We start from the raw sequence: 72,089 nt of genomic DNA on the forward strand, positions 1-72,089 counted from the left end.
GCTGGTGCATATTTTAGCTGTCTGCTTGTTAAATGGCAGTTGTTTTGGTGGAAATTATTTCGTGCTCTATGACCCGCGCTGGCTGCCTGTTGGTTTCTGAGTCATTTTTAATTTTTGTTTTATGTGGGGAGGTTGCTAACAAGATGTCTTCTATTAAGGCTCCACACCTTTGGAACACGATCATTCTCCTTCTTAATCCTGTTGTCTAGTAATAGACTGAGTGGTTTTAAATTTCAAGGCATACTTCAAGGTCCATCTCTTCTTCCTCTCCCATAAGGAACTTGCTAGAGCTGGAGAGCAGAGGTGTGGGGATTCTGTTGGCAGGGGTTAACTGAATATTTCATTTTGGTGGCTGTCAGGCTATCTGATCTTGGAGGGCACTGATGGCTTTGAGATGATGCTTTTTAAAAATGTCAGGAGCTCCCACACCTTTGAATGGGTGCTGTTTTTTTAGAGTGAGTAAATATATACATATTTTAGACTCATAGAATAACTCTTGAGTATGTAGTTATTTTGCTGACAGGACTGTAGTGAGGTATGTATAGGGGAGTGCACAGTGTTTGTAATTTCTCCATCTTATAGATGTGAGAATTGAGGCAGAACCTGAAATATAACCCCAAAATGCTGATGCCCACTACTACATACTAACCATTAGAGAGCCTTCTCTTCTTTTGTGCACATCTTGATTCTAGTGAGACTGGAGGAAATTTGGGAAAGAGCAGATGAAAGATTTTTATGAGGAAAGATTCAAAGATTGAACCTATATTGCATTAAATGACAATTCCAGACAAGATTGTTTATGATATGAAGTCTTAAATTAAAGCTTGGATGTGATATGAGACAGTAAAAGTTCTGTGTTTGGTGCCTTGGGGAGTGAATTTACATATCTTAGTGATGGAGAACCTATTTATCTGTGCCCTAACCCAGGGCTGGCAATCTGAGCCAGCCATACTTGGCTTGAGTTCACTACAGTAGGTGGGTATAACAAGCTATACCCCATGTTCACTTTCATAGTGTAACTGTGTATTGTTTAATGCAAAGTATGTCATGTAAGGTGTTTTTGAAATGCTCATGACTTACTGAACATTATTGTTATGATAGTTTGCTTCTTGCAATGTAACATATGTAGTTATGAAACTTTAGTATATAAGATTCCCAAATGTATGTCTCACGTGGCTTGAATAGATCCAGGCAAACACAGAAAAGAGGAGAGTTCATGCCTTGCTGAAGCATGCATATAGGAATGATAAACTAGCCTAAGCATCTGATAAATTGACACTTATTTTACTCAAGTGGAGGAAACCATGCAGGACAGGGCCGATCACCTGACCCCAGGAGTTGACAAGGAAAAATGTTAAAGGCAGAGGTGTTTTTGTCTCTGGAGCTCTCCCTTGTAATCCATCTACGAAGCAACATCAAACAACTGAGAGACTGCCCCCATGGGGGAGGAGGCCTGGCTGAAGGATTGCAGCCAGCTGTGTGGTAAGATAGCATCAGAGACTGTAAGGCAACTGAAATGTTAACTTTAGTTTAGAATGCAATTTGTCTTTTAATTACTCTAATCAAATCTGACATATACCTCTGGCTTAAAATCACTTAATTTTTCTGTACTTAATAAACTTAATTGTTTTTTTTTATCTAAAGTAATGCATATGGTTTGGGTGTTTGTAGAGACTTCATTTGGAGTGACAGAGTTGATGCATATCAATTTCATTGATAAATTGACTAACCTATGAGCTTGCCAGAGTTCAATAGGAAGCATTGAACTCTGTAAAACGGCAGTTCCTAGGGTTGCATCTGGGACTGGGGATATCAGCTGGGGTTCATTCTATTGCAGAATCACCATGAGTGGCTGGCCAAAATCACTCACTCACTAAAATAGGAGCTGCTTATCTTCAGGAGGCGCCGAGTGAACTGATGCAGGAGTGGGTGGTTCACACAGCAGGGCAAGTACAAGATGGGATCCAGGAGGGAGGGATTGGGGTGACAGTGATACACCAGTCCAGATTGCAGAGGGGAACGTCACAGTGGGCTTGTAGTTATTCATGTGAAACAGACTGTCCTCTATCCTCTGAGCTCATCCCTAAAGCATGGGTAATAGAAAATGACTGGTTGATTCCTCAATGCTGGTACAGAAGATCGGATACTACAGGACTCCATGGATCATAGGTGGCAAAAGATCCCTGCATTCCTGGAGTTTCTCTGGAGGGAAGGGATGTAACAGAATATACCCATGTGTTCACACCTTACATGTTGTTGAATAATCATTGTATTTGTGTACAAAGTATGCCTGGAAAGGTATCATTTAAAAACCCATAATTTGCTCATCAATAATACCATGGCAAAATGCACATAGCAACATTATATGCGAAGTTATAAACATAAGATGAAATCATGACGCAAAGTATGTTTTTGGATTAGTCTGTGGAGGGACCAAACCAGTTCCTCGGAGACAAAGGGCAAGCTAATGCTTGCTCTCTGAGGTGTGGATAAGGCTGATGGACCATTACGTGCTAAGGGACCTTTTTTTTTTTTTTTTTTGTCAGGAAAAGGGGCAGGGGCAAAAATCTACATCTTAGCAAAGCAATAGCATGGAGTTTCCTTCCACACAGACCGCCTATTTCCTTTCTCGCAGCTGGAAATGGTTCTTAAAGGGAGTGGAGGATACAAGACTATTAAAAAAAAAATAAAGGGGGGAAGGGGGGGAAGGACACCCCAAGACACCCTTCTCTCCTTGCCCATCACATTCAGTGTACCTGAAGAGACAAAGGAAGCAGATGTTGGGACTCTGAGGCAGAGGTCCTGAGCTGAAGAGTTCGTTCAGTAAGACTGCGGAAAGCATGTAATGAGAGAACTTTTTCAATCTAATATACTTTGTTAGATGCTAGTATGTGTTTTGTCTTTATTTTTCTTGTAACCACTTGTGACTTTTATACCTCATTACTTGTACTCACTTAAAATCTCTCTCTTTGTAGTAAATCAATTTATTTTATTGTTTTATCTAATCCAGTTTGTTCAAGCTGAAGTGTCTGGGTAATAAGACACTTCTTACCATGAGGGACACCAAGTTGTGTGCATATTATTCCCTTAAAGGAATAATCAACTCAATATTCTTGTACTGTCCAGCAGAGGCTGGAAGTACAGGACATATGTTTCTGGGGGAAAATCTGGGCCTGAGAATGTGTTGGGGTCACCCTGTGGTAATCTTTAAGGCTAGTAAGAGCCAAGGTGTGGTTGGCTGGCTGCAGTGTGCACACACACATACTTGGGAATGATTTACATGTTGGAGGCTGTTTGTGAGCAGTCCAGGCTGGTGGCTACAGCAGCAAAGCATTACAAAGGACAACACAGGTTATAGGGCCGGGGTGACACAGCTACTGATTGAATTCTGAATGATCCCAAAAGGATCCTGATGTTCACACTGGCACAGGGTTGTGTGCAAAGTGAATTCCTTTGCACTAGTAGAGTCCACAACAGGTTTGAGACCATGGCTCCATAGAAGTCATGCTGGTAACTGCTGCCCAGGGAATTTACATAAACAGTATATGTCCATGCTCCCTGGCTTTGCTCCCTTTAGGAAGCACCTTCCATTTTTGGGCTTTAAACTGGCCATCAGGGAGCCCTTTACTGTGGTGAAGGTGGCACAAACTTTGTGCCATTATATCATCCCAACTGTCCTGAACTAGGAGCTCTCTGGCTTTGGTTATACTAGACACAGCTTGTGTAACAAAGGGATGAATCAAACCTCAAAACTGTAATGCCCATGAACTCACCACAGCATGCGAAAATATGCATCTCACTAAACTGGAACCAGATCACATCTGAAAATATTACTGTGGTTGCAAATGCACCACTGAGATAGTGATAACACAAACAACCCCTTCCCCAGAAACACCAATCTGACAAAACACAATTATTCAGATCTGTGTACCCATGGCAATCTTGCTATAAAAAGATTCACCAGCACAGAAGACTAGTCTGTATGAGTTAAACAGATTTGTTTTATTTCAAATATTCAAAAATTGTCCTGTTGGCTTAAATGTGATTATTTCATGTTATGGTGAATGAAATCTATAATATTGGCAACAAATAATGGAACACTAATTCATTGCACTTAATGTCACTTTCATAACACTAATATTTTTTAATGAGTATGAAATAAAAATATGTAAAATAAGTAGTTAACTTGCTTCTGCAAATTCATTCTGAAGGCCTATTTCACATCAGTAATCTATGCATTACATAGATACAGCAGTAATTTATTCCAAGACACTGTTCATGAAAATAAAATGTAAAATCCCATCGCACAATGTCTCTTTTAACCTTGGAATAAGTTAAATATAATCCATCAGCTAATCATAAACCATAAGGTTTGTTAGCTGTTGTGGTACATATTCTGTCAAATAGTCAGACTTCCCAGCACTGCAATAATTATTATTCAATAAATTAAATGAGAAATAAGACAGTTAGAAGATTCTTGCAAGATCAACCAATAGGGAATTGGAGGCCTGACTGTCTTGGTACTATTTTCATTGAAGCCAATGGCAAAACTTGCTTTGATTTTAATGGCAGCAGGATTGAGTCTATTAAACAAGTTCTATTTTTTAACCTTAATTTATAATCATGGCCAGTTGAACACTGCAAGTAACTGTCCAAAAACTCTGAACAATGGCATTAGTACTTTCATTTTGAATGGATGAAATGCTGTAGCAAGCCATCACAAAATTATCAGGGAAGCCATTTTTAAGCATGCATCAGAGTACTGTGATATTGACTCTGTCAGTGTTGCACTTGGCCAGGGCGTAATTTTCTTCAAAAACACTGAAAAAAAAGTAAAGATGTTAGAAGAAGAATCTGGTAAGCCAACTTTTGCCATAGTAGCACCAGTGTAAATCTGGGAGAGCTCCACTGGGGATAATGAAGTTTCTTCAGATAGCCTAGTTGAGCACAATTTAAGTTTGAGTTGTGATGTTTAGAGAAAAGCTTGTGTGGTCCAGTGACTGCAGAATCGTAAGTACTAGGAGCAGAGGCAAGCAATACTGAGCAGTAGAATGTACAAAGCAGTCAGTTCATTTTGGTTATAAAACTGTTGTTTTTAAATTAAGTTCTTAGCTGTGTTGGAGAGTGCACCTGTATTACTCTTCATCATAGATGTGTGACAATCAGGCCTTCAGTTGCCTAAACTCCATTATTCAACAACCCATCCAATACATGTTTGAAAATTAACTATTAAGTAAATCTGAATGTGTTAGCACCACAAAGATCAACCAAACTCTCTTAAAAAGGCTTGCATATGTACTTCCTCATCAATGACTTTGTTGGAAGAGGCTTGGGAGAATCCCAGCTCTAACCTGTGCTTTATAGATTACAGCAAGGTCTGGTGGAAAGGGTGAATCAGAATATAAACGTAAGCCACTGAGTATGGAGGGATCAGAGAAGGAGGATAGACCCATAGTGGGCTCTCTTTAGGACTAGAGAAGCCAGGAACAAGTGGCCAGGAACAAGGCCTATTGAGGCTGCTGAAACTGGTGAAGGGAGTGAGTGGTGAAGCAGAGCTTGCATAAAACAGAAAATGAGCTGCTTCTCTTGCCTTGTGCCCCTCAAACAGGGAGGGGGAAGTCAACATTGACCAAATCCATACTGCTCTCAGATGGGAGGTAGTTATACTGCTGACAAGGAGCCTGGGACCAGAATGGCTGAAAAATAGACTGAGTACTGTCTAGCTTGCACACCTATTATTAAAGGGAGAAGGACTTGTGGGAACTTGGTTACCAAGGAGAAGATCATACAGCCCTCTGAGAAGGAGCTGTGGATGATGGTGTAGCTCTCTCTGTTTTGGATCCCTGGTTTCCTCCAGAAAGGGATGACAGTTGTTTTGGCCAAAGAACCACATCACCCAAGAGGGCAAATGGAGGCTCCTCTTCAAGGACAGGAATTGGCTTATTCTCTCTGAGTGCCCGGCACAGTATGGCTCCGACTTCAGTTCGTGCCTCCAGGCCTTAATGTAATATAAATAAATAACATAACAGTAGATTTAGCAGGAAGGAGAGAGTGGCTAGGGAGAACAAAGGATTCATTGCTGCAGAGATATCCAATGTGCAGGTGACAAAAAACTGTCACAGCCACATTATTGCATGTTTGGATATTATATTTTGCTGGCTGATTCTGTTACGGTGAAGTGGGGGTAAAGTGTGTAGTCCAATGGAACTTGAATATCACTTTGGATATAGAAATCTTTAACTTGTTGTTTTAGAAAGGAATTGGATGAAACCAAATGTAATGGAAATGATGGATGATAAGAACATGGTACTAATCTTAATTCTCTCTCACTAGGAAATTTAAAATCAGTTTTGAGGTGTGAGTTCTGTGGTAAGGAGTTGAAATCTGCTGGATTTCAAAGATTAGAGTATTCTGAGTGAGTTTATAAAAGCAATCACTAAGGGAGATTTTAGTACTCTGTGAAGATGCTCAAGTATCAGTATTTCAGACTGGGGGAGGGGAGAACCTACAGCAAAACTCTAAGCCTGTTTTAATTGGTGCCTTGGAGGGTGGAAGCAGGAAGAGGAGAGATGGAATGCCAGATTCTTATGTATTTGGATGCAGAAAAATAACTCTTAAATCCTCTCATAGGCTCAGTGCCAGTTGGATGGGGTTAGTTCACTATACTGTAAGTAGAGTTAGTTTTTTTCCAACTTCTATATGATCAGCGTTTCTTTTTTGATTACTATGTTTATTGGTAGTACAGCAGACCAGGATTGTGGTGAGTGCTGGTGGGGAAAAAAACCCAGCTGAAGATGTAAACAAAGGAGTTTAGAAAAAAGGTCCCTCCTATGTAAACAAATAACTTGATTAAAATCAACAATAAAGAAGATCTATACAAGACTGTGCTGTTATATAAATTTTGATGTCTTGGAGAACATTACAAATTGTAAAACATATACTTTGTTTGCTTGCTCAGTCTCTTTGTTTTAATATAATGTGAAGATGAACTGTGAAGCCTAAATTTATAGGGGTGCTTCCTCACCTTCATGGTGTTGGTACCAGCAGAATATAGAGAAAGTTATAATAAATATGCATCAACAAATTAGCTTTCAGATCTCTAGGTGTGGGTTGCAAAAAAGATGAGTAATTGCTATAGAGGGTTCATAGTACTGTTTTTCTTTTATATGTACTCTTTAGCAATCAAAAAGCTAAATCCAAATGGCTTGTCTAAGGAAAAAGCTGATGAGTTGTGGATGGTAGCCAGTAAAATTAAATTTAATTGAAACTGAGCACAGTTTTCACCCCGCCCCTAGCCACTGTCTGATAGCCATGAAACTTCATGGCAGTTTTACACAGTGCATTTTGAGTTTATAGCTGGGATTGGTGCCAGGGTTAAAGTCACATGATATTTCTACTGATTGGCTGAGTCTGTGTTCATGAGCCTCAGTAAATAATTTGGAGTCTCTGAGGAAGAATTTGCAGTAAAACATTTGCTGCTTTGTTTACCAAGATCTTCAGTCTCCCTAAGCTACTACCTTTTGAAATTTCCTTGCTCATGTTGCCTTGGTTATGGGTCTATTCTTTCCCCCAACAATTGGGAGTCTAACTAAGCATCATTCTTCTGGGCAACATACCTCTTGGAAACTAATGTGATATTATACTATATTTTTCATGGGTGATTATATAAGAGTAGTTCCTTGAATTTTTCATTCCCATAAACTGAGACATTGGCCTTTGATGCAAAAAAATGTATGTTTCTTGTAAAATTATTCAGTTGTATTAAAACTTCCTTGCAGAATCTGTTTGTCACACCTACTACTTTCTGAGGAAAGACTTCAGTACAAACAACAATGTGAGAACAAGTTGTTTTACACTCTTTAGTAGAACAGCAAAGCTTCAGAAATGCAGAACTGCTTGAAACTAAATCATACCATGAAACTTCACAAAACAATGTTCACTGACTTTGTACCATTTGAATTCTAAAGGATAATTTGGCTATTGTATGGATGGCTAATGAGCTTTGGCACACGGGAAAAGAACTTTGGGTAAGAGGTCACCATGAATAGAAGGTCACTTTTCTGGTCATAGCCACACATAGCTTTTGCTGACTGATTTTATTAAAACTAAATAACTAATGTGCATTAATATGGTTGTGACACTTTTTTCCCGCTCAGACTGTAGCATTCTGTGGTGGTGAAGTCTCTGTTTTCTCTAAGCACTCTATCCCTCCTGCCTAAATCTGTTGTATTTATTTGTATTACAGTACTTCCTGGGGGCCCCAGTTGAAGTCAGGACCATATTGTGTTAGGCATTTGACATAGTAAATAAGACAATTCCTGCCTTGAAAAGGTTGTGCTCTAAGTAGGGGAATTGATCTAAGTCAGTATAATAGAGGAAGGATAGGTCTTGCTTGTTACATTATTCTGGGCACCTACTTTCCCATTTCCATTAAGTTTCCATCTGCCACTCTAAAAGCTGTTGGGAAGTACTCAAGTTATGTTCATGTGTGTGTAAGGAGCCTTTCTCCATCTAGTCTACTACAATAGAGGTTATTATTGGCCTTATTGCTGTTAGTTTCACTGGCAGCAGTTAAGTGATATGTTGCTTGTAATTTATTCTGAGCTTGTGTTATATCTGTGCTGCATGTACAGCGACTTCAAGAAGTGAAAACAAGAGCCTTGAATTCATTAGCTTACTGGCAGCAGCAGATGACTATACCTCTCTATACATGCTCTAGCCACTAGAGGGGGACAAGAATCAAACTGTTTTAAAGTGTGTTATATTAGGATTTACACAACTAATTTTTCCTGCTATTTTATGGTAAAGATACAAATCTAAAAATTGGTATGAAATAGTCTTATTTATGCATAATAGTTTCACTGTTCACTGAACCCACTATTTTTACTCTATAGGAATGAAAACAAATGCTGCCCCTTAGCCAAGCAGAAGAAGATGTCAAGCCTTTAGATGGTTTCCTATTGGAGGAAAAATAAGTGACATCAGGGTCTGGGTATGTTGTAACTTTGTGTATAAGTACAACCAGCCTTGGGCAGAGGTGGCTGCCAACAACACACAGGCCATTTGATATTTCAGAAATCGCTGTCAAACACGAATAGCTGGTTCGTAGGGAGCAACTCTGCCTTAAGAATTGACCATAGTCTGAGATTAAGATAGAAAGCTACCTGACACAAAGAAACATCAGAAAGTGACCAGCAGAAATATTTTTCCAAGACTAAAAACTTGGTTGTTTTTAAGAGAAACTGTAAGAATACATCTAAAGGTCCTATCTGGTGGTGTCTCTCATAACAAGCAGTAACTCAATATTCATGTAGTTAGGTGAATATATAGCGAAGTGTTCACTGTTCCTAAACACTTGATTTCACAGGGTCACTTTAACTCTTAGAAATATTGTATGTGCTTGTATATTTGACTTACAAAGTACCAAAATCTATTTGTAGTTCACATACATCATTACAAATATTACTCACATAATTCAATGAAGGCTTTGAAAATGTATTTTCCTTTTTAAAAGTGAATTATTGCTTGAGTAGAAGATGCTAGATGGAAAGCTCTAGAGCCTTAAAATCTCTGTTAATCAATAAAACAACACAGCAGTAGTGGCTGAATCATTCCTTGCTACTTAGGGCTGAGATTAAAAGCTCTTCACCTAAGGAATGGAAGGTAAAAATATACAAACAAGATTGCTCTTGCCCTGTTCTTAAATGTAGGAGATCAGTGAGTTATACTTAGTGGCAATCTGAAGAAAAACAAACAAAAAAAATTTTGGAAAATAATCTGTGTATCTTGCTGTTCCTCTTACCCACTGGAGGTGTTTCATCATTTATTGTTGCTCCAATTCTTGGCCCTAGGTAAGTGTAGCACTTCAAGGTAGACAACAGCAGTGTGAGCTCTTCCACACCATGATGTGAAGATAAGACCTCCTCTAAGAGTAAGATGTTACAGTAGTCCTGTCCCCACATCCTTTCCACTGAATACTGGTAAGGTGCCAATAGGGGATGTGCTTTTTGTGTTGGGCTACCTGCCATTCAGAACTAGATTAATATCCCCTATTCTGACTTGAGCCGCCAAACAGCTGTCAGGATGGTGACAATTTCAAAGCTCTGGACCAGACTTGAATTGGTGACTAGCCACTGTAAGGCTTCATATTATATGACAAATTGCTCCAAAACCCTTCTACACATTCTATTTCATTTCTTTCTGGATGGTACCTAGTGCTGTTCACTACCCTAAAATGCAGTTAAACAGCTGATTTTTCCCCCCCACTCTGAACCACATACCAAAATGAAATCTCATAAAGGATCTCATCCATGAAGGACCATCACACTTCACTTGAGGGAGAAATCAACTTCATTGATGGACATAAAGCCCAACAGGAATTTCATGAAAGTGTCTATTGACACTTAAATTGTATAAATTCCACTTATACAGAAGTATTTTAATAATTTATCTCAGACTTCACTGGGTGGCAATCATAGCTTCTGTAGATATTTCTTAAGTGCTAGCACACTGTGCTAGCAGTTTTTTTGGCAGAAATGGGGTGTGTGTGTGTCTCTCTCTCTCTCTCTCTTTCCTGCTATATAGCTAATTCTGAGAGAGTCTGGGTAGCTCCTGAGGTGGATTTCAGGTGCTCAGCCCCTGACATAAAGCACTCAGCACCTTGTGGGGATGTGCTCTTTGTGTGTCTCTCGAAACATTTCTATCATTGTGTAAGAAACCAATAGAACCATAGTCTGCTGTGGGACAAATGTTGCTTTCACTTGAAGTTGTCCCATCTTGGAATATTTACTTCATCAGCCAAGGAAGAGGCAGGATGGCAGGAAAGGAAACAGAGAGAGAACTCTCAACCCTCTTTAAGCACAGGAGAGAAGGCTGCAGTGGATATATGTGCTAGGAGATGAGGAAGGTATTGGAAAGGGCAAGGATTGTTGAATAGCCACACGAATGGTCTTCAGACCACAGCTAACTAAACAATAATTTTGTTCTGTTTTTTAAACAGGGATCTATGGTCACTTTTAGCAATTACTAGGCATAATTGAAACCTTAAGTGCTTGTGCACTAACCTGATTGGGACTGGCTTCCTGCAGCTTTTACTGTCTAACAAAACCTCTGTCAGGAGCCATTTTTTTTGTTCCATTTTATCCTATGCTGGAAAAGGATTATTGTGCAGTTTCTAACACAAGCTTTTCCTCTTCAGTGGCTGCACTCTTATCCCTACTAATCTTTTCAAAACAAAATTAGGTCACTCATACACAAACTTCAGTGTCAGGCAATTACAAATGCTACCTACATGCCAACAAAAGCAAGGAACTGAAAGTTTTAAGCTACCTAGCTCTCCTCCAACCACAGGCACACAAATTTCCAGTACTGCCTGTCCCAAACACTAGATGTTGACCTTTTTAAATTACCCTTCTGCAGACAGCCTTTTCTCAAATGCCCTTTTCCCAACACAACCTACAACTATGCACCAAACATCCACAGTTACGAGTTTTGGGAATGGGGGCTTGTGAAGTATAAGAATGAAACTCTATCCCTTTTAAAAGTTTGAAAGCCTTCTTATGGTCCTCACTGTCAAGATTTCAGGAGCAACCAGCACTGCTGTGTGTGTATATAGCTAGGCCTGGCATGGTGTATACAGTTACTGAACCTCACAGTGCCCATGTGGTTCCTTCATACTACATGTATTGTAATAAGCAAAAGACAATAGGGAATCTGGGAAGGGGATGTGTGTTGAGGGAGGTAGAATTCTGGTTGTATTGTATGGTATGATGACAATGGTAAGGTGCCTGTAGGTGAAAGACTAGAGCTTATGTACTGGTAAGTGGCCTAACTTTTTGTTTCTTTGCTTTCATGGGTTGGTGTAGCAACCTTTACTGTATTACAATGAAGTTCTATGTATTAACCTATTTTAAATATTTATAGAGCATCCATCACTGTAGTTTAAGTGCTAATAAATAACTCCTCTCACAGCTAATGGGATGTTCAGTGCTATTTTGGCAGGAATCCTCAAAGCTTCAGTGCCACATGAAAAACGGCCCGTCTTTTTATGCATTAATTTGGTAATTCTTAGTAGTGCTTCCTTATGAACACCTTTTTCAGCTTAGACTGATCTAAAGGGCAGCCTTCAACTACCAAGCTGTGTGCTACCAAGCTACCAGTAGTGGCATGAGTAACATTAGCTAATGGAATTTTAAAAGTGTCACTCTCTGAATCAGCAGATCATACTGAGGCACTTTTCTGACGCTCTGCCATGAATTCATGTTTTTCTTGGATCTTATGTAATGCTGGAGGCAGTTTGTATACTGTTAGCATAAGAGGTAGCATGTTTAAGTTTACACTGCTCATGGGGGAGCTTTCTCTCTGCCAATATCGCAAAATGCATTAGTATGTAAATATACAGTTGTCTAAACTGAGTCAGGTTTGGTTTGTCCTCTTAGCCTTGGACTGGTAGGTGTTGAAAGAAACGAAGAGCTGCAGTCTGTCCAGTATGTCTACTAACAACACATAGATGCATATTAAAATTTGTTGATAGTTGTGCAGACTATGCATTTCATCTGCCGAGACCTACAACAGTTAATGCAATACTTGTTATAACTGTACACCGATATTGTGGAAACTATATATTTCATAGCACATACATACTCCTTTGAGTTTTCCTAAGCAGCTTCCCTGACATGGGAGGACTGCTAAACAAATCTAAATGGAAGATGATCCATGTAGACTCTTCCGCTCATTATCCCTTATGTACCCTAGGTGTAGTGTGGTGCATGCTTGCTGCCAAAAGCTTAAACAGCCAGATGTACAGGAACATATGTTGTGCATAGTCTAAAGAGGATCATGGTCAATTGCTTAGGCAATATTAGCAATTTAATTTAAAATATTGATGTGCCAGCTTTCCAAGGATACTTGAGCATCAGAACTTCTTCTGTGAACCCCTTCTTTCCCACTTGGAACTATCTACTTCTGAAATGTCATTGCATTGTCTGACTGCTACCATCAATTTGATTCTGTACAACATCAGTCTCTAAAAGCTAAAGGTTATCATTTTACAGTGGAGAATGGATTTGGAAGATCAAAACTAAAATCTTAAAAGGAAAGAACTCTATGTCATAGGATGCCATGAAACATAATAGTATTAAACTTAATCAAAGACCATTTCCCCTGCTCCCTGGCCTCCCAGGGCCAGACATAAACAGAGGGAACAACAAAGGGAAGTCTGCATCAGGAAGATAACACTTAAAATGCTGTGAAGAGAATCACTTTCTAGAAGCATCATAAAGTCCTGTAATAACATTACCAACACTTAAAATAATCTTGAGTACCATCTTTGTGTAGGTGGCTAAAGTTTTCTTGGCATTCACAGATCTAGTGATTCATTTGAATTTGAAAATGATCTTGCTTCAGGAGTGCTGGCTCTTTTTTGTGCTCACTTCCTGTGATCATTTGAGTGGCGCAGTTTTACTTGCATTATTACTCTTGGAAAGCAAATATCTAACTCCTTCTGCACTAGTAAATGGGAAGTGGTTGCTTCATGAGACTCAACATGTTTTGACACAGCAGGGTAACAGTTCCCCTAACTGCTCACCATATCCAGGACACACAGGCAGGTAAACAAGATGCACAAGAATCTGAGACCTCCACCCTAATATTTTTATCAGTGATGCTTTGGGCAAGGGTTATGTTGCTTGGAAAGGAAAGGGTATTAAACTTGTATTTCCTTTTCTGCTACCTCACCCTAAGTTATCTTCTCTCCCTGAGATAATTGGGAGGTGAAGCTTGAAGCCACTGAGGGAGCTCTGAAATGAAGTTACTTTGTGTCCAGGGAAGAGAGACTATATTACATGTGAGGTGTAACCAATTACAAGTGACAAATTTCAACATCAAATAAATACAGTACAGAAGAGTTTCCTTCCTTCTCAGACTCAGCCCACTTCAGGAGCAGTCAAGTGGTAAATAACTTGTACCAAGGTTCATGTATGTGTCTGCTTCATCCCCTTCCCTTGCAGCTATGTAGGAGTACTGAAGTCTATGCATGCCAGTTAATACCCTGACAACAACTTAATGATAAAAGTTGAGTGAGAACGTGGTAAAACACAATCATGTCATCTGCAAAAGAAGGTGATTAAAATGAAAATCCTGGTTTCTTGTTATTTGTTTCTAGTTAAGTTTCTCACACACTTTTAGACTTCATTTTTTAAGTGTAATTTAATGATTCCCTCTTTAAAAGAACCCAGCTAAATCCATAAGAATACTAGGAGATCAAGAAGATGAAGGAAAAATCATGTTTTTGTTGAACATTTTATTGCGATACCCAGTGCATTGTCAACCACTCAGTAAATTCCTACCACAAAGCCTCTGTCACTATCGTGTGATATGTGCCTTGCTTAGATTGCATAACAGCCAGAGAAAATATATCTAAAAATGAACTATTGGAAAGAAAATGAAAGGAGGGTTTAAATAACTAATTGAACCCAGAGCAATTTAATGTTCAGTTTCAGGCAGGTAAGATGTCATAACTTAGAAGGCAATAGGTTTGTTTTCTCTCTAATGTACACCAGTGTGTTACGTTGTCTCTAAAAATACATCTATTATACTGTGCAACAGCTAAGAGCTTAGATATCAGTGGCATGGAGACCACTGATGCAGGAATCTACTGTAGATAAATGACATAATTTGGTTTTATATCGAAACTAGGTCCTTGGCTCTGAGAAGCATTTTGTTTGGCATATTGCACAAAAATGAATTTCTGTCTGTCATGCCAAGTTTCCTTACAGGACACCCCCTTCTTGTGACTAAAGATAGATCACCCAGTGTTTGAAAATGTAAAGCTGCTGAAGTAATCTGTACAAACCAACCCACAGTTTCTCTTCCTTTCTTCGTTCACAATTGTTTTTCAGTTGATAAACACAAACCTCCCCTACAGCTGCAGTATAGATCATTAAAGTGACTGGCTATATTTAATATTGGAGTGCAGAAGACATCGGGATAAATGTCCTCTACCAAAATGATCTTATGGACACCACATTTAGATCAGAACAAAAGCTGACTTTATTTCTCAGCGTATTTTATCAGCACTGCTGGTGCCTGATACAGCCCAGACATGACCTATCTTTTGTAAACCACACTTGTGAGACCTGAGGTGAAGTGCAAGTCTATTTATCCTAGTTACTCTGTAATTGTTAGCATGCATCTCTTATTTGCATGGTTATCTCATCATTTCCGTTTTCATGTCTTTGAACTTCTTCCAACTAATGTCTTTGCAATGACAACAATGGTATACTCCAAGACTGACAGCTAGGAATGAGATATGTTCCTTTATTTTATGAAATAGCTGTATTTCCATGCAAATACTAATAGTACACATGTGCCTATTTCACCTCATTGCAGAATGTCCTCCTTTTAACCACAATGTGAACTGATATCAGAAAATGCAAATCGCACATCAAAGGAACTTAAATGATGATTAAGAACATACAAAATGTCAGGGAAAGGTTAGGTGCCTAACTATAACTTCCTTTATCCTAATTCCACACTTTTCACCACACATCTCAATCTATCAGAAAGCTAGCCTTTCTACAGAGGATTATCAAACTCCACTGTTTATATTCTTTGCTCCAAATCTCTTTCCCAGTTACGCTAAAAATATTTATTTATTCTTGTTTGTTTACCCCTGGAAGTAGGCAGTTCTACTTGAACCATCTATTTATTTTTTGTCCTAGACTTTGAACCACTTAACAATAGACGCTATGTATATCAATGTGAGCCCCGTCATTGCTCTGCAAATCTCCATTTGGTCACTTAAAAGCATCTTTCTGAAGAAAATAAGGCAAATTCTTATAAACATTTCTCAGGTCAATTAGTTCTTGGTAACACTGAGCTGAAGCCTCTCTAAGGCAGAAGGTTATTATGTAATGACAAGTACTGTGCACAATTATTTTTGATAGGTGATACTGTTACTGTGTACTGTTTCTGTTAGTTGTTTTTTTTTGTTTTTTTTATTGTGATGCTTCTAAAGTTAACTCTCAGGGTTTATGCAAGAAAGAGGTAGGTTCTAATATCAGTTGAAGAACTATATACTTGTGGTCATTGTAAATTAACTTAGATTTGCAAACTAACTGTGCATCTATTCTTAAGCTTGGGTAGCATAGTCTTTGTAATTTATTAAATAGTATTCACCAACAGATGCTACACCATGGCATGAGTCCACATGGCATTTCTCTATACAAAAGACAACCCATAAAAGGTCACTTCAAAGCATGGAATGGAGTACAACTTTGCCCCACCATTGTTGGAAGGTAAACTCTCAAGTGATTGACATTCAGCTGCCTGAGTGTTGACACCATTCATTCATAATCGGAAATGACTGTGGTATCTTGCATGCGTCCCTCTTCCCCCAGTAATTAAGTTTACAAAATAGGAAATTCAGACCAGTGGTGGTCCACTAGTTAAAAAGACTGAATGATAGCTGGTAAAGTGGGCATTGATTTCTAATTTTTCAATGTACAGAATCTAAGAGTAAATAAGTCTAGATAACAACTTTGTCCCACTTCTGTTTTAATCAGAAGAAAATATTGGCTGCAATTGACCAGATAGATAAGAGAATGAAACTAGTATTCAGTATGTCACCACATGTATTGAAGTATGCATTGGAAAAGGAACCCTAATTTACATCTTTAAAAGATGATTACTGATTGCCAAACATAGTGCTGCTAGATATAGAGTCTAATGAACTGGGAATATTTCTTGACACTTCTGATCTATGGATTAGATAGGATTGTGGACACTTACGTTCCCAAAATCTGGAAACAAGAAATGACATAGCTGTATGAGTGTCATGTACAGTCAAGCCATGTTGAGTTATCTAGTGTTGATTTATTAAGCAGCTTCCACACATGGGAAAACTCCTCAATTTTAATCTATGTCAAAGTAAACAGCAGCTTATACCCAGAGTTTGAAAAAGGACTAAGGATTCCTGAAAACCTATTCAATGAAGTCAGAGGTGAGGCTTTTGTCAGATAACAGTTTTCAAAAGAATAGATAAAACTTGAAGTAAAAAAGTATCTTCAAATCTCATTTTATGGAGAAAAATCAGCCTTAAAATCTTAACTATCCCTATCCATTCAAACTCCCAGAGCAAAGGGTTTGCCTAGACCTCTTCTGCACGGTTACATCACTGTACTGATTATATTTTAATACGATGCTTCCAAAAAATACCCCATCCACACTAGCTCATGAGAAATCTGATCTCATATCCGTGTGTGTGGTGCATAAAGACAGGGTGAGGGACTGAAATATCTGTTTTCTTACTCGAGCACTTCTTCCTAAGAAGATGAGATAACATTATGCTGTATCTTGCTGCAATGTTGATAGTTTATTGCTGCAATAGTATATTGATTAGTATAACTCTGTCAAGCTTGAGTAACCTGAATTGGGGAAGGGTGGTGAAGATGTAAAGGGCTTTAGTGGCATACTCTGGGGAACTTTCTGGAAAAAAACTTCCACCTGATGCAGTGTTGCCCTTCAAATGTGAAAATATTGGTTTTAAGACCAATTAACCCCTACAATTCATAAAAATTGGAGACATGGAAGGGATGATTTCAATATCCAGAGAGGAGCTGAACTTGAATCAGTGAAATCTCTACACCCTTCCTCTCAATTTGGTTGCAGATTGAACTCCCTTTGAGTTCAGACCCGTAACTGGTTTCCTCACAGTGAATGCAGATACCCTGCTTAGTGATGGGCTTTTCCTATTCACTCTGTTAAACATCAACTGTGGTCCATATGCTCTGTCAAAAGAACAAAGTGATTTTTACCACTGAAAACTGTGTGGAAATCAATTGGAGTTCTATCCAAAGTTTTTATCTGAAGGTTCCTCATCATTTTTCCAGTGATAACCAAGTAATTGCCAGCTATCCCCACACCTTTTTTCAATAATGTGATTATTCTGTGTAATCTGACATCTTGCTCTTGTGATTTCCAAAAGCAATCTCAAAACTGATGTACATCCTGAGATATGACTTGGTGTCCCCACATTTGTGTCCAGCATTTACTTGCTCACAAACAGCTTTATTGTGGTATATGGCTATTTGATGGCAGCTGTTGTCCATGGACAACATAATTACATTTTAACAGTCCATAAATATCCACATGCCTCATGCAGGCGGAACAGTGGCGAACACCATTGCCCTAGCTGGCAAACCTTTTGTTAACCATGATCTCAGAACAGTTACTTGAAATTAGAACTGTACAACCATCAAACTTGGCTTGAAGGCTTGTCGCACCTCCCTCCAAGCATTTACTTGGATTGACACTTGTGCGAGTGTCTTTTTTTTTTTTTTTTTGAAAGTTCCCCTCTTATCCAGAGCTGGGCTCTATTTTCCTTTGGAGTTCTGATCTCTATCAAGATTAATATACTCTTACCCCTCCCCCAACCACCACAGTGTCAGGGCACTTCACATATTTGCTCTTCACAAACAGTAAGTCACACACAGAGGAAAGAATTGTAGTTAGTTCTGTGAAGTCAAAGTCCAGTGCCTGCCTTAACCTCAAGACCATCCCAAACAAACCTCAGACAACTGCAATGTTTCACCTTGCCTTAGTATTGATACCATGTCAGATCACAAACTTGGTCTTACGCCAAACCTGAAACTGCCCAGTGTTTCTCTGAAGCTGGGCATATCCTCAAGATCTCTTGAAATTCATGAACTGTAGCAAACATGGTTTGTCAAACACTGTTTGCATTTAAAGTTTAGGGCTGTGTTGTGAAGATATTATACTTCATCAGAACCTGAACTACTCTATGCTCTGTTGAAATAAAACACTGGATGTTGAAAATGAATGTTCCTCTTGAATCCAAATCATCAGATTTTGGGAGAAGAGAAATGGTTCAATTGGAGACAGGAACTCAAAACCAAAGATAAATGCAGGTGTGTAAATCAGACACATATATGTAACTTGCTCTTTGAAGCAGGGAATGTTAAAAACATGAAAACTGTCATCCTGGGTCATATTAATGGTCCATGTAGCCCAGAGGCCTGTCTCAAATAGTGGCCAGCACCAGAGCTTCAGGAGGAATGTAGAGAACAAGATAATTTGGGAGAGATCCAACACCGTCTTCCCTTCCTGTTTTCTGGCAGTCACAGGTTTTGGATCATCTTGATCACAGGATTACATCCTTGACCATCTTGGCTAATAGTTATTGATGAACCTGTCATGCACGATCTTATCTAGTTCTTTTTTGAACTCACTTATCCCAACATCCCATGGCAATGAGTTCCACATGTTGACTGTGTGCTGTGTGAAAATATTTTCTCTTGCTTGTATTAAACTTGCTGCCTATTAATTTCACTAGGTGACAACTGGATTTTTTTTGTTGTGGGAAAACGTAAATAATGCTTCTCTAATAACATTTTCCTAACCATTTATAGACCTCTATCATATTTCCCCCTTAATCATCTCTTCTACGCTGAACAGCCCTAATCCATTTGATACCATTGACTATCTTTGTACCTCTCTGTACTATATCCTTTTTGCGATGGGATGACCAGATCTGGACATAGTGTTAAAGGTGTGGGTTAACCATGTATTTACATAGTGGCATTTATATTTTCTTTGTTTTCTGTCCCTTTCCTAATAGTTGCTAACATTCTTTTACTTTTTGACAGCTGCTGTGCATTGGGCTGAAATTTTCAGACCACTGTCCATAGTGACTCCAAGTTCATTCTTGTGTGATAATAGCTAATTTAGACCATATCATTTTGTATGTATAGTTGGGATTATTTTTCCAACGTGCATTATTGTGCACTTATCAACATTAAATTTCATCTGCCATTTTGTTGCTCAGTTTTGTGAGATCTTCCTGTAATTATTTTCAGTTAGCTTTGGACTTATCTATCTTGAGTAAATTTGTATTGTCTGCAAACTTTGCCACTAAACTGTTCACTCCCTTTTCCAGATCATTTATGATTTTGTTGATCAGCTCAGGCCCCAGTACAGATCCTTGGCTGACCTGATATTTACCTCTCTCCTCTGTGAAAATTGACCATTCATTCCTAACCTATGCTTCCTTTTTTTTCAATCAGTTACTGATCCAGAAGAGAACCTTCCCTCTTATTCCATGGCTGTTTAGTTTGCATAAGCACCTTTGATGAGGGACCTTGTAAAAAGCTGTTTGAAAGTCCACATACACTATATCAACTGAGTTATCCTTATCCAAATGCTTGTTAACATCCTCAAAGAATTCTAATAGATTGGTGAGGCATGACTTCCCTTTACAAAAGCCATGTTGACTCTTACCCACCAAATCATATTTGTTTGTCTGATAATTTTGTTCTTTACTATAGTTTCTATCAATTTACCTAGTACTGAAATTAGGAAGCTCACTAGCTTGTAATTACCAGGCTTGCCTTTGGAGTTTTCATTAAAAATCAGTATTACATTAGTTCCAGTGGGGTAGCCGTGTTAGTCTGTTTTTAGCAAAACAGCAAGAGCATTACACTATTATAACCGTATTACATTAGCTACAGTATTACATTACATTAGCTACAGTATTACATTAGCTACAGGTTACATGCTACAATTAGTAGTTCTGCAATGTCATTGTCATGTTGTAAAGCATTGTGTACATTCATGGAATTAGCTAATAATGGATCAAAACATGTAGCCAATTGGGAGTATTGTCTGAGTAAGGACTGTGTTTGGTGGGGGAATGAGGGGATCCTAAGGATTTGCTGCAATATTAATAACTGAGAGACAGCAGCTATATTAATAACTAAGACAAGAAACTACACATAAGCATTACACTTCTGGTAACATTGTCTAACTTAGTCATTCATCTGACCTCTACTGTTCTTGCACAGAATTAAAATTTGGGATAATGCACAGTTGGGTGTGTCTCTGTCCAAAGAGCTACGAATGTATTTATTATTATTATTATTTGTACTATCAGAGCACCTACTTATGGACCAAGACCATATTGTGCTATGTGTAGGAAAATAAAAGTCCCTGTCCCAAAAAGCTTGCACTGTAAATATAACATACAAGACAACAGATGGAGACAGACAGACAGGGTAGTGCAAGGAAACAATGAGACAGTATTGGTCAGCATGATCAGCATACAGTAGGCTAAACACAGTCAAATTTTTTCTGTAGGCATTATGTCAAAGGAGAGTTTTTAAAAGCAGTATTTGAATGTGGATAATGAGGCAGCTATGCACAGGTTTATGGGGAATCTCCTCCCAAGTGTGAGGAGCAGCATAGGAGAAAGCATGAAGGTGCTTGTTTGAAAATATAACAATGGTGAAGGGTGAAGCTACTGGAAGTATTACCGCTACAGTTTTTGCCAATGGTGCTCAGTGGGAAAGGTCTGCAAAAACCAGTTAATAGAAATATCACGATGATAAATGTATTCCCCATGGTTTTAAGATCCTTTTTTCTTTCAATACTATTGCAGAGGATCAGACTGGTGCTATTTGCTCTTTGATAGAATTCAGATACTCCTCCAATTCCTAACATTGTACAAACCAAAAACCAAGGTGTAACTTAGTAGCCAAATGAAAAGAAGACTACAGAGAAACTGCATGGAATTAATCCCTTGACAGTTGGTTCCAGCCACACAATAAAAGTGCCCTGCAGACATGAAAACCGGTATAGACAACATGAATCCCAAAGGGAAAACTAAGGATGTAGTCCAGTGGTGTTGAACATTTTCAGCATAAGAACCACAGGGTTTTTTTGTTTGTTTCAAAAAGGTCATGAAGCCACAAACACTAGTTAGAGGTAATCAGACTGGCCTGCTCACGCCTGTTTGTATAATTCAGGTGATCCATTAAAAGTGGAAACCACAAACAAGTGCACTGCTGGGAAGGCAACTGGGCAAGCAGTGTCCTCACTGCTTTCCTGTTGCAAAAAATCAGTTTTAAAAATTGTAGGCTAAGACTTAGAAGCCATTATAAACTCATAGTCAAATACAGTTTCTTAAGAGTTGCCTTTGAGGGCCACAGGTTGGACACAGCCTATATGCTCTGTCTGGGTCAGATAATAGGCTTGACATCTAGACTGTGTGATCAGCTGCCATCTCTTCAAAGGAGGGAAGATCCTAATGCAGATAAAATCTCGGTTTGGTTGCTGTATATAGTCTATTGCTTTGTCAAACAACTCATCTGCCAGTGACCAGCACTTTCATGTGATTCAATGTGGCATAACTTTATCTGGGTAAAATGATGTTTAAAAATTGACTTGTCAAGAAATAAATCTATGTTCATTCCATGTAGTATGACTGACAAGCCTGCACTATAGATATTAAGTATTTCAGGATCTAAACTCACACTGAATCCTAACAATTAGGGACTTATAAATAAACTGCAGCAGACAACTTGAATTAAGTGAAGGTGTGCAATTATGTATGGCTGTACTTAAGAATAAAATCCATCCAGTTGAAATCTCTCTCTCATAACACTGTGAAGGAGAGGCCCTTGAGTGCTGGGGAAAGGAAGAAAAGAGAGAGAGGCACAGATGAAGGAAGCAGTGAGGTGGGTTAGCATTCTGATGCTCTTTCCAAGAGTAAGTGTGGCATATGGGCATTCAGCATGTATGTTTCCTCGACGCTTCACTTTGAACCTGCCTACACATGCCAGTTTCACTTTTTTAAATAATAGCTATTCCATGTGTGCATGTGACGAGGTGCCTGCCCCTCACTGGCCAGGAAAGGGTTAAGAGGACCATTGGAAAGGCTGCATGAGAAGTAGCCAATAGGAAGGGGCTGTGTGGCAGCCAATCGGGGCCCAGGAGGCTGGTATAAAAGGGAGCTGCAGAGCAAAGCAAGGGGAGTGCATCCTGGGAGTGTAAAGAATAAGGACTGTCAGCACCTTGGACAGAACAGTGGCTGGCTGCTGGGGCTCAGCAGAGCCAAATGCCCTGAAGCAAAGGTAGAGAAGGTACTGGGGCTGTGGGGAAGTGGCCCAGGGAACTCCATTGAGGAGTCGGGGGAGACACAGTGAAACGCTGCCACACACATGGTCCCTGGGCTGGGACCCAGAGTAGTGGGTGGGCCTGAGTCCCTCCTCTACTCACACAGTTCGCCATAGGAGTGGCGGCAGGACTGCAGTGGCCACAGTGGAAAATGATGAGAATGAATTGCAGAATCCCCCAGAATGGGGGGAACACGGATTGGTGACTCAGCCGGAGGGAAGGAGGGTCCAGCAGAGACAGGACATAGGGCGAGACACCGAACTAATTGCCCACATAGCCAGCAGGAGGTGCAAGGCAGTGAGTCAAATGATGTTACAGTGCAGAAAACCTCAAGGGAAGAGGAGATTATATATAGACAAGCCCTTAGGATTTCCAAGAAAATATTAACAATTGATGTAAAGTTTTTGAGGCCACATAATGTTTTGCTTGTCTGGGTTTAACCAGTAGGCAGCTTTTATACATAGGAGATTATTCCAGAGCTGAACATGTAGGTCAGTTTCTTTTAGCAGGTGAGCAGATCGCCAGAAAAAATGGTTCAAACTGTCCATTATCTGAGTGCCGCCTACATGTTCAGTTAAACAGACATTGTAAGACTATCCATAATAGCACCTTTTGGTGACTGTCAGCGATATTACAGTGGCTTCATCTAGTCGAATTTCAAACACCTGAAGTAATCCGTTCCAGCACTGCCTGAGAGGCTGTTCCACAGTAAGATACTATACACAAATAAAACTAAATAAAGACAGTTGAAAATAACATATTATAATCCCATGCAATCACCTTGCCTCCAGTAACCCCCTGAAAGAAAGCAGTAGAGAAAATACAGACTTTCCTTACCGCTTGGTACATATTAACTGATCCTTGGCACAAACATAGACATTTTTTTTGGGGGGGGGGGGGGGAGAAGGATTTGGTTATGTTCCCTTTCCATGAACTGTCAAAATATTGAGGTTTTACTAACTCAAATGTTCATGGAAATGATTTTTAAGCTGTGTGCCCACCTAGTAGCAGAAAGTGAAATCTAACTTTGTTTCCGTGAGAATTCACAATAAAAACCTGATTACAAGAGGTAAGTCATCCAGTAAGGAAACACAAACCGTGGTATCTGTAGCAGTAGCAACTAACCAACACACCTCAAACTTGGAAGTTGGGTAGCACATTACAGAGCAAATGTAAATTTATCTGGGAAAAATTAATCAAATTAATATAAATAGGAGAGACCTGCTTTCTGTAGCCTGTTAACAAAATAGTCTATGATATGTGTGGCAAATTGTTCACTCTCTGATAGGCATGCTCTCCATGAATTAAGAGAGAGAAATATTACTGCTATTTTGCTTGATTATCCTTTTATAATCAAGCTTCACTTTGCTAAACAAATGTGTAATGACCCCAACACCTGACAGTTACGTACATCAAAAGTCACATCCACAGGTGATTATCCAGTGCTGGACTTTAGTGGTGACTGCTGCTAATGAAAAATCAATGCATCAAAACAAAACCTCATCAAGAGAATGTGAACTGAAGCAATTAGATTGATTTGTTAGAAAAATAGTACTTGTCACCTAGTTTGCAATTTAGGATTGCAAATCACCAAGCTCTGCAGACTTCTTGAATTATGGGGATGTTTGTGATACTAATGGACAAACTACTTTAAACTCCCCTCTGAGGTGAGGGACATATTTTCCTCAGTAGGGGCAAGGGGTCATTAAGTGGCTAAGACCAGCCTTCAAGCTGCCATGGTCTGGACTTCACTGCTTTGGTCACTGATGTTGAGGCAGCTTGGTGATCAGAGAAACTTCAGGGCTCTGGCTTCCCTTGGGAGGTTTAGATCACAGTGAAGAACTTTCCTTTTCAAGATATGAACTTATTTATCTCCAGAACAGATGATGCTCTTCGTATGCTGAAGGATTCTCAACCTGCACTTCATTACCTAGGTGTCTACAGCCTGGCGCCTAGGAATACACACATCAAATAACCCAGATATATAGCACAGAGATCTAATTCTCCACCACACATTTTCCAACATAAACCATCATGGAGTCTCCCAGAAAGAGGCAATGCTTCCACAAGAAGAGGCAGTCTACTTTGACTGCCCATACATTGCAATTCATCCCTGGATTGAACCATGTTTTGACAGGGTGGTTGAGATGCAAACTGACTCCCCAGGGTCTAAAAACACCATTCTCCTTTTGGGAATTTGATTTATTTTTGGTGCACACATGGACCTGACTTATGGATTTGGAACCTAATTATAATAGGATATTCTATCCATTTCCATACTATGCCTACTCCCAAACCCCTTTCCTTGTTACTTTTCAGGGACCCATGTCCCAAGGAACTGTTACCCCCAGAGGTCCTCTCACTTCTATCTCTTGTACTTTGGAGGAACTCTATCACTCTGAAAGGAAGTGGTTCTATTCCAAATAATCCTTCATGCCAAAAAAGGAGGGTGGTGCTTTATCTTGGCCTTGGTGAAACTCAGCACATTAAGGCCTGGTCTACACTGGTGGCTTAATTCAAATTAATTACCCTTACTCCTGAGTCTACACTTGCGCATTGTTAATTCGAATTAAGAAGCCTTTAAAATTGAATTAATAAAACCACATCTGCAAGTGGATTAGTGCCTGAAGTGCATCAGTTAATTCACATTAGTGTGAGTGTGGACGCAATGTGACTTAATTCGAATGAATTGGCCTCCAGACTGTATCCCATGATGCCCCATTTCAGTACCCTCCCCCAAAGCAGCCCCGGGAAGATTTAAATCTTCATTTCCTGCAGTGAATGGGTTTAAAACCCAAGCTGCGCTTACTTCTCCCCCCCCCCCCTCCCCACACACAACAAGCCCTTTGCAGTTTGTCTCTTTAAGGGTGTGAAAAATTTCACACACCCCTCTCCCTGTGGTGAATGCATTTTAACTGCCCAGCAAGCCCTTTGCAGTTTGTCCCTTTAAGATTTGTCCCTTTGAAAGTTAAGCCCTTGAAAATTTGTCCCTTTGAAAGATTTCACCATCCACCCCTCTCCCTGCGTTTTAAATGCCAGCAATGAAAGGAAATTCTTTGCTACATTTTTTTAGTGGCCAATTATAGAAATTGATACTGTCTTAAGAATTTATTCACAATGCTACATGTGGATACATTATATCATGCTTTCCATCAGTGAAATAGAAACATTTGTATCACTGTATTAATATACTAACTGACTCGGTTGTTATCTATCTTACATTCTACAGACACCTGTAGAATCAAAGTCAAAGGCAAGCAATATACAGAGGGTGGTGGGGGGGAGCATAAAAGGCAAACAGCATACAGTTCTAAAGTAATCCAGGATAAACTGGGATGTATTTGTCACGGTCAAAATGAGAGCATAGTTCAGCTGGCTCCAGCAATGGCGATCAGGGAAGTAAAAAACAGCATGAAAATCCTTTTCCTGTTTGTTTGGGGATGGGGGAAGAGGGAGGGGGAAGCAGCACTGCATCCTGGGATGATGACACTCATCACAACAGCCTCTATGGTTAGTTGCACTGTGAGATAGCTTCCTACATTGCACTGCTTTCTAATTTGAATTAAGGCTGGCTAGTGTGGACACAAGAAACCAGCACAAACACTGTAGTGTGGACAGTCTGCAGCACTTTCTATAAATCACTTTCTGTAATTCGAATTAAGCTAATTCAATTTAGTGCTGCAGTGTAGACATAGTTAGATGCAAGATAAAGTTCAGGATGGGTCAAGTTGTCATCCCTAATTACTTCATTAGACCCTGGGAACTGGTTCACTTCTATCAACTGTCAAGATGCTGTCACTGGTTGGCTGACTCCTGCAAATGAAGCAGGTCCAGTTCCACTGTGTTGGGCAGTTTCTGAACCCTTGTTCCCATTAAGAGAGCAGGGCAGCAGCTGGGGCTCTGAAGGATCAGGGAGAGACCTGGTGAGTCAAGACTGCCTGGAAGGAGGAAATTGGCCGGAGATTAGAACTGCCAGAGCCCAAAAGTATTTCCTGGGGTAAGACTGAAGGGCAGGAGAGAGGGGTTTGCTGTCTGAGCTCCCAAAGCCTACCAGCAGTGGCATATCTAAAAAATCCATAGAAATACTTATTAGGAAACAAGTGGTGGTGCTGGTTTTTAAATGTATTTAGCACAGGGTTTGAATGGTGTTGTAATAAGGGCCTGAGGCTACATATTGAGTATGTAGGGTGAAAAGACAATTCACTAAGTGAGGCAGGGGTTCTGTGGGGAAAATATTACATGACCATGTAATTACAGACTATATCCTAACGCATTTGCACAAGGGGCGGAGTGTGGGCAAATTAAGGGTGCACAGGGAACCTTAATTCTGCTCATTCCTAATTTGCTAATTGTGGATGGAATTAAGGGCTACTGTTGCTCTGTTCATTGTAAATTCTGTTAAATGGGTTAATGCTTTGGCTCAGAGTTCGTTAGCGCTCATCAAACCCTGCAAATCTACTACTTAGTGGTAATCAATTTGTGAGTACTTGTTTAATGAGGGATTGTGTCAGGTGAATGCATCAGGATTCACAGGGAAGAGTATTGAAAATCTCTTACAGGTGCTAACAAAGCTTTAATGTGTCTGAGCAGATCTGAAAGGCATATGTTTGTGTGTGAGGCTCACATGACTTATTTTTCCCTTCACATATAGCACAAATTTCACCCACAGAAAAGGAGGGCAGGACTCTGCTTACCTGAAAATATCTCCAGTTATACTGATTTTACTTCACATTTGTAAAAATACACATGGGTGCCCATTCATTGATTTGAGCAACCATTGCATACTTTAAAACACTCATATGCTCTGATCCTGACAGTTTTCCTATCTACTTAATGCACGTTGTTATGGGATACTTCACATGGGTGGACAGAGTTATAGGGGAAGCATAATACATTCAGTTAACATAACATAGTCATGTGATGTGTAACTAAATTACACAATATGGTATTAAGGACTACATGCCTGTATATCCATTATTTTCCTCAATTCCCAGCACCCTCCACAGAGAGCCTTGGGGGAGAAATATCTGTGTACATATTAATTAAAGGCTGCACAGATAGCACCCTTTTATATTAACTGACTTCTTCAAACAATGGAACAGTTTGGAGTAGAGATGGGTAGTGTTCATATTAGAGATACTAACCTCCTAATTTTCCTCTTTTCAGTTTAACTGGGGCCTATAATATGTCTCTTTAACCAGTGTTAAGCAGGATTCCATGGCCAGAAATGTTTGCCACTGTTGTAGTTGAATCTGCTGAAAAGACACTTAATTTGAGATAGTATTCTGCCATCACACTACTCCCAAATCCTACCACAACTAATTGGTGGATTACCAATCAATTTAGTGGATTAAGGAGGAAAACTGTATAATTCTTCCAGAAGGTGCTTTGCACATAATTTAGAAGGACAAGAGTTTTGCTGCCACTACTGCAGTAACACAAGCGGTAACTCAGCACAGTACGTTGGCTCATCCATATCCCCTGGTGATTTCAGTGATTTTCAGCCTGGCTAAAGAAGAACTGAGTAATGACTTCAGGAGTTGTCCTATTAACAGTATGTGCATGTGTGTTCTTTGGCATATTAACACCCTATATATTGAAGAAAATGTTCAGGTGTAAAGCCTCTTTTGCAACCTCTTACATTTATTTTTGTATGTAAAATAAACAGCCTAGATGAGCAAAGGAAGCACAAACTATGAATAACATCTAATCTGAGGCAATTCAGTCCAACTCCAGCAAAGGTAATTCTTCAGATTGCCCCCATATTTTATTTAAGGAACATAGCTACAGCATACACACTTAAAGGCAGTGGACTGTTTCCAGTTCAATATTGTATATAGGATCCATGCAGTTATTTCACCCACTCTACTGTCCTTTAACCCTCTTTGGTATAAAAGGTGTACTTTTGATCCAAAATCTATTGGATGATTCTATTATCACTTACAGTCACTCAACCCCTATGCTTTCAATTTCAGGGCTAGTTCTATTAAGCAATTTGGGAATGTGTTCTATTCACCTATTCATTCACCCAAGTCATAGCATGACTTGTTAGGCTACATGACTCTTTTTGTCCATATCTGCAATAAGAATGGATTTTTGAAGTCAATTTTCACTTGCTGTGCCGTGCTTACTAATAATTCTTTTTGCTGCCTCTTTGGCATTTTTCTTCTCTTCCTAGTCACTTTATCTTTACCATTCTGATAACCACTGCCTTATTTTTTGCTGTTTCCACTTTTCTAGCAATTTTCACAGCATAAACCTCATTCTTTATTATCCCCAATTTTTAATGTGCATATCCCCGTTGCCATTTGTCTTCATTGTCTTTCTCAGGCAGGACATCTTTTCCTATTTAAGCCCATCCATCCTTTCTGTAGGAAAAATAGGCCTTCATTAAAAGCCAGAGAGTGAATTATTTGTAAATGGCATCTATATACCTTCTCTTTTTGCAGCTTAGTACTTAGTTTGTAGTCAAAGTGTAGTCAAGCAACTGCCTATAATTTATCAACTGTTGGCTTATGCATTTCTCATTGATATGCACAGATTTCTCCAAACATGAAGAAACATTCAGTTTATGACAATAGTTTTTCTGGGCAGTTGCTGTTTGTGACAAGCTGTACTCCATGTACACCCCTATGGTGTGATTTGTGTGTCAGTCATGTTCACCCTTATAGTGTAACTGTGTATTGTTTAATGCCAAGTGTGTTATGTAAGGTGTTTTTGGAATGCTCATGACATACTGAACATTATTGTTATAGTAGCGTGTTTCCTGCAATGTCATACATACGTAGTTATGAAACTCGGTTATGTAATATTCCCAAGTATGTGTCTCACATAGCTTGAATAGATCTAGGCAAATACAAAGTTGAGAGAGGGGTCATACCTTGCAGAGGCATGCATACAGGAACAATGGACTGGTCTGAGCACCTGATAAGGTGATGCTCATTTGACTCAAATAGAGGAAATCATGCCCATTGGCAGACATGACTGATCACCTGACCCCAGGAGGTGATGAGGAAACATGTTCAAGGCCAGAGGCATTTTTGTCTCTGGAGCACTCCCTTGGAATCCATCTGTGACCTGTCCGTGCCATCTGAAAATGCCAAGATCAGGGCAGGCTGTGAAAGAAGAGCAGATTCTCCCAGCCCTGGTGGGTGACACTGAAGTCAGACTTCCCAACCAGCCACAAACAGTGCTTCTGATTCCCCACACTGGTTATCAAGAAGCCAAAACAAAAATATACACAGCCCCCTTTACTGCATTTCAGTCTCCGGCTCCCAATCAGCCACTAGGTCCAGTAACGAGATCAGTTATTTAAACTCTATGCTCTTTACCAAAAAGGTTTCTCCTGACCCCAAAGGGTCAGCCACAGTACCAGATCAATATAAGTTTGGATCTTACCCAAAATAAACTCAAGGTTTATTATAAAAAGAAAGAAACAAACTATAAGAGAAATATTAAAGGATTAAAGCAATCAGACAAATACAATTCATTTGAAAGTCCATATATATCAGGTTTCTGATAGAATTGTGGAGTTTGCAGGCTTATATAGTCCCTCTGGTATACATCCAGTACCTGGATGGGTCTCAGTCCTTTGTTTCACAGCTTCAGTTCAATTGTAGATGAGTTGATCCAGAGGTAGGCTGAAGACCGAAGACAAAATGAATGTGGTGCAGCTGCCTTTTATGTCCTTTGGCCTTTGCCATGCTGCTTGTGGAAATTTACAGGAATAAGATGGAGTCCAGGCTCACATGAGTGACTGGTGACTCATCAGGTATATCCCTGGCTTCTCCCCCTGGCCCATTGTACCTGTGAGTTTCCTTAATGGGAAGAAACTCACCCAGAAACTCAGTACAAATTGAAATATAAATACAAACATATCCATAAATTCCATCACACATATAACACATGAACATAAACAATATCAATTTACATAGCATGTTACAGCCTTTCTAATGGTACTTGACAAGGGCGTGGGATGACTGAGGAGTGGGTGGTTCACACTGTAAAGCAGAGTAGGTCAGGGTCCAGGAGTGAGGTATCAGGTTGACACAGCTACACACCAGTCCAAATTGCAGGGGGAATGTCACACTGTTATATTGATAAAACGTAGTATTTCTGTAGTCAGATTCTTTTTTTTTTCTGTAGCATTGGTTGGGTAATGGTGATTTATAGTAGTCATATAATTTTTGACTGGTTCTAAATACTCCTGCACAGTGGTAAGAATTCAAATCAAATTTTGTCTCTGAGCAACTCCAGCTGATGTGACTAGGAGTTAGTGTAACCAGAGTGGTGGAAAAAAGGCCTGGTCGTGCAATGGTAAATGTGATGACTTCCACAAGTACAAATTTTTGTCAGCACAAACACCTGGGGATTGAATCTACAGCTATTTGATGTATGGAACACTGACCAAACTCAAAGGAAACTCCATATTTGGAGTGACTAGAGAATCAAACTCCTGATCTTCTAGAGCTTTTTGTTACTTATTTTCATTATCTTCTGACTTAAGAATGTATATCAGAATGCGAGACACTTCATTCATAACAATCTAATATTCAAATTTTTAAAAAAAGTAAGCTATCAGGAATTTCATTCCATTCAGAATTTTATTTCTAAATCTTACACAGAAAAGGGAAAGCAAGTGCTTATTTTAATCTCTTTAGTATAGTATTGCAAAATTTGCTTAGTCTAATGTTGTAAAGTGAACTTCAACATAATAGCATGAAGGATATTAGACTCCTTTTCCCCCATAAATTTCTCTGTGCCATATGGTGAATAAACATTAAGAGTTTTTTAATGAGATGAGATTCTTTAGCAATTTAAGACTATAACATGGGAAATAAATAACTACCAATATGGAAATAAAGTGGATTTTATTGGTTTCTTTAGTTAACAAATATATGGGTAGAACTAAAAACTCTTACCTTTTTTTCTTCTATGGAGTTTCACACTTAAAAGGCTAACCTGTACTGAAAAAGACAAGACCAGAACCTCATGAATGTTCATAGGGTATGTCTACATGATGTGTTTAACCAGGAGCTTTTTTATGAGTGTCAGGTAGTTCGCAGCATGCCAGTTGCACCAATAGTAGGTACACAGTACACCTGCTCCATTTTCAATTTGCACTGTGTGAACACAAGCTAGCAGTTTGCTGGGAACTGAGGGTAGAGCATTCTCTTGGGGTGTCCATGGTCCAAGAATCCTGAGGTTGTTTATGCTGTGAGTTGTGGGAATCCAGACAGGTCCGTCTTCTTTTCTTTTAGTTTTTAGAAAAATCCCATGTTTCTGCTCTCTTTACCCCAATCTTCCTGTCTGGGCTGGATCATGTCACTTGAATTGCTGTCGGCCAGTGTAGGGCCCACCACTGTTCCATGTCACTATGGTGATAAGCATGAATTTGCTCAGGCTGCTAGGGATGTACTACAGCTCTCAGAGCTATAGAAATTCGGTATTTGACTTTGTTGGCCACACCACTGAGGAGAAGGAGAATATTCTGTGGCAATGGCAGCAGGTCCTATAGCAGCAGGAGGCTACTCTGTAGTAGTGGCTGCAGGAGAAGGCAGAAGAACAGGAGGATGCTTGGCAGCTGGAACAGAAGGACCAGTTCCTATATCACTGACACAACGTTAATGCTGTTTCTGGGCCCAGGAAACAGCATGGATTGGTGGGATACTCGTAGATCTTAAGGCCAGAAGGGACCATTATGATCATCTAAGCTGACCTCCTGCACAGCGCAGGCCACAGAACCTCACCCACCCACTCCTGTAATATACCCATAGCCTATGACTGAGTTGTGGGAGAGGATAATTCTGCAGTCCTGAGATGACAGCAGTGGTGAGAGAATTTGAGGATGGGGAGAGTAACCTTTTTGAGATCTGTACAGAACTGAGCCTGGAGCTTCAGTGACAGCATACCAACCTGTGGAGCCCCATGGAGAAATGAGTCTCCATTGCATCTAGAAGCTGGACACTCCAGAATGTTATCAATCTGTAGCCAACCAGTTCAGCATAGGGAAAATAACTCTTGGGGGCCATTGTCCTCAGGTCTATTATGCCATTGATAAGGTTCTGTCTAACCCAGGTTATGAAGCTGGGTAATGCTCAGGAGACAATTGATGGTTTTGGATGAATTGATGGTTTTCCCTAACTATGTGGGGGAAATTGATGGAACCCATGTGCCAGTTCTTTGCCTACCCCCATCAGGGCACAGAATTTAAAAGCAGAAAGGATTATTTCTCCATGGTGCTCCAAGGGCTGACTGACCACCCCACCATGGGAGGATTACAGATGATATGCAGGGTGGTCTGATGGGGTCTATTGACATTAATGGGGAAAGGACGGTTTGCCCCCGGGGAACTGTGGACATTAATGGTGTGGAGATTGGTCTGTTTATTCTGGGAGCTTATCCCTGATGCCTTGGCTAATAAAGCCATACACTGGCTACTTAGACAGAAGGAAGGAACATTTTAATTAGCACTGAGAAGTTGCGTACTAGTAGTTGTGTGCCTTTGGCCTACTGAAAGGCAGATGGTGTTTATTTATGGAATACACTGGAAGCAGAGGAAAAGAGTTCTAAGAACTATAACTGCATATTTTGCACAATATTTGTGACAGCAAGGGGTAGAGCCTTAGCAACGGTGGGAGGCTGAGGTGCAGAGACGTGGTCAGAGATTTGAACAGCTAGCAAGGTGTCCCAGAGAGAACAGAAACATCTAGAGGAAGGCTGTCAGGGATGCCTACTGTTCGTAGTTTGAATATCATGACTGAACAAGTTAGCTTATGAGAGAGATGTTCAGATGCTGACATTGCAAGCATTGGGGTATTATGTGCGGGTGGCTGAACTTCAAAATTTCTTATGTGCTTTTGTAAAACCCTATGAATTACTTCAGCTTTATTTTGCTGGATTTTCTGTTAGATACAATGAAATATGTGTAAAGGACTTGGAGACAATTCAGAGTTTTTGTGCAAAGGGAGATAGAAACCATGAAAACTATCTCTCTGGCATCGCCATAAGGTCCTGCCCAAACAACAGTGAAATGGGCAGGAAAAGAGAGACAGACCCCACAACTTTATTACATTCCCTCAAGTTTCAGATCAGTACCACAAGCCCCTCTCCTCTCCAATGTAACAGGAAAATGCACTGTTTATCCAACCACCAGATCAGATCCTTCTCCCACCCTTGTTTCCCCCTATCTTGTGCAGCATGGCTTGGTGTGGGGATAGGCCAGACACCAGGGCTGGAGTGGTTAAAATTTTGTTGTAATCTTCAAAAGGGAGAATGGTTGTTTGAGGAAAAAAGTTAATCACAGCAATCCTAAGTATTCCCTTCCTTTCCCTCACTCCTGGTCAAACTCCCCATGCCCACCGTTCTCCATGGTTCCCATTTGTAGGGTGCAGTAAGATTGGAGTGAGGAGGGGTAAAAGCACTGACTGTGTAATCTTCTAAGGGGAAAAAATTCAATTGTTACTAACTTTAAACAAACAACTATCATTTTTTTCTACAACTGTCCCATTCCCAAAAGGGACTTCTCTAAACCTATCCTCTCCTGTCCACATGCTGCCTGCATGCTGACTGAGAAATTTAAAGACACGGGTACAATGATTGTTTGTTGATTATCTGTTTTTTAGCTTCTGCCAAAGGTATAGTAGTGGTCAATCAGAAATCAATAAAATCACTGATCCTATAGCTGTGCCTTGCTGCGGGACCATGTAAGGGTTGAAGTAGAGATGGGGCTGGGCTTAAAATCAGGAATTTAGCACTAGAAGAAGGAGGGATATTGGCAGGGAATGTGGAGATCCATTGTAACTTACCAGTCTCAGGTTCTGGTTCCTTCCATGACTTGGGATCCCCTTTGGGTTCATTGGGGAGGCTTCCTCAACCAGCTTCTTTGGGAATAGGTCCAGAATCACATGCTCCTTGTCTTCTGAGTCTTCCTGGGCAATCCCCATAATCCCTGACCTCTCCTTGCCCTGGCTCTTATCAGCCTCCCATCAGACAATAAGTCGGGCAGGGTTGAGGAGGGGATCATGAACCACTTCAGGATATGTACTGGGAGCCCTTGACAACACTTGGTCCAGCTCCTCATAAAAGGGACATGTACAACAAGCCTGGAGTGACTGCAGTTGACTGAGACTCCAGTACAGGAGTACAAGATTCTTGATGCTTTCTGGCTCTGGGATGGAGATGGTGAATGCCCATTTGCTTCAACCTTTATGAATTTCCTGGTATAGGTGAATGTTCCTGCTGCTCCGGGAAAAGTCATAGAGGACAGTGTATTCTGACCACACATTGCTCAGCACCCATGTGTGGTTGGTAGGCCAAGCGGCTGCTCTCAGAGCTTTATCTATTGTCACTTGTACTGAACTGTAAAGAATACAATGGAAAACTGTTCAAGCGTAGCTCACTACTACCTGTGAAAATGAGGGGACAGGGCCTTTATAACTTGGGTAATAATTGGACAGAAAAAGTTCATTTCATTGTGAGAATAAAGGTGGAACTCAAAACCTGGTATGCACCCTTTATCCTCATCCATGCTGGCATGAGTATGGGTCGTGCCACAGCCTGAAGCATGTACTTACCCATACACCACAGGTGTGCTAGCTTACTCACCCTCTATTTGCTTTCAGACATATGCTTCTGGAGTTCAGATGTGGATAATAAGGGTCTTATGGCACAACCAAGCATATGGACACTGCATGGTCACTAGTGTAGATGTACCTATAGTTATTTTACTGATCAGATCTTTTTACTAAAATGAATACTCTGGTTGCAGTTCTTGTCTCCTTACATGCTTTCTGAACCCTGATTCTTGGAGTCCTCTTATTCATGGGCACCAGGTTTGTATAATTTTTGGTGATGCTCAGAACGGGTCCAAGTCCCACCCTCCACACCTTGTAAGCCCCTGGGGGGGGGAGGGGGCTGCCGGCTGGGCCCACATGGGAGAGGGGTGGGGTCAGGAGTTGGGGGTGGCTGCTGTGCTGCTTGGGAATCAGGGCCAGTGCCGGAGCGGCTCTTGGCCAGCTGCTGTGAGTGTGTCCAGGGGGGAGGGGAGCATAACAGTTTGGTCGCCTTGGGCACTGGGGGCCTCTGTGCTCTGCCCCTTCATGGCCGAGCACCACTGGAGGCTCCACAGCCGGCCCCCAGCAGCACAGAGGTATTGGTGGAGCCGGGCCCACATTCCTGAATATTGGTGGAGCAAGGGCACCACAGGCCCATGTAACTTGCTGCCTATGCTGTTATTTTAGGTTGCAGATGTCAACACAATATTTGAAAGGTGAAGGTTAACTTTTGAGCTTTGACAATCTTACTTTCTCTAATGCCCTTATAGTGGAACTGTGTCCTGAAATAGCGGATGTAAGTGTCTTTTGTTTCTTGAAATGATTACTCCCCAAGAAAATGATCATCTTTTTGATGTTACTCACAATTCTCCTAGATTAAGGTCATCGGTGCAAAAATGTGAGAATTCTCAAGAAGGACAGAGATATAAAATGAAAAACACCTGATTTATATATTCTATGTTAATCTTGCAAGTCAGTTTTCTGTGCAGGGGCTTTATGTGATGAATATCCTTTTTCAGGACAGACAGGCTATTTATACCAGTACCTATACTCCATATATTTCTACAAGTGTTGCACTGAAAGGAAAACAGGTTATTTTAAAAAAACATGCTCAAAAAGTAAAGTTTTAAAATCTTAACCTAATAGGTATCACAAGGCAGGACTCGTAAACAATTTATATTCAAGCTAACAAGTAAATGAAGAGAGATTCAAAGCATGTACTCACTGGCTTTTAACAAAATTAATTCACTTAGGAATCTAAGTGGCACTTTGGAAAATTGAACTTATGTTCCTAAATCATTTAAGGGTAAAATTTTCAAAATTACCTGTCCCTCCCCAGTGGAGTGTTTGTCACTTTTACATTATTATTGAAGGTTAACAGTGTTTTCAGACTGGAATACTACTATCCTGTTAGAAAATTGAGATGAAGTGAGAAGCATGACATTTATTCTGAACTGTAGATTCAAAGGGACTCCTTTTTTTCCTGTTAAGAATGCTCAGAACGTATATGCTTTGGGGGGGAGGAGGAGAGAATGAGAGTGTGAGTGTATGTAAATCAGAATTGGCTGCCAGAAGTCAGATGTTAAAAACAAGTAACTTCATCATCCCATCTTGTACATGATATGCTGTAGCGGCAAAGCATGTGATCAATGCATCTTCCATTCAAAATGTAAGAAGTGGTGCGGAAGACCACCCACCTCTTTGCTCCTCTAGGGTAGATGCATTAACATCTGTATTAGTTAATGGTGCATACTCAAAATTGGGTCGGGGTCACTGGAAAAGTAGCAGAAAATGGACTTGAACATAAGATGGGGAGTAACCTATATGTCAACCATAACATAAACACATCACGGGAAGAAAGATGTAAATTAAAACTGAGAGAGGCAGCATTAAATGTCGGCATTTTGGTGCTTCAGCTTGGTGAGTGCCTCCAAAGAAAGTGCCAGGCAAACACACAGTGCAGCCTAAAGGACAGGGGCTACATGACCAATAAAAATGTGGACTCTTGGTTTTAGTCACTGAACTCTGCTATGTTTGGGATATACAAATACAGTCTCTGTACGTAAGCCTGCATGACACTGTATGCTACATATACATTCTTGGTATTGTCATGTCATTCCTATTTCAATTGGCTCTTGCTATGTTGTCAATGGCTCTTGCGCCCTTCTGTCTCTGCTCTGAACATTAATGGCATCTAGCCACTTTGATTAATTATTTCCACTTGATATTTTGATATTCATCCTTCTCCATGTAGCATTCTAACAACTTTTTGTTTCCATAAAAGCACTGTTGCATTGAACTACTTACCAGAAGCTGCCCCAGTTACCATATTTTTCCTCTCACTTCTTCATTCTGAGGTGTGTTGGTGCTTTCTATGATGGCTATGGACTTTTTCACTGATTTTATAGCCACAAGGTGCTGGTCTATAAAGCCTGTTGGGTATTTCTTTGTGCATAACACTTACTGTGCTACTTACAGGGGATGATGGTACATTGTCTGAGGCTGTTTTTGTGGAGCTTTCATGGCAGGTAAAATTAGACAAAATTAGAAATAGAATTTAAATTAGATGAAGGTTTCTAACCATCAAGGGAGTAAAGTTCTGGAACATCCTTCCAAGGGGAGCAATGGGGGCAAGAAACCTAGCTGGCTTCAAGACTGAGCTTGATAAGTTTATGGAGGGGATGGTATGATGGGACAGCCTAATTTGGCAATTGACTGATCTTCGACTACTAGCAATAAATATGACTAATGGCCTGTGTGTTAGATGGGGTGGGTTCTGAGTTACTACAGAGAATTCTTTCCCAAGTGTCTGGCTGGTGAGTCTTGCCTACTTGCTCAGGATTTAGCTAATGGCCATATCTGGGGTTGGAAAGGAATTTTCCCCCAGGGCAGATTGGCAGAGGCCTGGGTTTTGGTTTTTTTTGCCTTCCTCTGCAACATGGGGCACGGGTCACTTGCTTGTGGATTCTCTGTACCTTAAAGTCTTTAAACCATGATTTGGGGACTTCAATAACTCAGTCATAGGCTAGGGATCTATTACAAGAGTGGGTGTGTGAGGTTCTGTGGCCTGCGTTATGGAGGCAGTCAGTCTAGAGGATCATAATGGTCCCTCCTGATCTTAAAGTCTGAGTCTATGAGGTAATACTTGCACACTTCTCTGTGTTTCTGGGAAAGACCGGGTCCCAAAGAGTTTCTAGCAAAATTACAATCCCAGCAGCTGTGTGCTTGCAGAAAGGCTACTAGTAAAGCTTTCTAATGTGGATGTGGTTTTAGATGAAATGTAACTGAGTCATAGCAGAATTTTGTCTCTTAAAAACTAAGGTGGGAGCAAAGCTAGAAATTAAAAAATAAACAAAAACCCATAAAAGATGTGGAAGGAAGAGGATTATGGAGAGCTATCATTCAGCTGAACAAAGAGGAACAACTGTTGAGCATCTCAAATCATCCCTTATTAAAGAGTTGGTGAAAGTGAAATAGCAAGGTCTAAGCCCAAAGGTCAGTCAGAAGCACTTCTAAATTCTCTTGAGGTATTAATGGCCCTGCTGTAGTGGTTGTAACACCAATGCTGTTACAACCTACCAGGCCCATAATTGGGGCAAGGAATACCTCAAATTATTTTATTGTCTAATAAGAGAAGGAAGAATAAAAAGTTAATGTTCCTGTGATGCTGATTAGCTTGAAGTACTGATGGTAGCAGATTTTGCAGAAACGCTGCTCTCATGATAAGATAGACAGCAGCAGTGGATTCCCTTGTTCCTGCCATTTTTGCTGGATGATAGGGAAGGGCAGAATGTGAGCTCATTCACACTCTGTTGCATTTGGAGATGCTAGCACTAGCCATAGCTCTTCATGGAGTGGTGGTTCTGATTCCTAGCCCCATTGTGACTAGCCCTGGGACAGTGGTACAAGGAAGGAAAGCTCTTCAATACACTACTCTTTTGTCCTCCTCTTCTCTCGTAACCACACGCGACTAGCCACTAATGATTGCAAGGTCTGTGAAGTCTACCATCATCCTTTCTAATGCTCCCATTGACCATAGTGTGTTCTGTTGATTTAGCACTTGCACCTTTTGTGTTCAGCTGTGTTGTTTAACTGGCTAGAGAGTGACTTCTCAATCGCTGACTTCAAACCCAGAAACAAAGGTTAGTAAGTTATACTGAGGTGACTCTGGAAACAGTACACCAAGCGTTTTTGGTTTTGTACTTTAAATTACTGGGTTTGGTAAGGAAATGTCATTTCTGTTGCCCATGAAAACTAGTGCAATAAACAAAAGTCAGTGTCCTGCTCACTTGATGATGCAGAATCTAATTTCTGTCCTTGATTTTCAGTACGTTATGGTGTAAAGAGGGAAGAACAATCTAACCAAAACTCCAAGGAATAGCTGGTAGGTAGAATAGAGCATCCATTTCAAATTAGAAGTGGCTCAAGTTAAGTGATAACATTAATTCTGAGATCCCTGGGATGAAAGGTGCTTCTAAAGACAACTGGGGGGGGGGGGGGGAGATGTTCTTAACTGGAAAAGCTTTCCAGTTAGAGATTGCTCTAGGTTTTTGGGTAAGAGAAACCTTATTACTTCAAATTGGATTTAGCTTGATAAAATCGCAGTCTAATTCCTAAATTTTATCTTTAATTTCTTTATGTAACCAATTCTGAATTTTTATTCCTATACCATTTCTAAAACACTTAAAATCTATCTTTCTGTAGGTAAAACACTAAAATAAGTTTATTATTTAAGCCAGTGTGTTTTTGATGGAAATCTGGGGGATCTACTCAGGTTACAAAGGCTGGTGCATATTTGTACTCTTTGATGCTATGACAAACTAATTAATGAGCTTACTGTGATCAAGGGGGCTTTGAGCAGTGTAAGATTTCTGGGGTGCAAGGCTGGCGTTGAGGAAATTTGTGTATGTCTTCCTATATACAGTTCTAGAGAGATTGTGAGAGCTGTCATGTAACTTTGGGTATGCCTTCAGATGCTAATGGCTGCATGAGAGCAAAGCCTGAAGGGGATGCTTGTCACTAGCAGAGAAGTATGAGAGAGACCCTGACATAGAGAGTTAAGGGAGCACAGCAATGCCACCATCAAAGCCAGATTTGAGGTATTTATATTTGAAGGCATTATATTCTAGTACTGGAGAAAAAGCTCACATTTTGTTAAAGCAAATATAAAAGAAAAATAAAGCTTTTAAGCAGCACCTTGGATGCATTGCTGTCACAGAGGGGATCCAAGATGGCCATGTACAAGTTGTTTGCAGCCATTTCTGTAGCGTTTAAAAGCTTCTTTTTTTTTCTTTTCATGCAGTTTTAGGAGCATGGGTACTGTTTAGTGCTGTAACGTACAAATATGTAGTAATATTTTAAAGCATTAACTAGAGTTGGCATGGGGTGATGTAATCTGAAAATGAACTATTAAGCCCTTTGGTAAAGAAAAAACTGGAGAGACAATGTTTTGCTGCTTTTCTTGGTGTGTGTGTGTGTGTGTGAGAGAGAGAGAGAGAGTACCTTTTCTACTTACCAGTCTGCCTACCCTTACAGTAGCTCCAATTGGCGCTGTAGTTAACAAGCTACACGAGAGAGATTGTTAGCTGGAGGTGATGGTGATTGGGTGATTTACTGTAGCTGTGGCTGCAGACTTACTAAGATGTTAAAATTGACAGTCTGAATAGAGTTTAACTGACAGGCAAGCTGGGGATGGAAATAATGATCAAGTCAGGCAAACTCAATTCGAACTGCCAAGTGTCTAGCCCAATTATAGTATGAAATTCATGTTACAGACAACCAAGTGTGGTACAGTTTAGTCTGGAATTTCTTTTTATTGGAGAAGACTTAACACTTACTTTGTCCCTTTAATCTATTATGTGTCTATATTGAAGTTACAGCAGGAGTAAACTTGGCTAAAAGGTCAAATGCTACTTGTATTACTGACTTTTTTTTTTTTTTTTTTAAATAACTAACCAAACCCCTCCATCCACTCATATATTGAGGATCAGGGTGAGTTTTATAAACTGATATTGATTTATGATCAACTTTTTTGTAAACTCTGTTCCATCCCCTCCAAGACCCTGTGGGGGTTAGAGGTAACACTCTATTTACACATATAGAATAGCTGATTGCAGAACACTTGAAAAACCTTTACAATGCCATCTAGAGTGGAGCTTGATCAGTAAGTCTGCAAGCTGAGATGAATGTTCTATGCTTGCTATGAAAGGTTCTATGTAGATCTAATTAATTTTTCAAAGTGAACTCTCATTTGGGAAAAAGTACATATTAGCACATAGTATTAATGTAAATGGCAGTTTTACAGTAGGTGATACAGTAGTTGATACAGTATCATCTGCCTTCAAGCTAAAGTAATACTTTATGAAGTGCCAAGGTTTTGATTTTTTTTTTTTTTTACTTTGACTACAGTTGTCAAAATGACATGGATATGTCAGTAATTTCTTTGTTCAAGAGACAATATTTATTTTATTCCTGCAAAGTGATGAGAGCTCAGGTGGGGGTGACATTCTAACAGATGGCTTAATTTTCAGAGGGTAATCTGCTTTGATTTCCTTTCTGACATCTATAGTATATCTCCCAAGGTTCTACAGTCACTATCATTAACTATTGTACCTTGACTGATAAAGGTAGCTAGTTATTTCAATTAGTGGAAGTATTTAATACAATTCTCTTAAATGCCTGGTAAGTCTGAGGAACTGTTAGTGCAGAAATCTAAAAAAGGAAGACTGAAATGTAATATAAAATTTACTTTAATTACTAGACCTAATGATAAAGACTACATCACTATCTTAAACAGAGCTGGGGGGGAAATTGTTTTCCTGTCCCACCCTGGGACAAAAGCAAGACTTTTCAAAGCTTTTTGCTGAAAAATGAGAGAAACAGACCCACTGTTTCAGGAACCATGGGGTTAACTAAGCCTGGGGCTAGTTGACTTTGTCTTCCAGCAGATTACTGAGCCCAGCTGGGCTCTGGCAGAATCACCTGATTGGTCGGCCTGCCTGATTTACTATAGGTAACTTGGATTCTGGATGTAATAAGCTGCATACTATAGATAACGTGCATTCTGGATGTAATAAAACATTCCATCTTGGGCAATCAGAAGATATGAGATTATATCAAAGAACACTAAAATTGGTCAACTCTAGAAACTCATTCCAGAGTGGAGACAACGACTGCCATACATTCCCAAAGTATGTGTACCAGACCTCTGAGAATCATAATAGAATGGCATTTCCCTAATGCTGTTTTTTTCTGAAATTGGAATGGCATTCAAAAGGCCATTAAAGAATGAGGGCATATTTTTTGGTACTAGTGTTGGTTTAGTACAGGGATGTTCATATCCTATATGCATATTGAAATTTGTCAGATTGAATATTTTGTTAAAAGGGAAAACTAAAATGGGAGATGTAGCTCTAAAATACACTATAGGGAACGCTATTCATGGGGGCTCTTCTTTGGCAGACAAGTAGTGCCACTCTGGAGAGACAGAATGACTAATCAGGGTGTTGCACAATTGTGCCATTCATTCTGACTTGGAAACTCTTTCCCTTCATTAACTAAGCTAGAAAGTAAAGTCCAATCCAAAGATGATTCAAAGAAAGCTCTAGGTATAAATGAGATTTCTGTTCATGGAAGTTTAGGAGCACCCAAGAGAAGTGACATGATTAAAGCTTTTTTAGCAATGAAGTTGCATTCAACTTCCTAAGCATTTCTTTGCCTGTATACTTATCTGTCATTCACTGTGAACACATCTATACTCATGAATGATTTATAACTGGATAACTCGACTATACAGAGCTCTGGACCTCTAACTGCATATCCATTAAGTTGTTCGTTTGAAAGAAAAATGTAAGCCCAACCGCTAAAAGAGAGATTTTTTTCAAATGAAAACTAAATGTATTGACTTTATGAATGAATTACATAAAGAAGTATGGACATGTATTTGAGGATAACTTCTCAAGACTTCTGTTGAGGTGAACATATTTAAGTATTTTTAATGTAATCCTTCTGTTGGGTTTCTTTTTAAATAAATACAACTTTTGAGTGAAGCTTTCCCCAAAATAATAAAAAAACAAACAAACAAAAAAAACATACTCACATTTTTGGCCGAGGGAAACCAAAATTGAGACACTCAACTCACCTCTAATAAATATTTTTCTTCCTGTTTTGCAAGCAGATCATGGTATCCTGGAATACAATCAATTTTTGGGGGGGAAAACAAATTAGATGCTGCCTGCTGCATTCATATACCCCCTCCTCTCCCATGTCTGATCACCCAAAACCCTGGCTGCCAGTAGAAGCTACCTATCTGCCACATCCAAAAGTTCAATCCCACTTCAATTTCAAATAGGTTCAGAGCTTCCCCCTCAGCTCTGAGTTTTATCTGGAAGCTGACAAACTCATTCAGTCTGCTACTGCCCAGTCAATTCTTCTTGGACCTCTGGCAGCTTCCATTTTGTATTCTGATGCTGCTCCTGAAGGTGAGGTTGGCTCTCTCTGTTTTAGTGATTGTTACTCCATTAGGCTGGGTCAGGTCTGATGCAGCTAGCCCCAGTTGGGATTTCTTGATGAAGTACAACATCTTCATAGAGTTTAAGGCTAGAAGCAACTATTAGGTTATCTAGTTTGATCTCCCGTGTATCACAGTTCCTTAACTTTCACCCAGATACTTCTGTATTGTGCCCAAAATCTTGTTTGGCTAAGGCACGTCCTTCAGAAAGGCATTTGATCTCAAGACATCAGGTCACTCTGCCACTAGCTTTGGTAGGTGGTTCTAATTGTTAATCACTATCACTGTTAAAAATTTGTACCTGATTTCTAATTTGAATTTGTCTGGCTTAATCTTCCAGTAATTGGTTCTTGTTCTGCCTTTCTCTGCTAGATTAAAAAGTCCTTTAGTCCCTAGTATTTTCTCCATGTGAAGGTACTTAGACATTGTAAATCAAGTAATTCTTTTTTTTGATAAAGCTAAACAGTCTGAGCTTTTTAAACCTCTCATTATAAGGCATCTTCTCCAGCCCTCAAATAATTTTTGTGGATCTTTTCTGTACTCTCTCCCAGTCTTCAACCTTCTTTTTAAAATGGGGACACCAGATCTGTACACAGCATTTCAGTATCTGTCCCACCTGTGCTGTAAACAAAGGAAAAAATCAGCTCCCTACTCCTCTTCATGCCTTTATTTCTGTAGCCAAGGATGGCATTAGACCTTTTTGCCACCGCATGGGGCATGGAGGAACAGTCAGGAAGGTGCAACAGTGCCTGGGCCAGCCCCCATGGGGCACAGGAATGGAGCATCTCCCAACCCTGCTCTGCCCCGAGCTCTGCTCCAGCCCTGCCCTCAAGGCACAGGCCCTGGCTGAGCCTTGGCCACTGGTCTCGGCGCCTGGCCCCCACTGTGGCCTCAGCTGCTGGGGCCTATGATAGCCTCGCTCCCAACTTCAGCCCCTGTCCACTGAGGCCCCACTCCCAGCCTCAGTCCCCATCCTCGACAGTGGCCCCGCTTCCAACCCAGGCTCAGCTGGGGAGGGCAGGTGGGGCAGCACGGATGGAGCAAGAGGGGGCCGGGGATAAAAAGTTTGGAGACCACTGCACTAGCAGCTTGTGTTCAGTTATTTGTCCACTATAACCTAAATGTTTTTCAGAGTTGCTGTTTTCTGGAGAGTCCCTCTTTCTGTAGATTTGGCTTACATTCCTTGTTCCTAGATGTATAACTTTGCTTTTGGCTGTATTAAAACACATTTTGTTTGAATGGTTCCAGGTTATCTACAGCCAATTGATCAGATTGTGCTGTATGACTGCCCTGTCTTCAGCATTATTTACCATTCCATAAATCTTTGTGTCATCCATAAACCTTATCAGCAGTGATTTCTATATTTACTTCCAGATCATTGGAAATACTGAATAGCTTTGGGCCTGGTACCAATCCTCACAAAGCCCTATGCAGACACCCCAATTCAATGATTTCCTACTGACAACTAATTTTTTATATCTGCCAGTTAGTCAGTTCTTAATCCATTTAATGTGTACTTTAGTACTGAATAGTGCAGTTTTTTAATTGGAATGTCATGCAGTAGTAAGTCAAAAGCCTTATAAAAGCCTAAGTATATTACATCTATGCAGTTACCTTCACCAACCAAACTTATAATCTCATCAGAGAGTGAAATCAATTTTCTACAAGACCTATTTTCCATAAAATCATCTAGGCTGGCATTAATTGTATTCCTATCCTTTTCTCTTCATTAATTGAATCCCATATCAGCCTTTACATGATTTAACCTGAGATTAGTGTCAGGCTAATTGTCCTAATAGTTACCCAGGTCATCCCGCTTGCCCTTTTTTGAATATTGGCACAACATTAGCATTCTCCCAGTCTTCTGAAGTTTCCCTAGTATTCCAAGGTTTATTAAAAATGGACATCTGCAGGCCAGAGATCTCATCAGCTAGTTCTTTTAGGACCCCTGGGTGTAAGTTTTATCTGGGCCTGCTGATTTTAAATTTTTTTAATTCTTAGCAGATGTTGTTTAACATGCTCCCTCTATTGATAGACTGGAAAATATTTCATCATCCTCATGTGAAACAAACACATGGTCTTGGGATCCTCTTTCCCCAAAACTAAAAGGACACTGCAAAAAGAATCTGTTTTCTCCCTTCCATCTAGGCCCTGACTATCCAGCTTGCCAGCACTTACTTCCGGATCAATGTGGCTTTGTCACACCCATGAATTCTGACACTTGTGCTCCCTTTCACATATCTGCAGTTACATAGCACAGTTAACACATTACATGAGTGTGGCACAAGGGAAAACTCTGATTGATATATCTCTGGACAGTCTATGGACCTCTTTCAAGTAAATGAGAAATACACCAGGCAACTGGTAAGAAGCACCATAGTTCTTCCCTTTGACTCTTACAGGGAACTACAGAGCAGCATCCTCAAATTAGGCTGGCAGAAAGTGGAAACAAATTCTAAATTCTCCCTTTTCACCCACTGAGGGAGTCAAAGAGCTTCTGTTCCCCCAGCCAGCCTTAGGCTGGTCTTTTATTTTATTATGCTAATTTAAACAACCTTTTTTAAAATAAAACTTACTGGCATTGTCTACTGGAAGGCATGAGACACTTTCAAAGTTGTTGCAAATTGAACTTTCTGTTACTAATTTACCAAGTGTATTTTTAGATACTATTCTAGACAAATATTAAGTATTTTAATATCTCTGAAAATATGCATGGCTGAACCTAACTGAAAGAAATATGGGTTTAAATTACAAGGAAAAGAAGGTTTATGGACTAGAAGATGATTTTAATCTCTGGTACTAATTTTAGCTAAATTTGTACCATGGCTTGCAACATATTTCCCACCTACTCTTTCCAGCTCCTTTAAAATCATTTAAACCACACTCTGCATTCTGCTTTACCTATGAAAAGTTGGTAAAAATGCACTTGAATCCATGGGTTTTCAACTGATGTGTTAAGTGTTCCTCTGTGCTTTAGAATATTTTAGGATGCAGACCAAAAGAATACAGATATCTTTTGGTTTGAGTTTCAGTGAGTTTGATTAATATTCAATTTTCAACATGTGTTGCAGTAATGTGCAGCCGTCAGATCCCCATGTTCATTATGTTGCTTTGGTGCACTGATAGGTGGATAATGCTTTTCAAAGAGCTGAATCTGTAACATAGTTATATTATTCACACCATTGCTTTTAATGAGCTGGCTCTGAGCCAGTGGCATCCATGTAAATTTATTCTAGCTTCTTGGTGTACCACAAGTTTGCAACCACATAATTGTTTGTATAATAAGCTATGATGTGAAGTACATTGGATGTGAAAATCCTAACGTATGAGCTAAGTATGACCAATTTGCTTTAGATAAAACTATAGTTCAACACCTCATACCTACAGGTGAACGATCACACACTCCAAATCTTAGATACTTGGAAAGAATTTGAAATTGACTGAAAAGCTTCCAGTACAGAGGAGAGAGGCTGGCAATACAAAGCTAATATATTCTGTCTTTAGTATAGCAGCAGTTTGTCAACAGCTGTCACAAAAATACAGATTTAGTTTTATTGTTTGCATGCTGCTCAGTCCAGATGAATAATTTATAACAAGGTAAAAGAAACAGGAGGGATTTTAGAATGTTTAACTTGACAGCCATTTTAAAACTACTACCTGCTTTCACCACCCCACCATTTCCAGCAATTTAATACCCCAGACCGTATGCAATTCAAGCCTGTTTATAGGCCCAAGTTATTATTTGATTATGTATGAGGATATTTTGCATACTTTTACCTCTGCTACATACCTTATATTATCATGCATACATTCTTTATAATGTATTCCAAGTGTTTCTTAGACAATCCAAGGGTTATTTCCTTTCACCAAGATACAAAATAACTATCTGTGGCAACATCCCCTGTTTATAGGTTGCAAAGCCTTGGAGAATATGCCAATGGAGCAATATAAAACATTCACCTAGCTTTTACAGCCAGTTGAGATGACATCCTGCTCATTTCTGAATTCACTCAAGTATAGTGTTAACTTTTAAAGTGGAAAGCAATTTCAAGAGAAATTGGCACTAATATTTCTAAAAGCTGTGCTGATTCCAAGGGTTGTGTGTGTAGATGGAGCAGTGAGTTAATAACTGAGCTGTCATTTCTTGTAGAACTGGTGGAGTTCTGATATGTATCAATAATACTGTTCAAACTATTAATAGAGCCATTGTGTTTCTCTAAAAGCCAATATATTTTAAAACTAATTCCTTTGTTCTTATGTATGTTTCCCATTGTTTATCACACACACACATACACAAATTCATATTTGCAGGGTGACATGGAGGAGCACAGATACTCATCAAGTGGCAGACTATAGTTAGGCCTCATGTAAGTGCATAGAGGGGAGAAAAGGTGTAAGAAGCCTTACCAAACAGGTGTGTGGCCTACGCAAAGTTTCCTCATAATTCCAGCTGGTGGACATGGGAGAGGAGACAGCTGCATGTGTTGCCCTGATCCCGGCACAATGTGTCATTTGCACCATAGGTGGACAGACTACAGAATGGTGGCATCCTGTGCAGTCCCTGAACACCAGGCTGCTGGAAGAGGGTTTCCCTGCCAGGGAAAGTCTCAAAATGTCACCATGTGTTGGTGTAACCTTCACTGCCATTACTCAGACCAGTGCCTACACGTCACATTTTGGCCTGCCTGGTCTATAGGTGGGCCTACATAAAGGGGGAAATAGTGCCCTCCCTCTTTAGAACCATTGCCTACCTGTCCATGCCTGCTATGTGCAAGTGGCACAAAGCAGGAGACTTCTTGTGCCTTCCTTCTTCCTTGAAGTATCGATGCAGAGCCTAGGCACAATGCTTCTCTGAGGAAGGGGTGGCCTCTGTGATAGTACCATTTTGTATGGGTCTTGGCATTTGGTGCATTTCATGAGGAGTATAAAGCAAATATGACCAACCATTTCAGGCAGCTTTACTGTCCGTCAATTTTTTAGTATATCAAAATTAGGGCAGGTCAAATTTTCCATGTTTTTGGCTGAAAATTGGATTTTTGGCTAAATAAAAATGTGCATAAAAAGCTTGTATTCTGAGAAGAATTTAGTTTTTCTTGTTGTCACAGTGCTTCCTTTCTTTCCAACATTTCCAGATTGAAATTTTAGCATCCCCATTCTTTTCTATAGGCCAGCCTTACCACCCAAACGACATCTCCGCTGGTGCACCAAGTCTAAGGACTCCCATAATGCACTGCCTCCCATCTCTAAGAATGGGGTGGGGGGAGGGTGGAATCGTGGTGTGTCATGAGAGATGCAGTCTGTCTGATCAGGGTACCAGGCCTATACAAGAAACTGGGGGCATGAGGCACACAAACTACAACTCCCATGAGTTACCATGGCAACATTTCCAAATGGAAAATATTTTACTGTTCATCCAAAATTATAGGCTTGGTGACACTGTATAAACCATTTTTTGACCAATTCTAATAAAAAGGTTAATTAAATATCACTATAGGCTACTTAAATTATTGTTTTTCTGTAATTATGGTCCATCTAAAAGTACTGTCCTGATATGCTCAAAAGCTTTGCCTATTTTGCTATAAATAGTTTGTCATTCATACACTAGGAAGTGCCATAATGCCTAGATGAACAGTACTGTACTGTTCTTTACCTGAATTTCTGATTTAACTGGGCTCATCTTTGGTTGGTTTGTTACTGATCTGACACACTTGCATTTTGAACTGTCACTTCTTTCTCTCATTCTTTCATAACTCATGCTGTTAGTTGTTTATATGCTGGAATAAATATCTATATTCATAGATACACAGACTATATCCTTAATTTAGTCCTATCAAGAAGTCACTTCATGGTTAAGGACTGTTACATGAGCTGGAACTCAAGATTACAAAACTACCACACAGAGCACACCAGAAACCAGGACAAAGACAGATAAAATGAAAAAAGCCTGTGCAGGAACTGAAACTAACTCTTTTCTCTACAGGAAAGGATGCACCTTTTAAGCTAGCACTGCCTTGTACTACTAGGGAAAGGGAGAATTCTTTGAAACAATGTTTCAACGTATGGCATACTAAATATCCTTGAAATGAAGCTGTTTGAATAAATCTTCAATTTAACCATTTGTGTTGATTAGGGAACATTAAGACATTGCTGGACACTTTTTCTTCACATGCCATATGTTTGCAGGCTTTTTATCTTCGTGTCTCTGAATATCAAAAGAAGCCATGTGAAGTTAGCCCCAGGCTGAAGTCATGAGGTACAAGCACAGACTGTAGAAGCATTCAGCTCTTCCATCTTTGATCCACCAGTGCACATCTATTGTGGTATGATAAAGACATTTTTGTCCTAGGGTAGCAGAACAATGCCAATTTACCAAGTCCTGAACTTCCCTCCCTCCTATCCCTATGAAGAGACTTGTCACTTTTCCCAGAGAGCTGAAGTATTGTCTGTTACAAGATGAAGTGAGGCTTCAGGTGCTTACTATGCTTATCTGAAAGTTAGCCATTCATTAACTTGTCCACCAAATATGGGAGTTACAAAAAAGCTGTACTTAAAAGCCTGGATAATCTTAGCTCAGATACTGGTTGGGTGACAGTGATTTTTGACTCCCAGGCAGAAAATAAATAGGTGATGGTGGTGGAGAAAAGGAGACGAGTGTGGGGGAAGGAGGGAAATGAGGTGCCCACAGCCCCTGGAATGGGGAAGGAGGATGGGCAGGGGAGACAGAGCCCCTACCAGGAGAGGGGATAGGGGTGATGCAGGGAGTTCCTGAAGTGAAGGGAAATGGAAGTATGTCACAGAGTGTTTGTGGTGAGGAATGCCAGGGGAATGAACTGAGGCTATAGAACCAATGAATGTGCAACCATCTAGTAGTATCACAAGGAAGTGAGAGATGGTAGAAAACTATTATCCTCCATGCCACTGCCAGTTCAATATTATTCCAATAACAGAAACTTCTAGTACTCAGTTCAGACTAGACAGGGCCTACAGTCAGCTTCTAAATGTATGTCTACAGCTTTGCTTACAGTCATTTCCATAATGTTTCATACCAACATATCAGATACGTAGGCCTTAATATTGTTATCTTTGTGCATGGGGATCATGGATGAACAAGTGTGGGTATAAATGTAGTTGTTCCTTGAAATGTGGCTATAAATGTCTCAAACGGTCTCTCACAATTTTCCTTGGATTCAAGAACTGCCTTGTAGTATTAGTTCCCAAAAATTACCTTGTGTCTCGCATTGAGATTGTCCTTCATGAAATTTTAGGAAAAACCCTTCATTGATTAGTCTAAGGTTATGCATGCAACTGCTTAATTTTGCTGGTTTCTAAAAGTGAGCTCTTTGTTAGAGGGGTGTGAGTGGATGGGGGAAGAAGGATGAGAAAACATGGATGATCTAAATTGAAAGTGGATAAAACACAAGAACAATCAATTAGATTGACTCTCACAATAGGAAATGTACAGTATCCTTTAGCAGAGGGCCTACTGTGATCAACATTTGGCAAATTTTACTGATGTGTGTAATATTTAATTCTACTCTAATTTCATTTCAAGTCATCTCACATTTCATAGTTTCTAATAGAATTTCTGAATTGCAACAAAATGCACAAGCCTACGATATCCGATGTACTGCAGCCAGCTTTCCACCTGGGTTAATATGGAACTGTGTGAGTTTGGAGAGAGTTGAGGACATTAAAAAAAAAAGTTGGATAAAGTACTGCGGTAAGTAGTTGAGCATTACAATCTGCCTCTGCTGCAGGACGTCGTGATTGCAAAATGCCATCTCGTAACTGCAAAATGAAAGGGACCAATATTGTCACCTGTGGTGAACTCGGATGGTCTGAATGGAAAATGGTTGTCTTAAGATGCAGGAGATTGTCTCCTGTTTACATGGCAATATCAGAAGCAATGTAAAATCTGTAACAGGAGGCCCAATAGCTGTTGAAACAATCATCATTTTAACAAGTTGTCGATTTCAAGGATGCTTAATATCATACTGCACAATCCTATACTTCAACAAATCAGCTTAAAAGATGTTCATTGTCTGATTATGTTTTTCTGCTGCCTAGTAAGACAGAGTGCACACCAAAATCCAGTGAATGGGGACTAGTTTGAGCATAACGAACCACAACCTTTATTAACAATCTTGAATCACTTTTTATTACATTGTTTTAAATAAGATCTGAATAGAATCTCTTATATGCAAAAATAAATAAATAAATAAATAAAATAAAAAATAAAAAGTGCTTTATGGTGTCTTGTCCAGAGAGTATTTGAGGGAAATGTCAAAGAACCTCCCCAAAAACTAAATGTGGGCGGTCCTGAAAATGTGAGTACTTTTATTAGAATCCCCTAACTACTTCTACCATTAACAGTAAGGAAACTTTCCTCATTTTTGACAATAGCAGCAAATTTTGAGTGGTAGATAACTTTCTGCCCTCCCCTTAGAGCAAGACTCTTTGGGATTGAAACTCCACTCACTTCTGTTGATGTAAATCAGGAGTAACTTCCCTGAAAACAATGCCATTTCATTGGCATTAATTGTCACAGGAAGTCTCATGTCGAGAAAGGCATATCTGAACAGCTGAGAAAGCATGACTAGTAGGCCAGATCCAGCCACAGCTAGGGAAAGAATCAAGGGCCAAAGCTGAGGAGTCTAAATAAACCCTATTGCCCCTGACCTCAAGACTTCACTTCAGTTTTATTGATGGGTAAATATTTGAACATTTTTATTTACACTAAACCAGTTTTCCCACCACTAATTCCAACAATGTAAAGAAGATCTGGGGATGTTTAGAAATTCATATCTAGTTTTGATGTGGTGATACATAATGATATGTAAAAGGGGAATTTTAAAAATATTTTTTTGCTCTGCAGTTTTCAATACAAGACATCTCCCTTTGTTCTCCAGAGACAAGTGTGCTAATGGTAAGGTGTCATCTGTTAGTGTGCTCTGACTTTTGTTTTCATTTCTGAAGGGAATGCTACATAAATAACAACCCTCCTTGATAGTACATGTTTCTGTCAGCATGGATACAGTTGTGAACTGAGTGATCAAATTAAGCAATTCTGTTTGATCAAATTAGACAAAAAAAAAAAAAAAATCATCCTTTGTGGGGGTTAGGGGACAACAGACTATTTAGTGCAATAACAGTAGTCTTGTGACTTTACTCTTTTTTTTTTTTTTCTTTTAATTCTCTTAGTCATTCTCTCCCACGTGCATGTTTTCTCTCTCTCTCTCTCTCTCTCTCTCTCTCTCTCTCTCTCACACACACACACACACACACACACACACACACACACACACTCTCTCGCTCTCTCTCTCTCTCTCTCTCTCTCTCTCTCTTCTTGTGGGGAAGTTTATTTTATTCTGGTGTCCCTTTTTCCCGGGAGACAGAAATACATGAATCTAGGTGTTGTCCTGTACCATAATAAGCTATTTTGCTGCTACTGAAACTACTCGTCCTTCCCTGCATTTCATCCATACTGTAAAATTAAAAAAAGCCAAACTCTTTGCTTCTGAATCCCTAAATTCCAGAATGCATAGTCCAATAATAAGAAAACATAACTAAAATAACATTTTCCATTTCAGATGTTAAGATCTCGCAACTTAAATGGACATGGAGGTACAAAAGAAAGATGAGAAGCTGTATTTCCATTAAAAATTTAAGTTGCTGCTTGAAACCTAAACACAATTATTTCTCTTGATGCACCCGTCATTTCAGTGAAAGACCATTAAAACACCCACGTACAAAATCTATAATCCACTACTATCTTCCTATTGGTGGAGTAGCTAAAGGGACTTTATTCAAATTGCTGCATAAGGCATTAGGTTCACATATAGAAGTTTAGGGCTGGAAAGGACAATTGTGATGATCTAGTCTGACATCTTAAAGAACACAGGCCAGAGAACCTCACCCACTGATTTCTGTATCAAGCACATAAATTCTATTTAAGGTAGAGCATATATTTTTTAAGATATCCCATCCCAGTTTAATGTCTTCAAATAATGGAAAATCTACCACATCCCTGGGTAGGATTTTCCAAGGTTGAATTACCCTCACTGGTTTAAAAATAAACTCACTCCACTGTTTCTTGTCTTTATAGCTTCAGTTTCCAGTCACTGGATCTCATTATGCCTTTGTCTGCTACATTAAAAGCCATCTATCAGAAATATCTTCCCCACGTAGGTATTTGTAAACTGATCAAATCTGCCTCTTCTCTTTGGATGAACTAAATAGTTTGAACTTAATTCTTTTACTTTCTGTACCATGTGACTAGTCTCTTGTTTGTGAACCTGAGTAGTTATGGATCTGCTGGCTAGATCTGTCCCTTCTGCTTTAACTCCTTCTGCTTCATACACTGCTACCCTCGTGGGTTTGAACTCCATTTGCATTGGTTTCCATCTTCTGTTCACTTACACACATTAAAACCACATCTGCTGCCTCTTTGATGCTACACATCACTTGAGTTGGGGATGGATATCAGGATGGGGGCCGATACTATATGTAGAGAATTTTTACTAGATTTCACGGGCTAAATTCTTCAGTTCTTAGTACTTAATTATATGATACTCTCATTGACTAAGGAATACAGTGTTTTTTATTGCATTAATAAAAATCATGTTACCTGTCTATGAGGTCGCTTTATTCAAATCTTAAATGAGTCTTTTACCTACCAACAATCTGTACAATTTCTATTAGTTTTAAATTGGAAATTTTTAGTTTTTCACATTGTCTACTATTAGCCCAAGATTTTAGAGATGAATACTCTTTAAGCTGTCTTCTTATCAAATAGTTACTATAAAATGGTTGTAAAACTGTCAAATTAGTAATTCATTCATATTTCTCTTGTATGTATGTGAAGTTTGATCTATATCTAAGAAAATTCATATTTGTAACTCTTCAAATAACCTAAAACTTAAACATCTGATGAGTCAGGCTTAATTTTTCTGCTCTGCATGCTGTCATTTCTCTGAGTCTGTTTACCATCTAAATACTACTCCCAGTGCACAAAGTATGACAGATGCTTCTAAAAGACATTTCACTGTGCAGCAGAGAAAAATACAGCTAATTTGTAATTTCAATTGGGCAAGTCCCTAAAAATGGTAAATTCTTAATAACAAGCTGGACTTGTCCCTGTCTATTTGCCAAGGCCTGGAGATGTGAACTTGAGGAAGTGAGGGTCTGTGTCCCCATTCTTCTTGGAGCTAACGGACTAGGTTTTGGGGGTAGAAAAGACAAGATGTGAAATCCTGGCTCCCTAGAAGTGAATGGTAGATTTGTCACTGATTATAATGGGGGTCAGCATTTCATCCCCAGAAGTAAATCCTGGGAAAGCTCCATGTTCTTATACTGGCTTCAAAGCACATTTCAGGGTAGCTTTGTTTCACCAGAAAGAGAAAAAAGCCATATGAGGTGGTTTGAGTCACTCTTATAACAGAATGTGGGGGAAGGGAGCCCTGCTATTAGTTTACTTCACAAGTTATGCTGGGAAAATGGAGGAAACCATGGCCTTTATAATGAAGGCTCTTCTCCTTCTCAAACACTTCTTGATAGGATACCACCACAGAAGAAGCTGTTTGCTGGATGTAGGAGGGGCTGGGATGTAAAGAGGGCAGAGATGAAGGGAGCTTTCCTTCTTGAATCATTCTTTAAACTTTGTTTACTATTACACTAAAGAAATTCTGAGGAATTAGTTTGTGTAACGTGTTCAATGGTGTAAACCTTTTGTCTCTTAAAAATCTTCTTTCACATTTTTCCCCCTTTATCCCACTGGTTCTGTGATGAGCAGGGGCATCCTTACAAGCTGCTTTAAATTGTGTCAGAATCAGTATATGGATACTACATTAAAAGTATAATAGCAGAGAATTGGCATAAAGTATTCTCTTATGTGGGGGCAATGGGACCCATTATATGCTGTTCCTCAAACACATGTAACTCCTAGCAATATGAATGAGACTTGAATGCCTGGAGTGAGGCCAGTTTGCAAACCATTAGCAAAGCAAAGACAGGCATCCGGCATTGGTTCCAGCATAGGCTTTTTGAAAAATATGTGGAATATATTATTATGGTCTTAAAAGTTGAACAAACACAGAAAAATAGAAGGTATAGATAACAGAAAATGAATTCCTGGGATTCTTTCCCCATGAATTGTGACTGAAATGATTGTAAAACAAAACAAAAAAACTTCAGTTATTTTATTCATGCATGTTAATAGTGCCTGTTCACATAAGAAATATTTCCAGCATGAGGAGTAGCAAAGCTCAGTATTACTAAGCTGAAACACATAAGAAATAAAATAAAACCAAATAGAATACACTTTGTCAAAACTTTCTTAAAATTACAGTAATACTACACTACCGGCAATATGCACATACTCTTGCTTTACAAGACAGAAGCAATGAAGTGAAATGGGGATGGGAAGTGTCTTAGGGTACATCTATACAGCAACTAGACAACCGTGACTGGCCTATGCCGGCTGTTTCATTGCTGTGCACACTTCTGGGCTCAGGCTGGAGCTTGAGTTCTGGGACACTGTGGGGTTCAGAGCCCAGGCTCCAGCCTGAGCCTGGAAGTTTACATAGCAATGAAACAGCCCCACAAACCTGAGTTGGTTGGCATGGGCCAGCCACAGCTATGTAGTTGCTGTGTAGACATAACCTTAAATTCTTCCTTCAGTTCTACTAGTCCTTGTCAAAGATACTGCACTTCTAAGGACAGTTCCATGAAGGTTTATTGAGGATTCCAAGTTTGAGTAAGAAATTAAGGTGCTATTTACTTCATGGTTGTCATTCACACTTACCTCAATGTCTACCTCATTAGCCTGAAGACAACACTAGCAACAAATTAAAACTTTGTTCCTGAATTACTTTTGAGAGCCTGGAGATGGAAAGCTGGCAGCTAGGGGGTAAAGTGAACAGGGGTCCCATAACAATGGGAGTTATTTCTCCTTGTGGTTCTTCTTATGAGAAAAAATGATGGTTGAATTAGATGCTCCATTTTGGCTTATTTTTTAAACATGGAAACAAAGAGGAAAGCCACAACTCTTGTTTCTGCATGGCAAAACACTGAAAACACTATTTTGTAAACTACTAATGAACATCAGATGTATGGATTTAGAGAACTTCCTTGTTGAAAGAAATAGTGCCGAGGCTGCTAAGTGTTCCAGATTTAAGCCTAATATGGGCGTAAAGTAGGAGTGAAAGTATCATGCGAAAAAATGGAGGCGTTGTTCACCTGCCTTTCCCATTTAGAACTTTATGCTGCAAGCTGCTAACAAGTAACCCTAGTCCTAGATGAACCATATGTTTAGGCACATACCTCACCTTGCTCACATCTATTGTCATTGAAGTCAATCGTCCTGTTTGTGTGTTTTGCTAGAGCAGGACTAAAGACTCTCAGCAACTTGTAAGATAGAGCACTTAGATCTTTAGTTGAGTGGCAGTTGAGGTTTTGGGATTTTTTACCTTTTACTTCCCCAAGTATATCTTATTAGATGACATGAATCATCAGAGGTTTCATTAATACTATAAATTGACAGCATTTAAGGCCCTAATCTGTGAGATGTTGCCGAGAACATTCAACTATCGTTAACTTAAATGGGAATAGAAGGAATTTAAAATATCTCAGAACTAGTCATTTAAGGCCTGTTCCTGCAAACACAAGGGTATGCATTCAAGAAAGTAACTCATATATGTTACCCCATTAAGTATTTGCCAGATGATTTCCTTAAATATGTTCTGTATGCCTTCAAATCAGAACCCACAAAGCTAAGTATGAATTACTTTTGTGTGCTGACAGGTTTGGTAGGAATCAAAGTGCAATTTGCAAGCACAGCTGGATGAGTCTGTCTTTAAAATTAAAAAAAAAAAACAACCCTTGTTATACTTGCATTTTTAAATAAGTTTTTGATGTTCTCTATTATATACATTGTACTAACATGGTCAAATAGGGACAAAATCTGTATTACCTAATCTTTCTATATAGCAATGGATTCACTTCCCAGTATCGTATCTGCCTTTTATATGGTTGGAGTTATATTCTTTAGTAAGTACATTGTTATACACATTAATTGCCCTTGCTAAGTACATTTTCTAAACTCAACCTTCTAGTACGTATTCTGTTATGTTTGTCCTCTGTGTTCTTTCTAATCAACAAAAGGCTTGAAGCAGGAGGAACTGAGAGAGGCAAAGGGAAAAATCCCCTTCGAGATGCAGCTCAGGATGAGCTGAGGAACCATTAGTGGGTTTTTTGCCTGTGATTGAGAAATATAACTGCCTGGAAAGACTGTGTGACAGCAGGTCCTTTGTAGGGAGGGGACAAGCCAGCACCATACAAGAAGCATGTTTTTTAGATGTGTTCAGCTGCAGGTACTTGTAGTTTTTACCTGCACAATATTTATTGCATTCAGCCGGTGGATAGCACAGTATAATATAGATTAAAGATGGACAGATTGGATCTTTGAGATAAAATACTTAAGCTTTAGTTTTTTTCCTAAGTAATCAGAGCTAGTTTAAATTAGGAGTCATTAAAGGGTTTTATTATAGCAACTCTGAAGTTCCAAACCTTTCTCTGAAGTCCCTCCTGAACTAAATGTAATTGTTAGGACTTCTCATAGTTTAGATTTTAACAGGAAGAGCAATTGTAAAGAGGAAATTGGACAGTAGCATTAATTTGCAATTATCCCTCAGTTTACTTGGGTATAATATGCAAATGTAGAATCAAATTCTTCTGTTATATCAATTGAATTCAAGTTCTGAAGTCAGTTAAGTTTTTTTTGGATTTATTCTGGAAGTTTGGTCCCTTGTGTAGATTTTCAGTAACTAAGAGTAACATTTTGTTTTTGTGTTAGAGGTCCTCTGGCTCAAGTGTTTAAGGTGCAGTGCATACACAACACAATAAAAACATGATTACACTAGGTGAAAAAAATTAAAACCAATCAAGGTGATCCAGAAGTTGAAGGTTTCTTGTAGAGCTGATTGGAAAATGTTTTTTTTTCCCCTTCAGGATGAGGTCAATTTCAAATTTTCACTAAAAAAGGGAAGTGTTTTTGGCCAAAATAATTTTGGCAGAATTCTTTACCAGCCTTTGTCTTTTCATTAGTGTAAAAATAAGGGCAGGAATACATGTTTTTTATGGAATGAGTGACTTTAACATAATACTCCTAGGGTAATAAAATGTTTAGCTCAAATGCAGGTGTAACAAAAATGGGATTTCTATGACTGAATTCCAAAAAGATTCCTCAGGGGGGAACTGGATTAACTCATAAATATGTTATCTCCATGAAACTGGATAAAATAATTTTCAGGAATATGATTTGATCTTCAACAGTTTTTTCGTTTGCATTAAAGTCCACATCTTCAAAAGCATTTTCTAATTTTGTTGCCCCAGTGGTTGGGTTCCCATATTTAGATATTAAAGGCCTGAGCTTTTTTTTTTTTTTTTTTCTTTATCTGAAGATCTGAATCATTGACATTGACTTGTCTGCACTCTTAGTAATGACTGATCAAGAGACTAATGCACATATCTAACCTTAAGCAGTGTTCAATGGGACTACAAAATGCTTTATACCTTGCAGATTTAAAGCCGTGCATGTCAAAGGTTGGACTAGAAAAGACAGTGTCTAATTTTGGGTGCCACACAGTAAATATTTATACTGTGTGGCACCCAAAATTAGACACTGTCTTTTCTAGTCCAATCTTTGACATGCAGGGCTTCAAATCTGTAAGGTACATAAAGCATTGTGTATGTGCGTATATACTTAAAATGGAGAATATGGGTATAATCTATAATCTCTGGAAATGGAATAACTAAGTGTACCCACTGTGTATCTCTATGCTTAAATAATTTAGTTTCCAATGTAAACCTCTACATGTGTGGTGGGCTAGTTTGGTTTCTTTCTCAATATTTGTGTATTGAGAATATATTATGATGCCATTTTATGTGTGGGTTAGTTTGATGGGTTTTTGATTATATCTGGGTTTGAATGCCTTTCATATTCTGTCAGACTTTCCTTGTACTGCTCTGACCTTTTCACATCACAGCTCTTCCACCCAGGTTAGTGAAACTGTAAACAAGGGAGAACAGGAATGGTCAACCAAATTACAGAATACTGAAAAGGTCAAAGTAGTGCTGCAGACTAAGCTGCTTTTCTCCAAATATCAGACATTAAGACTGTAACTTTGCACCTCATTCTCATGGCTGAACTTCTAATGAGAATAGAATATGGCCCTACATAAATCTATGCTTCTGACAGTAACTGTAAGGTGAGAGGTAAACGTAAAACTTTTACTGTCAGGTTGCAGTCCTCGGACTTATGATCATATAGCTGTCTTCCTCTGTGCATGCCAAATAAAGGCTATCTGTGAAGGTGAGCTGTAGGCCTTTTGTTCTACTCTTCTCATAAGTGCATTCATATGTATTTTTCAGTGCTCCACCATGAATTTAGAAGTGTTCTCCAGTAATCCTAAAATTTATAATTTAGGTTTGTTTCATATATTCTGTGGGCATAATTGGTTGAATAGCAATTGCAATAGCTGTCAAAGGAATGTTATTCCCTTTTAAATGTCTATACTGTGTTTTAAAATTACTCATGTGTGCACAAATCTAAAATCAGGTGTCTCCCAGTAACTCTTTATCTTAGAATTTTGACCTTGATGAAGGTTTCTTCTTGAAATATACATCATAGGTACCCTATTAAATTGTGTTAACTGCTATGCAATGATTCAGTTTTGAGTAATTGCACCTAATGAACAATAAATGCACTTACTATGAAGTGACCTGTATTTTAAGATGCACTGAGACACTGAGTTTTGAGTGTCAATGACTCAGGTGGGTTGGTTGTTTCAATGTTTCTAATGTGTAAATCATTTATTAAAATAGTTGTTAACATTTCAGAAATAAATGTCAAATGCTGCAATTCTGGTAGCTTATTGGCTGTTCCAAATTCAGTTGTCCATGGTCCAGCCAAACATTGGCACTCATCAGACAGAATACAGATCAGTGTTGATTAGCAACCAAACTTAGAACGAGCCAACAGCTGGATGTCCCACAGGGGCATGTCAGCTACCGTGGGGAGAGGGGGGGAAGAGATAGGCAGGAGAAGAGCAATCACACTTGGAGTTGTAGTGTAGCTCTTTACTATTACTACCACAGACTCAGCTGTGGTTAACCCCACTGCTAGAGTGCTTCAGGAAGAATGACCAGTGGATACACATTGTTGATTGTCTGCCTTGACCCCTGAATGCTCTGCACTCTGGCTTTTCTCTCAGTTCCAACAGAGCAGAGCTCTGAAGTGCTCAAAGGGTGTAGACCCCCTTCATTGTGTCCCCCAGTCCCTCTGTCTGCAATATATATTTGCATATATTCTGCTGAGTTAGGGCTGTCACACTATCTAGAGTGGCTCAAAACTGTGCCTTTCTCAGGGCAGATGTCAGAAAACAAGGGCAGACATCCCAAAATGGTGGTATGTTCTACAATTAGATTTCACCAAGCCACTAACAAATGTGAACTCCTGGATCACTACACCAGTCTTACCTTAGAGTTACAGACAGTCCCTTTAGACTCTTCAGTCTGTTTTGCCACCCTGACAAACTGGACTTTGTGATAAAATGTCACTTAAACTAAAAAAGCATATCATATCAGGTTGTTCCTAGTTGCAAGGGTCAAGTCACTAAGCCCAGATCAATTGGTACTCCAGATCTTACACCAAAGTCAATGCTGGAAGCCAATTGTATAGTAAATGAACTAAAGATTTATAGCTAAGAAAAATAATGAGAGTTATTGAGAGGTTGAAGCAGATAAAATAGAATAACAGGTAAATCACAGTTGGTAACTCCGAATAGTGGCAGTGATGTAATAAAATGCCAGTTTCCCTAAAGTCTTTCAGGGCTATCCAGAATAATTCTAGGGATCTCCATCTTCCCATTCAATTATTTTGCCCTTTTAGAATCCAAACAGTCCAGTGATAAAGGATCTTTCTTTGAATCCGTATTTATAGTATCTTCACACAGAAAGCAAGTCTCTCTATCCATGTGGGCTTTTCCTTTGATGACTGTGAGTGAGGAATGGACTTAGACTTTGGACTTCTGATCATATACATAATGGCCACTTGCTTTGAAATTAGCATTTTCTGTTAAAGTCCTTAAGTCCTATATTAACATTTTACAAGATTTCTTTGACAGGTAATTTAGTTATAAGGGTATTTACCATGTAAATGTTTGCTATTACATTATGACAGGAACAGATAAGCAAAAGTAATACAAGTAAAAGTAACATTCCACTAGTTTTTATGAAGTTTAAATATTTGAATACACACTTATACATCTAACCATTATGTTGATCTACACAAGATAATTGACCTGAATACACTCTAGCATGACCTGGTCAGCCAGTGTCAAAAGGGCCCTCTGTAGTTGCAGAGAAGAGAACAAGATTTAACCATAAGGAGGAGAGTTCCAAACAGGATATGACCCCCTGATAAAGAAAGAAGATTAAAACTGGAGTTCAGGCTGTGTAGAAACTGGTTTGTATTTGTAGTTATGTTCTCTTTTTTATGAAATTGCAATCAGTGTTAATCAGAAGCCTGTATCTTCACAGGAGCATGAGATGTTGTTCTTCTTTCCCCTTTTCTAGCAGGAATGGTGGCTTAATGAGACAGTTGAGCCCACTGGGGCAAGGAATGTATTTTGTTCAATGTTAGTACAGCACCGAGCTCAGTGGGAAACTGTTCCATGACTAGGGCTCCTAGATTCTACAATAAAACAAATAATCATAATAACCCATGACATGCAAGAAAGGAAGTAAAAGAAACTAACAAAACTATTTCATCCAGTAAATGATAATATACAGCCACTTATACAGACCACTTAAATCACTTGGATCTGTAAAATTGGAAGTTTTGTAAGAATAGCCTTTTCTTATGAGACTTCTGATGTTGCTGGCTTCTAACCAGAGTTGAAGAATCGTAGGATCTTTTCTTCAAGTATTTAGACTTGGATTTCTAATGTCTGATTTTACTCCCATTGAAGTTGGTTGTAAAACTCACTGACTTCAGTGAGACATAGGATCTGTTCTCTTGTGATGGCAAGAACCTGGAGATGCAAATACATCTGGTCATGTGAAATTGCAAAGTAAAGGGAAAACATTAAGCAATCATTGAACCAAATAAAGAGTTCAGTTAAGCTGTTTGCATTTTTAGTGGAGGCTCAGGTGGGAGGGCATGTCTGAGTCTGTTTAGACTGAATCAATGTTCTCTACATAGGACACCACAAGACAAAAAAGAATCACAAAAAATATGAGCATAAATAGTATGACCTTAGCTCCCACATAAAAATTCTGATCAACTAGAACTGAATTCGTCGAGCCGAGTGGGGGAAGCTGCAATTGCAGGGATGTTTTGGCCAGAGGAATAAAGAAATAAATTATAATATAGAAAGATAAGCAAAACAAAAAGTTGTGCTTGTCTCAAAAACAGAGGAGGAAGTTGTCAGAAATAACCAAACAGGTTGTCCCGGGGGCAGATTGGGGAGACGGAACCCTTATTGCCTGCTTGTTCCACTTTAATGCCGTGAGTGGAGCGACAAAGTGGTTACCATTTTAGCTGAAAACTTAAAAAAAAAAAAATCAGCCTCAGGCAGCATGGAAATCTTCTTCTCAAATGGTTTAAGTTTGGCAGAGATATAAGCCAGTTAAGGGAGTCCTGAAATGGGAAGAATTGTCTTAACTACAGATGTTGCTACCTGTATGGCCTATAAAGTCCATCCCATTGCATAGGGATGCTTTTGTTTTCTGTAGAGGATGCATTAGATACTAAATTGATATGGCACCTGTGTTTAAGTAAAAAGTTAAAAAAGCACCCAGAGGAAGCCATTTCCAGTGTATATTTCTTGTTGCTACAAAACCCAGAAATTGCTTCATACCTACTTCACTCTTTTCTAGTCTATCTGCATTGCACTGGCCAAACTCTCTCACCTGCTGCTCTGCCTGCTTCATATTTCTGAGCTCTATCTACTGGTATTTGATCTATTAGCCTACTATTTACATGTAGACATGCAACAACTATTCTAATTTTATTTCAACACAAATCCCATCAGAAAATTCTAATGTTTTTTAAGGAGGTCAAGTTTATTTGTCTATTGATGATACTTTGTTATTTGGGGATTTTGCATGTTTGCCATGGAAACCCTTTTAATTAAATCAGTGTCACATAAATAATTAAATGTACTAATCCCTCAGAGTATTAGCATGCCTTTGATACTGTTTGGAAGTAAGATGAAGAATAGAATATATAGTTTGCTGGAGGAGATGCATTTGTTTGTTTAGGGGAGAAATTGAAGAAGTCTCAAATTTTAAACTTTTAAATGTTTCTATTTTGCATTTCCAGTATGTAATATGTTTGGAGTGAAGACAGCATGCAACTTAATAACTAGACATGTATAGTGAAATATTTGACTAATACAGGTGGTATGAAAACTTATTTGATACATATTGAATTCATGTGCTAAGGTTTTTAATGAATTATAATACTAGTTATCAGGATCTAATCTAGCCATATTTATTTAATTCAGCTGTCCTTTTCAGTGTCTTGAAAAGAGACATGTTCATGTGTTCTCTAGATTTTACATATGACAACTGAATGTGAACAATTTTTGTACATTAATATGTTTTACACATGTGGGAAAGGCTGCTGTATATTGATGACATATGAAATGACTTGATGTTCTAAAATACTTACAGTTACCCCTGCCCTGCAGTGGATTTCTGGTCTTCATTGTAATTCCAATAATACAACATTAAGTCCCTGTTACTTTCCTTAGGGACAAGTGGGATTTTATATAGGCCCTGATTCAGCCACATGCAAACTTTACTTCAAATTGACATGAAGGGGATTTCAGCATACACTTAAAAGCTTCGCTCAGTTGAAGCTCTAGTTTGTAAAGCGTATGGGGATTTTGAGGGGATAAAGGCACTAGTGTGTGGCTGAGGCGGAGGGGGAAACCTGGGGAATGAGTATAGAATCCTTTCAGTCATGTGTATTTTAAATGTAGAGTGGTACTTGAAAAGCATAGATGAGTTGTGACATTGGCCTCTAGGAGAGCCTCGCTGAGATAGCTTAAAGAGGGCAAAACTGCAAAGAATGGGGCAGGCAAACTCCTAAATGCTGCTGGTTTTTCTCCCAGAAGATATACCAAGCCAGCACAAACAGCTTCTGGTCACCTCACTGGTTATTCAGAAGATAAAAATACAGTTCCCTTAAAGCCATTCAACTCTCTGGCTAGCACCCAGACAGTCAATTCAGATATGATGAGGATTACTGAAAATCTTTATCTATCATATGTAAAAATAGTTCTACAATTCCCAAAGGATCAGACACATTATCAAACAGGTCAATGAATATTTCAGATCTTACCCAAATACATGCTCGAAGCCAATGCTTATTAACTAAACTAATATTTATTAAAAAAAAAGAGAGAATATTGGTTAAAAGTTCATATACATGCAGATGAGAATAAAAGTTCATAAATCAGTTTCAAAGTAGAGATGACAACTGAATTGCAAAGTTGTTAATTTGCAAAGTTTCTGGAAATTACTCCAAAAGCTTGGAGATCATCAGTCCTTGTTTAAAACTTGGTTGTTATAAATCCAGTCCAGAGAGGTGAAGCAGGAAATGAAGACCAAATAATAATCCATGTGCACAGTTTCTTTATATTCTCCCATGAGAATTAGCAAGGTGATTCTAGGCTCGTGCTGGGATCTCAAACTTGTAATCCAAACTTCCCGTGTGAAAATTGGACAGATTAGCTAGAAAAAGGGATCAGGTCTGAAACTTCTTTTATAGATATTTAGCAGGCTATGACAGTCACTTGACAGCAGACATCACAGTAAGTAATCCTTGAGTGCATAATAAGTAATTACTAGTGGCTTTGAAGTAACATCTCCTGTTTTCTATGCATACCAGTAACTAGCTACATTAGCATAAGGCAATTGGCAATCTACAAACATTCACAGCTATTTAGTACTTAAACTTCAAAGAGAAATAAAAACAATAGTATTTATTACATTCAAGTTACATCTAAATGTTAATATCTTCCTTTGATTTTTGATTAACAGAATATAGTGACAGACAGGAACTATTTGGTTACATTGGTAATCACTAACAAGATTATATGTAAATACAGACAAACATAGCTATTATTTATTTCCAAACCCCTAACAATGCGAGATTTCATCTTAAAGTCTTAGCTATTTACAATGAAAGGCCCTAATTACCATTTGCATTTCCTTTCAGTGTATTCTTAAAGGTTGTGTTTGAGCTATTAAGCCTGCTGGGCTTACCCTTTCTGGCCCAGTGTTACAGGAGTACAATGGAAAAACCCTTCTGATTGGCCACTGTTACCACCACTGTTATGCTAATGTAATTCTACTTGTATAGGTAGCTACAGTAGTGTAGCACCAAACCTGAAAATGTAAAGCTCAGCTCAGCTCAGCAATGGTTTAGTGAATTGTGAAGAGTTTTTCCTTCCTGTTTTGAAGCTATCTAGACATAGGTGAAACATCAGTTTATCTAAGACAACTGCAGTAAGCCAGTTTTTTACATTAGAGTATTTTTTTTTAAAGATATTTGAACTTTGAAGACCAGGCTGAGGAATTGTATCTATAAGGTAACTTTATGCCAGGACAACTAACAGATGACTATCATAATGCAATGGATACTATCCTCCAAAAAAATAACAAGAACAGGGGATGAGGTATGAATTAATGAAAAATTGAATATTGTCAACAGAATCCTTCCTTTGAACAAATCTAATCCAGCAACAACCTTGAGTTTACTGACTACTTAATGATTAATATATGACATTTCTATAGTGAATCCATAAATAAACAACTAAAGCCTAGGGATTACTTGATATTTAATTTGTGTAGCAAAATTCAGAGACATTTTTGGGATGGCTTCACTTGAAAATGTGTTGTGTTCAGTTCATAAATAGATTCTGCATTATCTTTATTTTTAAAAAAATAAGCAAAAATGAGAAATGGAATTGGCTGCTGGAGTACTTGCTGACTTTTTTAGAAAGGTGTACAGCAGATGCAGAGGAACTTCTCACAAGGGGAAAGGGAAAGTGATCTGTCACAAAGTTAGGCTTCACAAAGAAGTGAACATTAAACATCACACAAAAGGAATTGACGTCTTAGTCTATAACCCGCTTTTAATATTCAGGAAGGATTATCTTCATGAGACTGAGCGATAGCATCTCAACTCTGGACTGACAAGGAGGATTTTTTTTAAAAGGAAAAAGCAAAGTAACCGAGTGAATAAACACTTTCTTGTCCATCAATTGTCAGTTCTTTATTTTTTTTTTAAAAATGAGGGGAAAAATGGAAAGCAAAAATAAAGCTCAACTCTCCAAGTTTTAAGTAAAATGGAAATAAAACTTAAAAGCCAATAGCTCAAGTTGTAGGATAATAATATGTAACTGTTAGCTTAGCAACTAGAAATAAATTAATAAAGGTATAGTGCTGTAAACTAGGCATTAATAGACACCTGAAAGTGTTTGCATTTTTCTCAGAAGTTATGTTTTAATAGATAACTATGCTACATTGCAACTGAGGGCTTGGCAGGTGTCTGTCACTTTCAAACCTAGAACCTACAGAAGAAAAATTATTCCTTAGTTTGGATGAAATTTACCCCTTGTCTGTAAGGACTAGATGTGGCCTATGCACCACTTAAACTATCAAGAAGGGTTAAGTGATGGGATGATCCATATGTTGACCCCCTGCACTGGACAAATCCTTCTCTAAGGACCAATTTTACCATGCTTCAACATGTGAGTAACTTAATTAGCATGAATAAAGATATGGGGTTTTTTTTTTTTTGGCAGTGTCAAACCCTTTCACTAGTATAACTGCAATTGCTCCACTGAAGTTCACTAGTATGACAGCCAGAATAGGCCAAATGTGCGCACTGTAAAGTGGACAATATTGCCAACCCTCAGTATTTAAAAATAACAAATCAGGCCTCAGAAATCATGTGTGGCTGTAAATTAATGGTATGAAATCCTGGCCTCACTGAAGTCAATGGCATTTGCCATTGACTTTAGTGGGGCAGGGTTTCATACCATGAGACCTTAAAATAAATAATACATACATTTCTTTCTTTAATTTGTGTTATGGTCTTTTATAGAAATGTACAGCTGGAAGGGACCTCAAGAAATCATGAAACCCAGCCCTCTGCACTGAGGCAGGACTAAGTAAACCTATACCATCCTGGAAAGGTGTTTAGAGGTTTTTAAGAATAGGTTAGATAATGATGGGGACTCCACAACCTCCCTTAGAAGCCGGTTCCAGGGTTTTATTGCCCTTATAGTTAGAATTTTTCCCCCTAATATCTAAACTAAATCTCCTGTGCTGCACAGTAAACTTCTTCCTGCCTACCTTCTGTGGACATGGAAAACAATGGGTCACCATCCTCTTCATAGTTGATTAGTGTCATCTTCCTTGCCATTTCCAAGGCTTTCCTTTTCATTTTTATCCTTCTTTTGCTTCTCTCTGAATGACCATCCAAGTCCATTGTCCAGGACTCTGTCTCTCTTCCCTGGCCTGTCATGACTTAGTGCTTGACAAGTTCTTGACAGACCTCTCCGTCAGATGTCTCTTGGGGGCTCTCTTTGCCACTGTTCATTGGTGTCTCTCAGTATTTTCTTTTATGGTGTCGTCCTGTCCTCTACCCCTTCTGCAGAGTGGGGTTTGCTGCTGCCACATCTTCAGCAAACGTCTTTATGCTGATAACTTACAAATCTGCCTTTCTAGTTCAGTCATTCTCCCCTTGTGTGAAGAGTTGGCCCCTGACAACTTTTGTGCATATCCTGCCATAAACTATAGTTCAACGTGGCAAAACAAAAATTCTTTCTTTTTCTCAAGTCTTCCCTTCTCCTTAGTATTAGCTAATTCTGTTATCTTCCCCAGCGTGGTTTTGGCTTTGAAAGCTTTCTCTTTTCTTGTCGCCTCTCATGTTCAAGCTGTTGCTAAATCTTGTTGCTTTTTCTTTATATCCAGCATATTCAGAATGTAACCCTGCTGCCAAAATCCTCGTTATGCCTTGAAGATCTCCTGCCTGGATTACTGTAATATCCTTCTGTGATTTTCCTGATACCTACTTCACTCTTTTCTAGTTTATCTAAATTGCACTGGCCAAACTCTCTCACCTGCTGTTCTGCCTGCTTCTTTCCTGTAACAAAGGGCTGGCCCTTTAACGGCCCAGCAGTCCTCTTGTAGGGAGTCTACCCCTTTTTAAGGCGAGGCATTCTAGAGGTAGTCGTCTCAAGCAGGGACATGTGACTTACAGCAAAATTGCTGGCAGAAGAATCGGAGCATAAAATCTGAGTCACTCACTGGGAGAAAGTAGCATGGGGAAAAAGTAGAAGTGAACTGGGAGGCTCTTCAGAGAGGAAGGGATGTGAAGGAACAGCAGTGCCTGTAGGGTTTCTCGAGCCAAGGTGACTGGGATGGGCTTGTGTGAGCCAGGGAGCATCCTGTGAAGGACTGTAGCAAACTATAGTGAAAGGACTGTGGAGCACCTCTGAAGTGAATTTGGAAGGATTCTGAACCTTGTTACATGGGACTAAGCAATATTCGGACTCTAGTGAGAATATGGTGGGAGCTTGAGCCCCTGGGGTGGGAAGCTGGGGGTGACTTCTATACTGAACCAGACCCCAGCTGGGAGATAGTGTTTTGGAACCCTAGTGGTGTGGAAGCTGGTGAATATCAACTGCACATCTGAGCACAGAGAGGTAAACAACTCCCCAGCAGCTCCTTTACTAGTACCTTCAGTGATTCTACATCCTTTGGCATAAACTTTAAACTCCTTGTACTCGCCATCTGAGCAACTGTATAAGCTATTCCATGTATTCCTTCCATCTCCCTTGCTTTGTTTTCCATGTATTCCTTCCTTTCTCCCTGGCCTAGGTTATTTCCCTTTCCCTCACTCTTCTATCTGTGTTTTGGCACACATCTGTATCTTTTTAAGATACAGCCCAACTTTGGAGGCAGTTTAAGACTGCCTTATTCCAAAGAGATCTCTGGGAGGGGCTTGCCTCTCAGTGCACTATGTTTCCCTTTTCCCCCCATCTCTACAAGCTCTTCTAGCCAGTGCATGAGGAATGATCTATGAACCTGCTTTCTCTTTGTCCCTTTTGGAGCGTTTTGGACCCAGAGGAAGCAACACCTGAATTATGGAAGCTCAGGGATTGCAATGATAATTTGCTGCTTCAAATAGACATGAGTGATGGGGGGTGGAAGGAGGGAAGTGCTACTTGTACCTTTCCCCACACTTGTGCACCCCATTGGGGAGAAAGTTGCAATGTGGCACTTTGACTGTAACGAACCTGTCTTATTTTGTCTCCCTAGAGCCATTAAATACTTGCAAGCAGAGGTGTGATCAGTTACACTTAAGGGACCAGATCTGATAATAAATACTAAAATAAATAAATTGTCCATGCTATCAGAAATAGACTAACATAAAGTGATCTGGTTAGTTTGTGAGATGGGTGGGTTTGCTTATACTTAGATTCCTGGGGCAAATTCCCATATCTGTAACTTATTGGCTTAGTAAAACTCCCCCTCCAGTTTCAGTTGGATCCTCTTAACTTCTTGTGATTAAATTGTTGTACACTGTTGCTGGCTACTGTCAAGAAGCTTTAAGTTAAAATATTAGAAGGTAGTCTGCTCTTTCTTATTTATAAACCAATTTAAAATGTGTTCTTTGTCTATTCTGCTTTAAGTCTTTGGGTATCTTGTTTAGGCTATGTAATTGGTCTTTGTGCTTACCAAATTACACCAAATTGCTGTAATTATACCCCTTGGTTGGAACAGTAGTATGCTTTTCACCGTTTTGATGTTATAGTCTACTTCATTGTGTTAAGAAATCAACATCATTAACATTAATAATTGAACAGTGCTAAATGACTGATTTTTCTGGTCACACTGAAGTCCATGGTAAAATTCGGGCTGTCTAAAATAGGACAAGGATTGGACTTTGACAAGGCATTGTGGCCTAAGAGAAATGTATAGACTGGTTCTTCAACCTTTCCCAAAGCAGAAGTTCCATGGACTGGGCAGTACTTTTATTGAGTATAAATGCTACTAAACATGACTAAGGATTGCAGAATGAGGCTTTTAACAAAGGGTCTGTTTCCTCAAATTTAGCCCCTTAGAATTTTTGTCAGATTATGCCTCTGAGGATTCTTTGCTTTGTTTACACGTATGTGATGATTGACACCAAGTTAATTTATGCCCAAATAGTTTATATTAATCATACTGTGTTATATAGTCAATGGCCATACACATCTTGTGTTCTTTGATATCATTTTGGCTACAACAACACTACAAACCTGCAAACCTTGTGAATAAAATTTGGATAAATAATTAATTTACTAGAATTGTATAAATTAGTAATGATCCACAATTTTTTGATTGAAAGCAAGTACAATTGTGGCTTAGATGTACCTCTTTTAACACTGGAGTAAGGAAAATCATATTAACAACAAAAGGAATGTGGTGCATGTGTTCTTAAATGATAAAACATTCCTTGTTTAAGCCAAATACATAGGTAAGGCTCCCTCATTACATTTTGAAATGTATGCCAAATTAGACAAATTTTCCAATCCGCAATCTCTTTCCCTGTCTCCATCAATTAAACCATGAAGCCCATTTTAAACTTTTATATGTTGTATATATATGAGAGAGAAGGTGCAGTATGACCGGAGGGGTTTAAATTTTAAACTCTTGTGTTGGGCTAAAATACTGCCTGAAATTTGCATGCTGTATTTGGTGTGAACAATCTAGAAGGCACTAAAGAAATGGTATTTTGGCACCAAATACATTTAGATGATGAGATTTAAAATCTGTTTTTTCATCTGAGGGTACGGTTCTTGCCATTGTAAATGATTTTGTATATCTACCAGCTTGTACTCTTCTAGTAGACTGACACACCATTAGATGTCATTGCTATTGCATAATTCCTTCTCTAGATGTTGCCACAGGTCCAAGATGCAAGGAGCTAG

At 39.2% G+C, this 72,089-nt stretch overlaps 1 long non-coding RNA gene across 1 annotated transcript; it reads left to right on the forward strand.

Annotated features, from left to right (window-relative positions):
- The first annotated feature begins 22,841 nt into the window (after positions 1–22,841).
- LOC137167241 (uncharacterized) lies at positions 22,842–51,738 on the forward strand. The gene is made up of 3 exons (XR_010924067.1): positions 22,842–22,925; positions 50,215–50,351; positions 51,602–51,738. It is a non-coding gene; the product is annotated as an uncharacterized lncRNA (long non-coding RNA).
- The last annotated feature ends 20,351 nt before the right edge of the window (positions 51,739–72,089 follow it).

This window comes from Emydura macquarii, unplaced genomic scaffold, assembly GCF_026122565.2.
Source record: "Emydura macquarii macquarii isolate MOO-44397 ecotype Brisbane River unplaced genomic scaffold, CSIRO-AGI_Emac_v2 contig_320, whole genome shotgun sequence".
In the NCBI taxonomy this organism is placed as follows: Eukaryota; Metazoa; Chordata; order Testudines; family Chelidae; genus Emydura; species Emydura macquarii.